Source organism: Choristoneura fumiferana, chromosome 19 (genome assembly GCF_025370935.1).
Source record: "Choristoneura fumiferana chromosome 19, NRCan_CFum_1, whole genome shotgun sequence".
Taxonomy (NCBI): domain Eukaryota; kingdom Metazoa; phylum Arthropoda; class Insecta; order Lepidoptera; family Tortricidae; genus Choristoneura; species Choristoneura fumiferana.
In genome coordinates, this window is record NC_133490.1 from 1,473,992 (window position 1) to 1,545,339 (window position 71,348).

Consider the following 71,348-nt stretch of genomic DNA (forward strand, 5'->3'; position numbering starts at 1 on the left):
TTGACTGTACATATAGAAACTAAAAACGAATTACTTACCATTTAATTGGACTCGGAATTATTTCAATGCATATCATAATATTTGTAAGTTATTGCTCCTATTTTACATGGGATTGGTAATCTATGTTGATGACTGTATCCATGATAAGTGGTGATGATCGTTTGATTAAATATTTTTTGTATCTATACTTGGTTTGGTTAGGTAATTAACTAAATGTAAACAAACTTCAACTGCCAGATTTGGCACATTCAAGGATTTTAAACATTTTAACTATGGTCTCTCCGGCGATGGCTAAAAATAGATTATCTTTAGGTTCTTCTGCCCTGGTAGCGAAATAATCCTCAAAAAACAAACGACAACAATGTTGTTTTTCCTCCAATATAGTTTTAATTACAACCGTCAAGGACTTGGAAGTTTTATGAAACTGGAATCCGCTTTAGCCATTGTTTGAGAATTCATAATAACGGCGGCGATACCGCGTTCCTATTTTAGAATCTGACGCCTTTAGAAAATGCTGAAAGTGCTAACAATACGTTTTGTTCTAGATAAATATGGATCTCTGATATAACGAAATATTCGGACAATCATCGTGCTTTGCACGTGTTTTGAATGTGTCACATAAAATTTCTGCTTAATGTAGATTTGTTCGAAGGAAAATGAAAAGGTTTTCCGCTTAAGTACGTTTATTGTAGAAGCCCTTGTGCCCTAAAGTAGGGAATTTAGATGTATTGTACTGTCCTACCCTATTTAAATTTAGCATGTCCTTTTATACGTAGATAAGTACATGTTAAGATAATTGCACGATTTCTATTGTATCATTATCTTTAGTCCCGCTATAAAACTGACGTATTCCGATAGCACCAAGTTCTACGATTCACTTGCAGGAAATGCCCAAAAATCGTCAAAAAATTGATATACCAAAATGCTGATATATTCAGTTTTAGTATTATCACGTCTGGTGTGGTATATGTGAATTAATAATTAAATCCGTCATTTTTTATTTGCTTTCTTTCGAAAGGGAGCATCGTACTGGAAACTACAATGTCCGCACTAGCTAGACGTTATAGTCTATACAAGATCAACGAGGTTGTGAAATGGTTCTGTAAAAGTTTTTATGACCGCGTCTTCAGCTCTTTAGAACATAATACGAATCTTAAATTCCAAAGTCAAACACAACCCAGCGATATATCAGAGCCATCAATATTGATTGCAGCTAGTCCTTCTAAAACAACACGAAATCCAAGAAGCTTTATGGACTATCAATAATTTATTACCAAATTTCACGAAAACAGTGCCGAGTTCAGTTTTCTTGGAAAAACTCGTATAGAACCGCAAAACTTCACGATTCGCGGGGAAAATGCAGCTCACAGATGTTAAATCTGACTGGGAACAACAGGATACGAGAGAATGAGTCAATAAAGTTCAATTCAATATTATTTAATCGATAATAGTTGTTATTAATAAGACGTGGTAGCATTATTTTGAACATGTGATAGCATAGCAGACGATCGCGGGTTCGAACCCGAGCTGGCGCTTCAGCTTCTTGAAAAAATATGTGAAATTACATTTGAAATTTACCACGAGCTTTACGGTAAAGGAATAAATACAAACCTGCGGAGCAATCCAATAGTGCGTGTGAAGATCGCAATACGCACCAGGCCCGCATAGAAACTAAAGTTCGAGCCTTGTCAATCTAAGAGTCCTCTGCTTGGGGTGGGATATCTAAAGGCTACATGATAATGATGACTAAATAAGATGTGTCCACAGACAGTTCATGGGTGCTGCACAAATATATAATACTGAGAAAAAAATGCGTTTTTCACGATGACGTCTCGTTTTACTGGAAATATAAGTGGGTGTGTACAAATAAGAAGTGAAGGTTATTACGCTGTTTTAATTGCTCTTTTGATTCAGTAACATTAAAGAGATGATGGCCTGGTGAAGGTCGACGGTATGAAGTGCAGCTTAGTAAATGTGAAGAACCATGAGATGATTATCGAAATAATCAATGGTTCTAGGGAGATTATTCATAGAAAGTTGCAGGATATTCGATCGAAAACTGTGAGACGCTGCTGCCCGTCCTGTCTTGGTAACTGTGTTTAAGTGGCCATGTAATGGATGACGCAGCATGGTTAGGCCCTCCATAAGGTGTACTGATGAAGATCGTAGGATTCCGATGGATGCTGGTGGTGCAGGAAAAGTGATTGTGGCATTCTTTGAGGGAGGCCTGTGTTCATTAGTTAGTAGACGAATTTCGGCTGACATTATGATCAATGTGCCACTTGAAAAACGCAAAAGCGATCGCTATATTCCAATCATAGATCAATTGATACGAAATGCCCACTTAAAAGACGAACTTGTTTTTAGGAAAACCGGACGTTACGGTATGAACATAAGTGAAGTTCTATGATTCTTTATTGTTGTCTAACAGGAAGGAAACTGCGGGGTTTGGCATAATCAAAAGTTTAATAAAATGGTTGTTCCACTTCAACCATCCATTCAGATACCTACGTAAGACGTTTACCATGACACACCGAGTGGTTTGTTTCTATAGTGGCAAATCGCACCATTTACGGAAAAACTTGGGCCTATTGTTCGTCAGTAATTGTCATTACGTCAATTATAATCATACCCGGTTCGAAATGACTATTCAATGCAATGTTATATGCCTGAGTAGATGAGATATAAGTAATTAGTAACATAGGATTCATCCTCCTTGTGTCGTAATTTTTATTGCTGAGGGGTCGTGACTTCCATGGACCGGTTTCCGGACGATCGATCTCCATGTGACTCGGTCTTCGGCTCATCGATCGTGTCGGCTTTGTGAACGTTTATTTTTGTGTTGCTGCGGATTGATCTGTCCAATGTAAGAAAGAAAGAAAGAAATACAATGCGGAGGACTCCTTTTATCTTTCTTGGCCGCTTGCCCAGAACTTATTGTTACCAGGAGTGTAGATTCTCCTACTTTAATCTAAGCATGTGACTAAAGAAGACTTCTACGGTTCATACCGACTAGAATTTAACTCTTGGTTTTCTCGAAATTTCAATTTTTCGTGAAGGACTTAACGGAATGCCCGTTCACGACTTCCGTGGTCTCTTGGAGTAGAATACAAACGTATCTATGTGTCAGTGTTGAATTGCCTTACCTGGCTGCGATGATTGCAAGTAATGTAATGCCAAGTAACTACATCTGCTCCGTCAGTATATAGTCTATACATTTACAAGTTATTATTTGCAGAATGTAGAAAGTGGGCTATTTGCTCGATGAATACCATATTAAGATGTCGTCAATATAGATGACACATTGACCTCTCAAACAGTGAGAGTGAGAAGTTCATTAAAAGTCAGTAGGTAATAGGTACCTGCTGACAAAATATGTGCAAAAGTTGAAAATGTTAGGAACTCTTGTTTCGTTTATGAATGCGTTTAAGGAATGGGTTGCTGCCTCTTTTTTTTTAATAATTCTTTCGAGTGCTTTTAAGGTTGCAATTAAAGCACAACTAATTAAGAGATGGAAATATTGTATGTTTCTATATTATTCTTGTATATCTTATAGTAGGATTCTTAGATAAATATAGTGCGGGTGGCATGGCAACCCCCGAAGAATGTCTTTATCTGATATAATGGGATATTTTACAATACTCCTTCCTTAAATTCCGATCAGTGCGGTAGACCGTGCCGTCGCTTCGGCTCCGATGAGCAACCCGAAAGGTTGCTTTGTAGCTAGAAGCGACAATAACGAGCTAACGTTTATTCGTTATCGTACTTAAATCTCACCTTCTCGTGAAATCTCACCTTACTGAATCATTTTGTTGCTATGTTTAAAGATGAATTTTATGACGAGAAGAGGATGGTATTGAGAAGAGAAGGTCAAAACAGTAGTAAGAACTGGTATGGTAACTACTCTGACCAAACGTCAAACATAAATTTTAGATTGAATAAGAGCAGAGAAATACTTGAGGCCATAATATTCTTGTAAGACACTGGACCTTCAAATTCAAATTCAAAATCTTTATTGCTTATTTTAATCTTTATTGCATCATTTATACCTATTGCCATCCACGAAGACGCGTGATTTTGTTAAAATTAGACATTAATGACATTGTAATAAGAACTACGCCACGAGTCATCGTGAATAGACTCTATCTGGTTTCCCTAAATTCGCTGTCTCGCTCGAAAAGGATCAGTTACAAACTAAAACTTAAGTGTCAATATATTTTTTCCGATTCTGAAGGCGTTCGGTTGTAATATATATTTGGGAAACCTTCCCCCCCCCCCCTTCGTCCGCTCGCAAACACAATAACTCCAATTAACTTTTTCTACATCAATCTTAAACAGTTTGCTGGCAATGCAGGTGACAAGACGCAACTGACAGGACATTTTTTTACCAATAAACGTAAACGTGTAGCAACATAACTAGGAACACTATATTACGGTAAAAGAAACAAGTTGTAGACAAATGTGGACACTAGAAGTGCGTAGCGTACGTGTGTGAACACGCGTAAAGCTAACCTGACCTCGTTAATATAACGTGTACAAAGAAATTCCAGCCCTTTAACGTACGGCAATTTGTTACTCGTCTATTAACTCCAATTTCTTCTTTGAGCGTTGTCTTACCTCTCTGAAGTTTTAGCATGGAATGGAACTGATCGATATTACAGGGTGCTACAGGGTTGTAACATTATTATTCGTCTTTATTACTAAGGGGCCAAGCCAAGCGACACCCGCTGCGCGGCAGATAATGTCTTATGTGGTATAGGCTGTTGGAACTTTTCGAGTATCTATGTACCTGTAGCCGTATAAGGTTTTTTGAGGGAGTCTAGGGAGTGTAAAAACTTGTAATAATTGGGATGTCCCAATTTTTGACAACATATAATAAATCGAAAACCATTTGGAGAAATAGGCTTTGTGAAGCGTTTTCAGAAATCAGATTCCAAAAATGTGATAAACTGAATTAAATAAAGTAAGTTTAAGTAATGACCCTCATTTGACCCCTGACACTGCATCGTCACAAAGGCAGTGTGCTTGAATTATTGTCAAATTGTAATGCCACAGATTATGTTATGTACGACCTGAATTTTTCTAGGCAATGGAACGTGGCTGTCTCACTGTGACGTCATCCAGCGTATTTCGTAAAAAAAATTAAATACTCATCCAAATTCAAAAACAATGAAAATGGTATCTTAAAATATCCTATTCTTCCCAAAAATAAAATAAAAACTACAGGTTATTTTTTTTTGGTGCATCCCAATTCCTTTATGTCATAAAGTTTATGAACAGAGACAACGAATCTAGCGGAGCTAGCGGGGCTAAACCGATCCTTGAGTTTTTAGTAACAAATGTGATTTTTCGTGCTCAGTTGACGCTACTGCCGTTTGTTTCGGAAGCCCACCTTTAGCAATCGGTGGGATACTCGTTTATAAATCATTTGTTCCTCTCAATATTGCTTGCTTGTAGTAAATAAATGAAAACGGAGTAGTGTGAGGGAAGTAACCAACAAGATTTATAGATTGCCGAGTTCTCGAGCGTCCGTCGGACGCCAAACAAACATGAAATATCATGAACTCGTAAATTGCGAAACGAGTGCATTGGGCTGTTGTGAATCTTTCCGTTGTTTCTCGGCGTGACGAGTCTTAGTGAAGCAGGATGTTGGTACATTTTACGGGTGTCAATTTATGCTTTCGTTTTTAGGATTTCTTATTGAAAGCAAACTGTGTGTGCTAGGTATTGGTTAGTAGAGGGTATGCGTGACGTATGTCGATTTATGTGGAACCGGTAGGAGGGTGTATATAAAAGTATCTATATATAAAACATACGTGACCGTGACCGTCTTGCAAGTGTAGTCATAGAGTAGTAGTAGTACCTAGTATCGGAAGTGGTAGCGGGGTAGCATGGTAAAAGGTCCCTCCGTAAAATCAATTATTTAAAGCTAGCCGATGTGAGTTAACTTCTATCTCGCTCTGAGGCTGCGTTTCAACCAGAGATGTGCTAAGATGTGTTGCGTTCGAGGAATGTGGTTTTCATGAACCAATAAAAACGCTTCCTTTTCCTCGCCCGGTAAATGAAACACATACCTCGCAACTCGTCTTCGCACATCTCTGATGGGAACGCAGCCTTATGGGGTTGTCCATAGCGGCAGTGATTGGTGTCCGTCAGGCGAGTGGCCATGGAAGCCTAGAGGCCTCTCAAGCAGAAGATCGTTAGTTCGACTCCAGCCTAGCAATCTCCACCAGTGGGATCTATTTAGACTGGAGACGTGTCTGGCCAGCAGCTCATTTGCCCCTTATGTTAAAAATCCCTTGCAGAGGGATAGAACTTCTCGCGCTTATAAGTCTTACCTTTTAGGTCAGCATTTATCTAAATATATGTTTGTCTGTCTGCAGGTCGGTGTGTAGCGGGCAAGGCGTCGGGAGCTGGTCGCGTGTAAGCCTCAGCCAACGGAGACACAGTCATGAACGAGCTCGACAGTTTACGCCAGGAGGCGGAGACGCTGAAAAATGCTATTAGGGTAAGTATTGTTTTCACCCTATCCTATTTTCTTGACTAGTCTGCTTGCTACAGTGTCCCACTGCTGGCAAAGGCTTTTCGTCTTCACCTCCTTAACTCCCGGTCTGGCGTAATGTCAATCTCTTAAATATGTGTCTAAATTGTCCCGCCATCTTCTCGGTCTGTCTCATCGTATTAGAATGGGAGGGCATTAGAAGCTGCGATATACAGGCTGGCCCGTTTAGATCGGTCATTATGGGAAAGTCTGAAACTATAAGACATACGAAGATCTGTACTTAGGAACCATCGATTTTAGTAACAAGAAAAACTGCATTCATACATTTTTTTTTAATCATGTAAGTACTCAGTTTGGGAATCAAACCTGGTCATTTTGAAAAATAAAACCTACATTATTTCTTTTTGGATATCGGTATTGTAGGTCATAAGCAATAAATGTTACTATGAAATACGATATCTAGAATAAATAAAATGCCTTGTATTACATAATTATTTTTAATAATGTAATTTTTATTTTTCAAAACGTCCGGGTTCGATTCCTGGACTGAGTGCAAGTTTTTATGGAGTATGAATGCAGTTTTTCTTGTTACTGTTGTTTTTCGATGACACGGTTTCTAAGAGCATCATCTTCGTATGTCTTATAGTTTCAGACTTTCCCATACTGACCGATCTAAATGGGACACCCGGTATACGCGTGCCTATATGATGTCAGGGATGTATGGATGGATAGAAAAACCGTTTTTTAGGGTTCCGGAGCCAAAATGGCAAAAACGGAACCCTTAGTTTCGCCATGTCTGTCTGTCTGTCCGTCCGCGGCTTTGCTCAGAGACTATCAATGCTAGAAAGCTGTAATTTTGCACGGATATATAAGTAAACTATGCCGACAAAATAGTTCAACTAAAAATTAAAAAAAAAATTTTTTTAGGGTACCTCCCATGGACGTAAATGGGGGGTGTTTTTTTTTTTCATCCAACCCTATAGTGTGGGGTATCGTTGGATAGGTCTTTTAAAACCATTAGGGGGTTGCTAAAACGATTTTTCGATTCAGTGATTTGTTTTTAAAGTGCAAATTTTCATTAAAATCGAGCGTCCCCCCCCCCTCTAAAATCTAAACCGGTGGGTGGAAAAATTTGAAAAAAAATCAGGATGGTAGTAAGTATATCAAACTTTCAAGGAAATCTATAACGGCTAAGTTTGCTTGAGAATTATTAGTAGTTTATGAGTAAATAGCAGCCTAAGGTATAAAATATACCTAAACTTGGAAGATTCCGTATAAAATACGAAATACTTAGAAAAATATCACTTAATTTTTCCGTAATGGCTACGGAACCCTATTTTGAGCGTGTCCGACACGCTCTTGGCCGGTTTTACACACTATGAGACTGTAGTGTAGAGAAATAGTTATCCTCGTAAGTGAAAAGAATAAAGCTATTTTTTCTTAAATACGCGCCGCCGAAAACTGTAACTTTTTTGGTCGTCTTAGTTACTTGAGTCAGTTTATCTTAACTACAGTAGGTTTAGTTCAAAGTGTACCGTGGAAAATGCGTAAGTAGGTAATCCAATTAATAACGTCACGCATTTTGGGGAGGGGAGTTCCAGCCATTTTTGATTCTCATTGTAAAGTTTGGCAAGAGGGAGAGCTGTGTCTAAAAAATAATGGTTAAGTTTGTAAAGGCGTGGCCATGCAACAGGAAGTAATGCGAGATATCAAAAGGATTTATTTTATAAGGAACTGTGTAGTCTTGAATCGTCATACAGCGTTCGGTGACGTTATCGTGTTAAAAAATGGTGCGGGATATTGTAAAGAGACTCTCCGGGAGCACTCGCGCGTAAAGTTATAGCTCGATCTGATTTCTTCTTACGCAATAGGGTGCGGGTAATGTACGCCTGTAATTGTCGACCAGGAATGTACGACCTGATAATCCGTGCGCTTATGTAATTTGTATCAGTACATGACTGAATTTGCTGAACCGCCGTGGTGATTTGATGTATTGACTCAAAGAGGGTAGCAGCCTCCAACCAGAGTGTCTATTGCGTAACGTTTCTGACACTCGCGATCACAATCATTTGACAGTTTTTGTATGCGAAAACTGTCATTTGATTGCGATCGCTAGCGCCAGAAACGTTAGACAATACGGCCTCAGGCCGGCACTTTGAGCTCTTCTCGGTAATTTCGGCCATTCGCATTGTGTGCAGTATTTAAGTACAATGAGGGCTATCGTTTTTTGTCTCACTAGATGGCGCACTGTTGCGTGAGGTTTTTAAGTATGGATTTCAAAGTCTGTTATTACGGGCGTGAAAACAAAGTCTAGATTAAAATCATATTTAATACACCTTAAACCACAGTGTTGCATAGTCCCCGTTTTTGTTCGGAAAAAGGGAGGACAAAGGCTTCCGAAAGACAAAACTGTCTCAAAAGACAGATATTTATTGCCCTGGAACGCATATTTGCCATAATTAATTTCAGATATTGCAAAATATTCACAAAATTATTCTAATTCTAAATAAACCCGCGTAGCTCACCCAAAAACTATGAGATTTGACATTTCGGAGACCTCACGCTACACTAGCGCCTCTAGTGGCGAATTCATACGCGATAGCCCTCATTATCGTTCCGCTTTTGTCCGCACTAGTGACATGGTAGGCACCGCACTAGTGAATTTTATTCAATCAGTTCTTCATGTAGCTGTGTGCGTAATCACTAATCATTCACTTCAACTCTCGTGGCTGGCTCTACCTATACCTATGCGCGCAGAAAAAACGCTTGTCTGTTATTTTAGTTTTTTTTTTAATACTCGAAGTGTATATTAGGTATATAAAATCGTGCGAGTACTGCCTTTTCGCAACGTAACGTGCGGCAACCTGTTTCATTTCGCAACTTTTTATTTCGCAAACTCTTAAACTGTAAATATTTCAGGATTTATTTCAGGGCCATCGCGTAGAACCCTTTAGGTTAGGTTAGGTTAGTTTTATAAAAAACCTGAAACATTCAATATTAAATATTATTAAATATTATTACAGTTTCAGAAATATTAAATAGTAGGGAAATGAAAAGTTGCGAAATGAAACAGGTTGCCAAACGTTAGTCGCCGAAACATTAGTAAACCAAAATCGTGTATGGTGTGTTGCAGGACGCGCGGAAGGCGGCATGCGACACGTCGCTGTCGCAGGCCACGGCCAACCTGGAGCCGATCGGCCGCATCCAGATGCGCACGCGCCGCACGCTGCGCGGACACCTCGCCAAGATCTACGCGATGCACTGGGGGAGCGACTCCAGGTACTAACACTGCATTCATCAGTCTAAAATCTTGGGGGTGTCCGTAACTTACTTGAAGCGTTTAGGAGGGATAAGATAGGGTGTCCAACCGAATCTAAAACATAATTTAAACATAACAACAACACAAACAAACAACATACAGCAAACATAATTTAATTCTTCCAAGCGTAAAAACCAGAATTTATAAAAAAAGTGCATATTTAAGCGCAATAAATGTGTTTAATAACCTCGTCGAATTCAAAAGTCTGGAAGGCAATCAGTTCAGATACAAATTAAGAAACTGGGTAATACAGAAATATTTCTACAATTAAAAATATTTTTTTTAATGTGTTGGTAGGAAATTAATAATAATATTGTAAAAAAAAAGTTGTATTTAGTTGATAGAACCTTAAGTATTGATATAAATATAATACGCCCACATTGGGTAACTATTGGAACTATAATATTATGTCATCTTTTGTACACAGTTTGCCTATAAATAAATTCTATTCTATCTCATCCAATTTCACATGGATGGAAATCGAAAAGGGGTTTCAGCAAATATCACTCAAAACTACTCGTAAAATAATGATGGGTAGTTAGTTAATTTCTACTCTTGATGGCTGAATCCTATATGCGATCAACAAATTAACTAACGAATTTACATGAAAAATACATTGTATATTTCGAAAAATCTTAAGTGGGATGAACGGACGGGAGTTGGGGATCCCGTAGTGCGGAGCGACGAAGTTCGCCGCCAAACTACAAGTATACTGTTGCACGCAAGGCATCCCCGGTCGTCGGCCACTCGGAATCAGAATCGCTTTCACTACTTTTTCCGTCGAACGGTATAGCATGCGGGAAGAAAGAGATGGTGGATGCGATCGCTAGCGCCTGCGCATTAGGCAATACGTCAGGACGTTGTCTCTAGTATAAAGGAATCGTGACTAAGAGCAAATATAACTGGGTTGATTATATGACCGCTTTATATTATGGGGGAAACCCGTTACGTAATTACTTAATGAAATGCGGACTCGCATGCAACGACCATAAATTATAAATTATGATATAATGAGGCTTTTCAGAGTTCAACTGGTGAGGGCTTTGTGGTTTTTCCTTGAGTGGATTAAAATTAATAAAGTATGTTTAGATGAATTGAAATAAAATATTTTAGCTGTCAAAACGGAATCCGCCTCCCCTGTTAATTTTGCATGGCGTAATAGTGAACTGTGACGTCATTTGTTGGCCCGCTTGATTTATATTTCTTTTAAAGTTAACTAAAAATCTGATTAGCAGTTTATTTCAACATCTGTGATTTTTGAACATAAAACTACCGTGAGACTCACTCATACAAAATTTTAAATGAAATAAATTTGAATACTTAACTCATGTCTTAAATCGCTTTGTTGTGTCAGATATTGGTGCTGGTGACTTGGCTGAATCGCTCCGTGTGAACATTGATGATGATATAATCTCTTGCCCCCAGGAACCTAGTGTCTGCCTCGCAGGACGGCAAACTGATCGTGTGGGACAGCCACACAACCAACAAGGTGCACGCGATCCCGCTGCGCTCCTCGTGGGTCATGACTTGCGCGTACGCACCTTCTGGATCGTACGTCGCGTGCGGCGGGCTCGACAACATCTGCTCTATTTACAGGTAACTATTGTCCTGTGCCCCTCTGCGGTCCCTCTGACACTTATTCTGTTTAATACGAGAGCGAGAGGGACGGTACCATATGAACTTCGAGTTTCGAGTTTTGTAGTAGCCCTGCCGGAATATGACGGAGCTGTTTCGTTTTTGAGGAGGGAAATGAACATGCGGGTCATCTCATGCGAAATGTTCACGCCCTTGCGACATACAATGTTTTTCATCACATTTGCTAGTCAAATTGTATATTTGTAAAAGAAAAACTAATATTTTATCAAAAATTGCCGATACCGCTGATTGCGCTCTTGGCAATTCGCAGTATGTGCATGTCGTGCGTGTGCAGCGCGCGCACGGAGCAGCAGCACACCATGCAGTAACAAACTCATTGACCGTCCTTGGGCTTCATGGCATGAAAATTTGTACGGGCAATGACTCATTTACCGACCACGGGTTTCATGACAAGCACATTAAGGTCGAGGGTTTTATTTGGGGGGTTGCAACCAAGGTAGCCTGCATGTTACGACACTGTTTACGAGCAAGTGTGATGAAAAATAATATTATCCACAAATATCCGCCATGTACAAAACCCGTGCCTTACATGGCGTTACAGGAAAAAGCGTTAGTGTAACGTCCCTGATCACTCAGCGGCATTGTCTGCATTTGGAAGCTATAGCCATTGTCGTTATAAAGAGAAGGACCTTTTTTTCAAATCTAGAATACATCTATCTATCTATCTAATACCAATTCTTGTATAATGAGAATCTCGGAAACGGCTTCAACGACTTTGATTAGGGGTTTTCGGGGATGACAAATTGATCTAACTTGGTCTTTTTTCTGGGAAAACGCTTATTATCGAGTTTTAGCTCGTGCAAAGCTTGGTCGCCCAGGTACTATACATTAAGCGGGTCCAAGCGGTCCTCGGTAAAAAAAATACCGACATTTTTTTCGAATAACTCTTCACAAATAATTTTAAGGAAAACCTAATGGTTGGTAAGTGAACGTTTAAACTATGACTCGCTTACGAACTGGTACTTTTATGAAATTGCATGTAATCAAATGTTTCAGTTTGCATAAAAATTTTGCGAGTCATACATGAATCATGACATTGGATAGTGTTTGCTCATTACCAATTTGAGTAATGAAAATATGAGACAACATCGAGAGAGCTCGGCTTCACGGAGCTCCTATTCTGGCCCTTTGACGCAATTCTAAACTAACCTTTTGCAAATCGAACTACTATATAATTTCCAAAATGATATTCCCAATAATCCTTATGTAGTCTGTATACTTTTTAATAATTTATTGAATCGGGCGTTTCTTTACAGAGGTCCATATCAATGGATTATAAACATTTCTTTACTCACCCGCGACCTTATGATAGCTTATGTTGCGCACGAACACACATTTGTTACATAGATATAGCTATCAAAAGGTCGCGAGTGAGCAAAGCAGTTGTTTATAGTTCATTTATACCTTTTTGTCATGTTGAAATTAACCCTGCGTCTCCACCAGAGATGTGTTGGAATGCGTTGCGATAAATATGTTTGTCATGAACCAATAGAAACGCGTCATTTACCTAGAGATGCGTTGAGCGATTATAGGTAAATGAAGTGAAAATCAAAATATTTTTTATGGATTTCATTTCTATGGGTAACTTTCCTCACGACACATCCTCGCCCATCTCTGGTGGAGACGCAGCCTAAAGCTAGAACGAGACCTGGGTTCGATAAGTAAAATCAAAACCATTTGTTCCGTGTTACAGCCTGAAGACGCGTGAGGGCAATGTGCGCGTTTCCCGCGAGCTGCCGGGACACTCCGGCTACCTGTCCTGCTGTCGGTTCCTCGATGACAACCAGATCCTGACCAGCTCTGGAGACATGACCTGGTGAGACCTGCACACAATTTTATCTAATAGAACATTACTGCAGAGGCCGGGAAAGAAAGGCTTGCAGGCTGAGTATGTGTAGAGGCTTGTTATAGTGCTTTTCTCAAACATGCACTGAAAAATTCCTAGAAATCAATGTTTTGTTCGTAAGACAACTAAAATTGTACCAGACCTATACTTGGTTTGGATAGGTATTTAACTAAATGTAAACAAAACAACGTCAACTGGTGTCCTAATTATTTAAATTCCCCCATTAAACTATCTAATCATTTACATTTCTGTGTTGAAATACACTAGTCTAGTTTGTATTACAATCACAGATAAGTAAAATGTTTAAAAATCCTTGAATGAACCAAATCTGGCAGCTGAAGTTTGTTTACATTTAGTTAAATACCTATCCAAACCAAGTATAAATTACAAGTACTATGTACATAAGTGTTTATTTGTTTCTTTTTTTCAATACTAGTTTTAAAATCAGGATTGTCTTTGAAAAATAATATATACATCCGTGTTATAAAAGGAGAATACGGCAATGGCCTTATTCCCATGCAAGTCATGAACTACCCTCATCCAATTCGATTATAGTTTTTCGACTGATTGCGGATACAAGAAAAATAAAACATAGATCAATGTCAGTTGCAATATTTGAGAAACGAAAGAAACATATTAAATGCTAATAAATTCGCGCTGTTTCCTTCATTATCAGGCTTTTATAATGTTTTTTTATGTAATTTATCCAGCGCCCTCTGGGACATCGAGACCGGGCAGCAGTGCGGGCAGTTCACCGGGCACACGGGCGACGTGATGTCTCTCTCTCTCGCGCCGGACCAGCGCACGTTCGTGAGCGGCGCCTGCGACGCCTCCGCCAAGCTGTGGGACATCCGCGACTGCCAGTGCAAGCAGACCTTCCCGGGGCACGAGAGCGACATCAATGCTGTCACGGTCAGTACTCAGTACACAGTTACACACACATACAGTACCCGGCGATAAAGTTTGCACATCGGTCTTCGGAAAAAGACAATTGGCTGTTCAGGACGATTTCCGAGCACTGGCGACCGTCCATCAATCACCGTATTTTATTAAGTGACGTTTTATATCAAACTTAGTTTACGTCAAATGAATGACATGTTAACTTCGGATATCTATAGAGAGCTGTTGCAACTAGTAGAAAAAGAATAGTTACCTCTTTTTCCTAAAGATGCCATCGTACAATTTAAAGTTTTCGGGGTTTCAACAACTCTTTGTAATATATTTTCATCTAAATGCGTCCATACTCTATTGCACCTGTACAACGACTGACAAACGTCACATAAGTAGTGTGTGACAACGCTCTACGAAGCCGAAAGTAGCCGAGTTTCTTTCCAAAGGCCGATGTGCAATCTCTATGGCCAGGTACTGTACACACCATACACGCTATGGCGTGCATCGAAGGCACCAGGGTAGACAGCACTAATGCCAAGTCACCACTTCATAGTCAATTTCGCTATGATTTCTCTGGCAAAAATTTCCACACTGGTTGTTCGTGTCAAAAATGGGAAGAAGGGATAAAAATAAAAAGAAAATAGTTATGCATGTCACGAATAGTTATCTGCCGCAGCAGAGCGTGCGCAAATTACTGACACGTCTTACCGGCACTATAAAGTAAGCATCAAATACTTGTGCACGCTTTGTTATGTCAGATATTGGTGCTGGTGACTACATCTTGAGGCCAGTGGTACAGACAGATTATTATATCAGCAAGGAAGGTGTGGCGTGCAATAAATTTGCCATCCATAAAGTACGTCACACCAATTCTGCCCATTTTTAGCACATGTTATGAAACCTCCTCCCCCCACTAAATGTGTGACGTTATTTATGGATGACCCCAAATAGTTAATTGTATTGTTTCGCCCTATGGATTATCCCATGTTAATAATTGTCATTTGTTGTTATTTGTCAGTTCTTCCCGTCCGGTTTCGCGTTCGCGACGGGGTCCGACGACGCGACGTGCCGCATGTTCGACATCCGCGCCGACCAGGAGCTGGCCATGTACTCGCACGACAACATCATCTGCGGCATCACGAGCGTCGCCTTCTCCAAGTCGGGCCGGCTGCTGCTCGCCGGCTACGACGACTTCAACTGCAACGTCTGGGACTCTATGAAGAGCGAGCGCGCCGGTCAGTATCAGTACCAACACTTCTAGTGGTCAAGTGTTCTACGCGTGCTCTTCTAATGAGGGCTATCGTTTTTTGTCTCACTAGATGGCGCACTGTTGCGTGAGGTTTTTAAGTATGGCTTTCAAAGTCTGTTATTACGGGCGTGAAAACAAAGTTTAGATTAAAATCATATTTAATACACCTTAAAACCATACCATAAAAATAACGAGCATGACACAGTGTTGCATAGTCCCCGTTTTGTTCGGAAAAAAGGGAGGACAAAGGTTTACGAAAGACAGAACTGTCTCAAAACACAGACATTCATTGCCCCGGAACGCATATTTTCCATAATTAATTTCAGATATTGCAAAATATTCACAAAATTATTCTAATTTTAAATAAACCCGCGTAGCTCACCCAAAAACTATGAGATTTGACATTTCGGAGACCTCACGCTACACTAGCGCCTCTAGTGGCGAATTCATACGCGATAGCCCTCATTATATTGCGTCCAGATACCACGGTTTACGCGCGTTTCTACGCTAGGAGGGATTACCTGCCGGTTATAAGCATATTAAAATATAAAAATCAGCAGAGCAATTTTTTTCAGTAGAAGTTATAGTCATAGTCATATCTCTTTATTCCATTGACACAAATAAATTATGCACTAGAACAAGTCTTAGTGCAAAATGTTAAAAGTTATATTTGCGGTATCTCTGAAATCGAAAAATAATTGGATAGTTTTACATACATATTCTAAGTAGTACACAAGTACGTATACAGAAAGAATTTCAGTCTGAGGAATTTTTCGTAGATAAGCGATTTTCTTGTCTAGGTAAAAATACCTAACTTCTCGCAAGAAAAGTTATTGGATTATTGTATATCTATAATCTGTATTACCTATTTTCGTCATGTGGCAAGTTTCATAGGCGGGAGAATTATTCGGAAGTCTCCATACAACGAATCCCCTCGTAGACTGACTAGATCACTTTTACTATACCTTCCGCCGCCTAACTTTGCCTAAAAGTTCATTGCCACGACTAGTACCACAAAAACTATAAACGTATAATTCCAATAATTGAATAGGCACTATACCGTTAAGCGATTCGAACACAATCCGGGAGTAACGTAAAGACGTAGCATAAAAAATGTATCTCAAAAATGCGTCAAAATTGAGTATTAAGTAATGAACTTTTAGGCAGATTTATAATGGCGCGTGGTATAGCTTAGCGGTACATAGTGACAATATTGTGTCGCTGAGCGGTAGCCGTTTGCAACCTTCGCCCATTGCAACCCCCCTACAGAAGGATCTCTAAACTAACCGATCTTCGTTCTTGAACTAAAGCTTCTGTTTCCCCTGCAGGCATCCTCGCCGGCCACGACAACCGCGTGTCCTGCCTGGGAGTCACCGAGAACGGCATGGCGGTCGCCACGGGATCCTGGGACTCCTTCCTGCGCATCTGGAACTAAGCCCCCGCCCCGATCCCTCCCGACACGACCCCCAAACCCCAAACCCCCCACACCAGCCGCGAACGGCCATTTATAATTTTATATTTATCAATAAGGGGGAACCAGACCAGCCTATAAAGCCGAGGTCTCACGCACACCTGTTTTTGCTTTATTTATTTTTAGTAGTACGAGGAAGCATTTAAACTACGATAGGGAGGGTAGTTTACGTGTGAGTGGCTGTGTGTGTGTGTGTGTCTATGATTTACTGTTCACGATATACATTTATATATATGTAATGTAATTACTATCATAAAGCGTTGCATTTTCAAGCCTTGGAGACGGCACGCTGGCATACGTTACTGTAATTGGTGAGTATATGTTTGGTATACTGTTTGGGGTGAGGCTTGTGCGCGGTGCCGCTTGTGCTGCCGTCTACAGTGAGAACGGACGAATTCACTTTCCAAGTGTGCGACTAACATTTAACCCAATTCAAGTAGTCTGATTGATTTGAAATTAGGTATACTTATAATACGTATGTTGGGCGACAGGGCACAAAACGTACGGACGGTTGAACACTATCCGTCGAAAGAGGCACACACATGTTACAATTTACAAGCGGTAGTCTTTGTTTAACAGTATGCGTTAAAAAGAGACTACCGCTTGTAAATTGTAACTTGTAGCTTCGTGAAATGGGCCACAGGTGGCAGGCTTACTCGACCCCATAGTTTGTGTGTAAGATTGTAACGATAATCTTTTGTAAAAGATGCATTTATTTTGTGATGCATCTCAATTATGACCTGTTTGAATTTTACGCAGGGTATCTGTATGCGTGGAGCCTGTTTAGGGTTTAAATTAAGTATTTTTACTAGATGAGATCCTAGCTTTTGCCGCACATGTCGCATGCGGCATGCGGCAAGCCGCACGGCGCACAAGCTATCTATTTGACTTAGCTTTACCGATCGTGTCATAAAGCTTGAAGGCGAGTTTATTGTGTAAATTGTCGTTGTATTAACAAAATAAGTCCTATCCGTATTTATGTTCAACAATTATCTATCATAGTTTTATGTTCGCGTTGATTGGATCATTGTCTACAGTTTATGCATTTAATGTTAATTAGCAGAAATGCTTATAAAATCTTTATATATTTGAATAATTTGATTAACTATCGCACAACAGCGTCAGTATCGTACAAGTTCTATAAAAAACTTAAGAGAACCAAATATTATGATTAATGTATCTATGTGTAATTTATTGAATGAGAATTATTATTTGGTCACTGATTGTAATGGTTGGAGCTAATTCTAATTTATAATTTTAATATGTAATGTACCGTATGATTAAGACGACACCCGTTTTTATTGTATAAATACGCGAGATTCCTTGTAAAGATCTCTTCGGGCGGATCAAAATTTTTTTTAATTAATAATTTTTCGTTTCATTTTCTTAGTTTATTTTTGAAACTGAACATTTTCCACATTAAAAACTCGTAATCTCTATCTATCGTTGAGCTCGTTTACTTTTTTTGTGAAAACTGCACAGTTTTTTTTTTAAAACAATTCGATATTATTTTATATTTCCAAAAGCTAGACTTTATGAACATTGTAATTTACACTTTGACATAATGCAATATATTAATTTATCAATGTCACACACATTTTTTAATCTAATTTCATCACTAAGATGAGCGAAAGCGTTCGAGATTTTTCACTAAAAAAGTGGCGTTAACTGTAAATGCTTAAATGTCTTGTAACCACATGATAGGAAACCTAACATTGTTACATTACCGTTTTAAAAGTTAAATACTTTGTAAGATGGTAAAGGGATCATACCCATAGAATATTTACCTGGCGGTTACAATGTATTAGGCGAATGGAACGTTTTTTTTTTATAAATTATTCCATTTTAATAAATACGATATCTTCGAGACAGTTTTGTAATGACTAGGCCACTAATACTATTACTTGATATCATAAGTGCTAATAAATATTAAGCGCATCGGTATGAACTTAACACGTGCGAATAAATATATTTAAAGTCACCAGGTTTATTAAATCAAAAGCTCCCGTCTATACTTACCTTTTTAATGGTTAGTTCCCGATTTGTCGTGTTCTTATTTGCTTGGATTGTTTGATCGTCGAATTCTTGCTTCGTGGTTTTTTTTATCTAACCTTCGAATGAAACTATTCGACTGTCATAGCTTCGGTTATGCATTATTAATTGGTATTTTTTTTAAAGTAATAATGTGTAGCATCAAGAATCCGGCAAAGGAAGAATCCTTCGAAAGAAATTCTCGGCGAAACGATTATTCGACAAATCGTTTTTTTTTTTAATACGAGGACTGATTCTTAAATATCCCACGCACGCGATCCAAATGAATCTTGCACCGTCATTCACAAAAAAAAAATAGTAATTAGACCATCTTTTCTACGCTCAGTTACCATTCGACGTGCAAGAGTTGGCGTCCTAACACCTCGCGGGGCGACCCGTCGGTTCATTGACTAGGATAAGCTAGCTTTAGGGTATTTAAATAAGGTACAAGCATTTGTAACTGGAAACATTCTGTTGCTAATCGCAGTCGGTGTAATTTTTAATTTGGTAAGTAAACATTTTTGCGTTGCAGTATTTGTTCGTTTTTTAAGCACAAATATAACGTGGGCTTCTTTTATTTACCTGACGATCGCTGTTCGGTTATAAAATAAGCCTTTTTTGTCCTAGATAGGTTATAATATAAAGTTAGATGTTCGTACGGCGCTGGGAAGCTACCGGTTTGAAAGATTATAGGGGGTGGATATATCAATATTGCTCCGTTGTTTGTTGCATGTTTGATCGTGTTAGATTCAGTCGTATGTTCGAGATACGCTTCCTAAAAAGGGGGAAGTTGGTTGGTACCAACCGCGCGATTTCGTGAATTGTAAAGAAACTGAGAAAATTTCTTTATTTTCAGGACTATGCTCAAATATATAGAGGTTTAAGTTCAGCACAGGCTTCAGCGCGTATTGGTATATCCAGTAAGGCCCATGTTAGGTTAACTCTGAGACAAAAGATGAATGCGACGTTGTGGCATATCAAGCAATTTGCTCCGACGTTTTTATATACATCATACTAATTTTATACGAGCACAATTTTTCGATTGCTTATATTTAAACTTGTCTATTCCCCCTTTTGTTTTGAGCAAATTGATTAATCTAAACATGAGCATGCATCTGTTGTCTGTGGTGTGCACACGCGATTTTATTTGTCCAATGAGAATTGGTCTGACATATTGATTTTTTCCAGAACTCGCGCTGGCTAAAGGGACGTTAGCATACAGCCAAAACCGTTGGACAGATAAACAAACATGGAGTTAACTCTGGTATGCTCGATCTACGCCCTAGTTTTAAGACTTTTTTAAAAGTTATAAATTGTTTTCTACTGTAACGGCTTCTTTTCCGATCGATGTACGATAAAGTTAAATATAACATAGCATTATAAATATATGTATATTTACTATTAATGGCTAGTTTGAAGGCTCCCGTTTGTTTTCTATTCAGACCAATTTTTCTCACTTTTACATCGTATTATTGGAATGGACTGCCATATTTAACCTTACTGTTAATAATATTGTATCTACGAGGGACGAACGTGTAGCTTTTACGGTAGAAATGAAATGGACTATCAAATAAGCTTGAGACAGGACCTCATAGTCATCACCAGGCCCTTTGCTACGAAGTGCAAAATTACTTCATATCTTGCTGTCCCGCTGACGCTTGTATTATAATACGAGAGTGAGAGGGACGGTACGATACGAACTTCGATTTTCGAATTTCGTAGTATGTATGTTCTCTGTCAACCTAACTGCAAACGCAGTGTTTTAGATAATAGCGTTCGTATCTTTCACACACCCATGATTAAAAAGAGATGAATGCTTTTACGCGCGAAATGATACGCGAGCGCTAAAGTCAACCTTTCTAGAGTCGATTTTCCAGAACATTCTAATATTGATGAACTTTTGAGGTGAAATGAACCCGAGTCTAACGGCCAGATTTACGATACTGGGTCATTTTAAAAATGAAATATTTCCGAAGCTTCCTCGGTCTATAAAATAATAAGGAAAATAATCCCAGAACTGTTTCTCCTTTGACACTTGAAAAGGATTTGTATAAGTTATGTTTTATTTGCTAGTCCTCTTCTTTGATATGTTAAAATAATTATTCTTAGTGGTGTAATACTAATTATAATGTATTGTGTAAAATATTTTTTTTTAGTTATTATATCAATAAATTAAAATTTGTTTATTTTATGATTTGTTTTATTGGTGCACCTTCGATCCTGAATATTCCTTTAGTGCCTGGTGATTTATGTTAATATTAGTATCACTCATTGTAATAAACATTTTGGTAGCTCGAAAATAGTAAACATTTTGATAACTCGAAAACAGTAAACATTTTGATAACTCGAAAAATATGTAGGTAGCTAAGATTAAGCGGAGGAAATAATAATGGAGAAAAGGGTCATAGATGGACAACAAAGTATAAGGGTTCCGTTTTTGCCAATTAAATTACGGAGGTTTGTTGATTGAGTTGTCAAATAAGTGACGTCATTACTAGATATATCCATACAAATCTATAGTAATAAGGTAGTTGGGTAGTTTTCTGGGTAAAAAAAGAACATTTTATTTAGTTAGTAGAAAACATTGGACTGATGAATTTATATCTGCCATTGTTGGACAAATACCTTTCTCATTTCATTAGCCTAATAACAAACTAATCGCAAACATTAATAATCTCGCCTCGCACAATCGTCTAACAGTCTAAAAAAAACTTAATTCCGTGTATCGATGCTCACAATCCAATTGAACATGAAATACGACGATTCGAAAGTTAATAGTTTCGAGTAGAAAAACGGAAGCTTGCGTTCCCATCTTGAATAAAAGCTTATGTATTTAGTAACTCTACGGCGGTTACGTCGTTTCAGGAACGCGGGTGAACACGTGTTTCTGACAGCTACACTTTGATCTAAAAAAATATATATAACCCGATTAAAATCCGGGATCAGTTGAGACAACGGGATCGCTGGCTGCGCTAGCATTGCTGTGATAATGGTGAGTATTGTTGTTTTACTTTATTGAATAGTTATTTAGTTTTAGGGACTTGGAAGAAATTTAAATGTGAAATTTCTTGAGTCTCGTCTACGGTGTATATACAGTTACGTACTGTCCAGTGAAGGTACTAGTCAGCGTTAAAAGTGACTGATGTTTTTTTATATCAAAACCCCGACCCCGAAGGGCTATCTTCTACATGTAGGTAAAGTACAATTCTATAGAATCTGTCAATTTTCTACATATTTAAGACACCCTATCGTGGGCACACTTGATTATATATGTCCCTGTTGTTGCAATTATCATCTAAAAGGAATCAAAAAAGAATAATAGTCACATCACAAAGCCTTAGGCAGCCCGGTGTTTATATTAGTAGGCTGGAAGTGTCTACAGGATTGTCAGATTCTATTGAATTGGAGTTTAGTTGTTTTACGCTACCAGCTCTTTCGGAAAGATTATCATTGCCAAGAAGCGCCGCAAGAAACTTAGTAGTAAGTTATTTTTAATTTTTCTTGATTATGAAAACTAGCAGAAAAAATTAAAAAATAGAAATTACAGGGATGTATGGGGTCCCTTAGTTACCCTTAGTTAAGAACCTACTTATTTATTATTGTTTTAGGCATAAGCACAAGTAAAACGTGTTGCGCATCTAAATTGAAAGGGCGTCGATGCAAAAAAATACACCATTTTAATTTAGACCTAGTTACTTTCATCCAATTTCTGAAAGGTCTCAATTAAAATGGTGTATTATTTTGAGTTGATACTGCTTTCTTCGCAGCTGGTCAGAGATCGCCCAAGAAAGGGTAGAGTGGAGGACATGGGGGGAGGCCTTTGCCCAGCAGTGGGACACCTCTACAGGCTTCTAAATAATAATAATAATAATAATAACTGCTTTAGATCTAGGTATGCGATGTGAGAAATGAGTATTAAATTATGAATGAACTACATTCACAAAAATAAGTATTAGTACAAGTGCTATTACTTATTCTGTGACTTAGGCATAACTTTATGTACTTACTTCTTGTAGTTACTATTGAACCACCGGTATCGTTGGCCAGGAATTAATAAAAAAAAATACTGTCTGCTTTCGCAGCGTAGGTACAAATTAAATTCAGTGTTATTAAGTGTATTTTCTGTTTGAGCAGACATGCAAGACATCGTGCTGCTCGCACGAATTTTCTTATGCACACTGCTATTAGGTTTTTAAGCCGTAATGCAACTTGCACGTTTTTTCTTGCAAGTCTAAACTCGGCTTTAGAGTTCACTGAACTGATTTGAAGTGGGACGACGCCTGCGAGAATGCGGTTTCGACTCTTTTCTAGATCATTTCTGGTGCAAATAAATCTTTGATGAACCATGTGATTCCACGCAACGGGGCAACGCGATCTGTGTTTCCCACAGACTACTACTTAAGGGCCGCACGCTAGCTGATGCGACAGGGGTGCACGGATACACAATACGGTCACAGCCGTTGTGTCCTAGGAAAATCCTATGCCGTCGACTGACATCTTATGAAAGATATTTTTTGATTTCGAATGTATATCATATCAGTTGTTTAGTTAAAAAACTATTGTTGTCATGCAGTGTTGTGTATTGTGTTCATACAGTTCCTCTTCCTCCACTGATTTGTGTGTTCTTACAGTGTGGAGGTGGAGGAACTGCATGAACACACAATTCTTGCATAAACATAGCTATCATAAGGTCGCGCGGGTGAGCAAAGTAAATGTTTTAGTTCATTCCAATAAGTTATAAATGTAAAATTATTAAATTCAAATAAAATCGCTATTTCGGACAAACACATTATTGTATACGGAATCTACTTAGAATAAAACTCTACTATTTTCTGAGTCCTCTTTAAATCTAATGAAAGCTACAGCGGCAGTCAAACCTCGCAATTACAAAGCTACAGTTTAACTCTTAATAAGGCCCTATTTATTGGGGCATAGGTACTACCACAGAATCAAAAGCAGCTATCGAATACCTGACAAAGAATATTTTTAAAACTAATTCAATTATTACAATGGAAATTGTGACGTATTGTGATACCGTACACTGCTTCAACTTTGCCCTCTGACCCCAACATTACCTGATTGGATTTAGAGTGGATAACTTAGCATCCGTGTAGATTTTTAAACGACTCTAAATAGAATCAGGCAATGTTGGGGCCAGAGGGCAAAGTTGAAGCAGTTTACGTTATTAATAAGGTTCAGTTTCCAACTCAATGCAAGTGGTCGCTAAATCGCCTCTACCTTATAAAGGTTAACTTACATTTATCAGAGCTCAATCTTTATCTCAATCGACTATTCCGAACTTATTCCGAATAATAAATATCTGTGAGTGAATCTCGCATGTTCGTACCTACCTAATGTTGGCTGTTGGCAGCGTTTCATGAACGTCCGACGCTACGGTGCTGCTACGTCAGTGGTGCAATTACCGGGTGAAGGCCAAAATCTGACTCGCAAACAATAAATGTGTCTGAAATTACACATTTTTGCTCATATTTCAAATTTACATTTCTAGGCGAAAGTGATGAAAAGTTTGCTGTATATACTGCCCTCTTTGTACGAACTAAACACTTTCGAGGAAACTGTATCGCGGACGTCCATGAGCCACCATAGAACCATTTAACAGTAAACGTCATAGTGACATCACATTAATTAACAAGGAAAATCGTAATGACTTTTCCTTTGAAAAGGTTGCATGGTGGCTCATGAATTAAAGTCCTTGACCGTACCAGTGACCTTTTCTTAATGAATTTCTCTATGATTTATTTGACAGATGTATATAAGGTAACGGCGCCTATTACCGTGGTACTTAAGGAAGTATTCAAATGAGTCCCAAAAATTAAGGGTATCAAAGCTCCTTAACAAACGAGAGTATTTTTATTATTTAAGAGCGTTTATTGAACTTTCAGTGTCGTAACTTTTTGGACTCGTTAGTTATTAGTATTTGATAAAATAATTATTGAAATCAAAATACCCAAATCTTCTATTACCGTGGTAATGGACAGGCTGTGATTCTATTACCGCGAATTGGGCTTCTATTTACGAGGGTATAAAAAAACAGCAATTTTCTACCATCGGTAAAAGGAACCCGACTCATAATTTGGAACTTAATACCGAACGATTAAAAAAAATAATGGCTTTGGTTCTGTATATTATTATTATATTGTACACCAAGTTTTTTTTTGAGAAAACTAAATGAAAAATCTAAAATATTACTTACTCGTATGTTACGTTAATATGACTTAGTCACAAAAACGTTTTACCCTGGTACGCATTTCAGTTTTCTTGACTCTACCTAGGTATTTGAACACTATGAAAATTAACGTCTGTTGCTGCAGCTCTATAGGTAGCTACTTAGTTATATGAACATATATTTAAAGCATTATTAGGGCAATAACGTAAATTATTAGTATTTCTAGTTAAAAAAAACTATTTTTTTTTTCATACAAATTAATTCGGCACGCAATGTATACGTATCAGCAACTGACATGACACACATACATTTTCTGCCGGTTTTTCTTTTATTGTTTATGAAGTGACGCTTTAAAAGCTTGCATATTTAGCCAACAGTTTCAAAATTTAATACTAATTGGATTATGCATAATAAAAAGAATTAATCTTAATATAATTGAATAGATGTATTTTTATTCTATTTTTATTCGAATAGATTCATATTCGTAATCATTAGATAATTGTGTTTCACGAAATTAAATCGTGTTTTTTTATATTTTTGCACAGTTGTCATTTTGAGGTTATTTCCATTTGCATACATAGGTTATTTCCACGCCTAAAAATCCTCCATTCCCAAACACCATGTTGGCTGTTTAGGGGTTTCCAACGTAAATAAAAAAAAAAACTTTAATACCTAGAGAATAAAAAAGAGCTTTAGTACATCGGTTTTGTGTTTGGGAATGGAGGATTTTTAGGCGCGGAAATAACCTATGTATGCAGAGACTAAAATAACATTTTAAGAGCATGCGGAGTGAAAAATAAATTTTTGCATTACATTGCTGCTCGAGAAAATTAAAAAATAATAATAACTATATTGGTAAAGGTACTTAATTGTTATATTTTTTCGATAAAACGGTTCTCTATAGTTAGAGCTATCGTTAATTAAAATCAATGTTCATATGGATGTCACAACTTGTATTTATAATAGCGGTTGCCCGAGGCGAATCTGCGAAGAATTTTTTTATCATTATCTATCACTATGCCGGTAAACTACGCTATTTTTCCAATGCCTTCCTTCGTGGTTCCTTACTGGCTCTATAGATATCTTATTTAATTTAAATTGGTCCAACGATATAGGTAAGCGTACGAATTTATTATTAGTATGTTTGGTTGGTAGGTATGATGAGAAACCGGGTGAGATACAGAGCTTTTCTTTTCGGATTTTACATACGCATACCTATCATGAACATAGACATCAAACTAAATGACACGCACAAATAAATAATTGTATTTAATATACATAACGCAACGGGGTATAGCATTCCCAGTTATTTATTCGGACGTAGAAGTATAACAGGTGGTACCAAGGCAATAACATTGACTCATATTCGGTTGGAGGCCATCTTCGATGAATGAATCTTTGAACAAACATGATTTCATGATATCTTACGGGAATTTCTGAGCTTTTAAAACGCGTCAGTCTTTCGAGGACATACATAGAGACCAGTAGAGACAACAATCTTTATGATCTTTTTTATAGTAACATGTATTTTAACCTTGGCATCGTTTTATGTATTTGAAATAATTATGTATATAATGAAAAATATGTGATTTTTCCCACTAACATCAGTAAGCCAAAGAGTACTTAACACACAGGGAAGCTTAAAGTTCCATTTTACAGTGCTAAAACCAAAAAGTCGTCTCTGGGAAATAAGTAGCATACCTAAGACTTTGTGACAATATTCCCAAAAATACTTATTATGGATCGAACTGATGTAAAGTTTATCTATTGTCAAGAAATCTCTGAGGTGTATTATAAAATTAATAACCATAATGGACAAAGATGTTTAGAAATAATTCCGATCCGCATTGGCGATCTTTTTCTTCAAGCAGCGAATCTAGGTACTGTGTTGATGATCTAGTTATGTTAGGTAAATATGTACCTGATGTACCTACTTACCTAAGTCATTAAATAACATAGTAAATCTATTTAACATAAACATTTTTATACCTCGTTGAGTTTCTCGCTCGGTCCTTCTCAAACAGAGGTTTTTTCGAACTGGTGGTAGATTTTTTTTGACACTCATCTCATAAGGTCTTGTTTTCCTCTACAAATCAAAGAATCAAATACAAAATTCGCTTTCTAGTTTCTATGTAGACATGGCTGAGCGTTAATGAACCAGTCAGTTAAGGTAAATGTGCGGGTACTCGACGCTACTGCCCAATAGACGACACCCTGCTTTGATTTCTATTGCTAATGAAATGACATAAGATTAAATATGCCAACTATTGGGGCAGTGACGAACACTCGTACGTTTACCTTATATCTAAATAAATATTTCAAAGTTGCAACCTCGCTTCAGATCACTGTCAAGAACAGCTGATGTGACGTCTTTCCTTGACCTGTGTTTTTGGCAACAGCTTGCCACTGCAAATTCTTCGCTCCGAGACATTATTATAAAATTTGCTGGTTTGAAAAATAATTCATCATCATCATCATATCAGCCATAGGACGTCCACTGTTGGACATAGGCCTCCCCCCATAGATCTCCAGTTGCTCCGGTCGGAAGCGGCCTGCATCCACCGTGAGCCCGCGGCTTTGCCCAGAAAATAATTACTAGGTACTATATGTTGGACTGTTTTTGGACCTTCTGTTTCTGTTAGCATCTTTTAAGGAAGAGAACACGATCGCGGTGTCATCTCGCCCCCCTGCGCAGCAGGGGCGGGGATGCTGTGACGGGGTTGTTGCCCCTTTCAGCGGCTTCATACGCCGGCCACAAATATGGCCGGGTCGCTGGGGCGTGTGGCCTTACGGCCTCACAGATGGTGTCTCGTCCGGTGGGGCGCCAAGCAGGGAATCGTCGTCAGCAGGCTGGCCGCTCTGTGCGTACAGATCCGCCAACCGTCTGAGGATGATTGAGACGGGGTAAAAGGAACACGAATAACAACATCCCAGCTTATATACGTTCCACTGGCGGGCACACACCTCCCTCTTCTCAAAATAAGAGGGCTTTGGTCGTTGTTACCATGCGGGCCCAGTACGGATTGGGAACTTCACACACCATGGAATTGCTTTGCAGGTTGTGCAGATTTCCTCGCGATGTTTTCAATCACCGTAAACCTCATGGTAAATTTCAAATGTAATTTCGCACATGAATTTGAAAACACTCAGAGATGCCTGGACTTGAACCCATAGGTCAAACCAATAGGCCATTAGTACAGTCGAGTTCATAAAATTAGTAAGTAAAAATTTGATCAAAAATATCTGAACACGCTTCTACGCCGTTAACAATAGTCGTGTTCAGATATTTTTCATAAAATGTTTGCTCACAAGTTAATGAATTCGACTGTACTTCTTAAAACACATGCAGTCAGTTCAGATATTTTTCATGAACTCGACGGCAAGTTAAATAAAAGCTTGTAGGTATTATAGTAAATCCAAGCAAGTAGCCAGATGGCCGTTAGAGCCGAAGAGTTCTCGAATGGAGACCGCAGCAAGCACAACGTAATACGTCCATCAACCACATGGACGGATGACCTGGTTAAAGCCGCGGACTCACGGTGGATGCAGGCCGTTTTCAACCGAAGCGATTGGATGGGAGACGTCCTACGGCTGATTTGATGATGATGCTGGTGATTATCATAAATCCATGCAAGTAGCGTGTAGCCGTGGATATATTATATCTTACAAAACGCACGTTGGTGGCGAAACCCGTTCTCGAATTAGACGCTGGCAGTGGTCGGGCGGTCGGGTGCCTTCGATGCTGAGGCTGGAGGGACAAGTCTCATATGAAATAAATAAGCAGAACAAAAATTTGTTAGATAGGACAGGGGTGAAATATAGCGGTGAGACGTACTAGGCAAAACGCGGACTGAGTCTTGCGAGTATACGCGTCCACAAAAAGACTAGATCCAAAGACTAGGTCCACGAGTATCTACGAGTACTTAACTCAATGACTCATTGCGTAATCAAAATGATTCCCGTAAATGCGCTCCCGTTATTGCATAGTTTTAGTAGTTTTACGAATATCGAACTACCGAAATGTCATCAAAAGAAACTGGACCTTTTTGTGTTCATGCCAAAAGTGTTATTTGAACAAATGATAACTCGCTCCTTTTTCCTGGAATTCAGTGCGCAGTGGCTGGGGCGTGTTGGTCGATCCCGCAGACCCGAAGTTCCCGGACGTTTTCCGAATAGTTCCAAGCGCGACGAGCGCAGTGAGCGCACGCATCATGCTTGTTTTCAAGTTGGCGGGAACGTTGTCAGCCGCCGTACTCCTAAATACTTACTCGTACGCTAAAAGAATCACGCGTCCAAGCCAAAACCTATTCCAGTAAATACGTCTCACCTCTAGGGAAATATAGTTAGCTCCAAGTACAAAATGGCCGTGCACTCTAAACAAACATGAAAGTTACATATATTTAGATAAGTAGGTACTTCTAACTTTTTTTTTAAAGATCACTCTTAAGATATAAGGCCACCTATTGCTAAACTTATACAGCATATTTATTCACATACTACTGAGAATAAAAATATTATAAAATACAACTATAGGTTAACTACTAAAAACTAAACTAAAAATTCGAAGTAAAGACGTCGACAAAATTTTCTGCCACAGGCATTGACCCCAGGACATTGGCCGCATCACTTCTCTGAATTGTCATTGAAAGAGGTAAGTAGGACAGTCACGATCGTTAATTTGGGATGGAACCATGGGACCCCCTTAAGATCAAATATCTGTCATTTTGTATGACAATTCAAAGGACTTTTTCACGAAATGGGTCCCAAATTAACGATCGTGACCGTGCAATCCCTGTGGTTGTACAGAAATGTATTTGTTATGTACAAAGTCTCATAATAATCGGCATTTAAAATAAACTGGGCGACCGAGCTTTGCTCGGGCTAAAACTATAATCAGCGTTTTCCCAGAGATAAGACCAAGCTAGATCGATTTGTCATCTCCGAAAACCCCCACATACCAAATTTCATCGAAATCTTCTGATTATATAATATATATTCTACACAAGCATTGCTCGTTTAAAGGTATTAGATAGATAGATAGATAGATAAATAAGGGGTAATCCCCTCAGCGCGATGGACACCGGTGTAAGAAAGAGCGGACATTCATGCCAGTGTATTGGTGCAACTAGACGCTATCAGAGAGTATATCGGCTGCTTTCTGTAAACTAGAGAAGGCACTCGAAGACACATCCATCCGGTAAAAAATACATGCATACTTACAAGGATATGAAACGGGAACCGAGACAAATGTTGTCACGAAATGGTCCCAACTCAGCATGATGTAAACCTTGCAGCCGACACTATTAAAGCGGCCTAAGTTAGCACTTTTGCAAGTCATAAAGTTTTTTGGTTCATTCTCATCGAGATTATCCGGGAAAACCAAACCGCATGGTCACTCCACGCCGGCGAGCTTTTCTACGTATTATGCAACCGAGTTTCAGGACTCAATTTAGTCAGTAAGAAAATTTTGCTCCGCGTGCACACGTCCATCGAAAACAAACGATAAACAGTCTTATTGTAACGCAATTCGATTCATAATACGAGTGTGTATTTTACAGAAGTGTTTTCTTATTAATTTAGATCGGTTTTTGCAAGCGCTAATGCGCTCGCGTTGGCGAAAATCGACGATCCGCCATATTGTTTTTTTGTTTGTTTGTGTCGTTTTAAATGCGTAACTAGTGCAATGATTGAATTGTTATATTTAGAATGTTAAATGTAGCTTTGGTGCGTTTGTTTAGTTTATTACAATCGTCGTGATTTAAAAGTACAGTGTAAAGCAGTATTTCAAATTAATCATAACGGAAGTTAACACTCTTTCTAAGTAAAACTATTTTTTTTACCAAATTAATTATAATGTACTGTCAATTTTCAAATGACTAGAGTTTTAACCTTTACTTTGTTTGTCGTATACAGAGGGAAGATAATACATATATAAACCTAGTACCTAATGAACGACGAACTTTAAGCACCAAATCTCGCTAAAGGTACCCACTGGTACCATCCACAATGGGCCAAAACTAATAATAAACACAAAACAAGCGAAACCCACACAATAACAAACACACACACCAAGGCCGCAAAACACGTAAAAGCTCAAAACTCAATAGAAACAATCACTCACACACGCGCAAATATTAATCATCGTTCCTTTTTAGATCTCACTCAGTCGACTCCAGGCATTTACCCACTCGTGTCATAAAAACTAAAGTGTAGTGAAACCATCAACATGATGACGATCAGCGAAAGTCAGTACTCTTCGAACAAGATGTCAAGTTACCGTTCCATAAACGACAGAGTCGTCCATCGCGACAGTTACGATGATGTCAAGAGTTCTTCCAGTGTCAACAGCGCTCTTGTCACCAAGAGAGGTTTCAAACCCTCGGACATGTATGACCCTCAGAAGAAAGAGTTCCTCACAAACCTCAGTTATAAGTTGTTCCCTGTAAGTTTGGTAAGTTACGATATTTTTAATGTTACGGCTTTCTAACGGATTGGATTTGAACCCGTATTCAAGTATTATATGGAACTATAGTACTATATCCTTATTTTATGTATTTAATAATATACGTACATATGTTGCTTTTAAATGTGAAGATAATTTTGAGTCGTTGGCAGTATCAACATCTTCGTTACTCTTACTCTCGTATAATTCCGATCGAAATCTCTCGCAGTGAGCCAGATTTTCATGGTGGCATTAAAATAAATACAGCCGTTACTATCATGGCTATGAAAATAATACATACTTTTCTGTTACTTAAAGACAATAATAATAGCTACCTAATATTGTTTTTGTGAAGCAAGTAGCTCAAGCTCCATGTACCTACGTATATTATAATGAAAGGTAAGCTTTCAGCGTAGAAATGCACCATTATTAACATAGTCTGTGGTAAAACAGAATCAGATAAACTCTATTACCTTCACATTTTAAAGATTATGTATCGTAGTTACATATTTTTAATTTATTTATTTGTCATATCACTTGAAAGCTTCTAACAAAAGTTGGTGTGCCACTAGGAGCTATACTTGGACCTATGTTGTATTTAGAGAACAACGAAGTTTTCCATGTGTAGTTAGTTTAAATACACCTTTATATCACCGTATATATACCACGTATTCCTTACTTATACCTTTAATTATTATAATTCGTAAAAGAATAATTATAACTACAAGCGTAACCAACTTTTGCGCAGTTATTTTGTGTTTTCGTTTTCGCATCTCGTCTGTTTACTTAAAAAAATATTTATAGTCGGGTATTATTAGATGACAATTAATTGAACGACGTTACACTGTACTATTATAATAATGTAAATGTAGGTACCTATCCAACTGATAAATATTCACATATTTACTGTATAAACAAGTGCATCTTTAGCCAAGGTAATAGTTTGATTAGGTAGGTACATAATATTCATGTGAATTATAATTTATAAATAACTCTCTTATCATAAATCGCTGTTATAGATTATTACAAATATCTACTTCAAAACAAAAATATTGCTATTTAAAACAAGCATGCTATTGTTATGTACAGTCAAGTGTAAAATAAAAATATGAACTTATTCAAAGTTTCAAAAATAATTACCACAGACTATTTTTGAGTGGTTTGAATAGATACTTATTTTTGCACTTGACTGTACCTATGTTGTTGAGGTAGGTACCTTATAACTGCAGCCAGGTTTTTTTAAGGGAGGTTAAAGTAACGTATTTCTGTAACTTAACCATGACAGTCCAGCTGTCGGTAGGCCTCCAACAAGATGGAGCGACGACCTGGTTAAGATCGCGTGATCGCGGTGGATGCGGAAAGCACAAGACCGGTCTGAGTGGAGAGCCTTGGGGAGGCCTATATCCAGCAGTGGACGTCTTTCGGCTGACATGATGAACCATGACAGTAATTTAATTAGGGGCTGTTTCAGCATCCATTGATTAGTGTTAACTGACGGTTAAATGTGATGCCGTCTCCGTCTATTCGAACAAAACAAATAGAGACGGCATCATATTTAACCATCAGTTAACACTAATCAATGGATGGTGAAACAGCCCCTTAATAAACTAAAATTCAGCCTTTGTTAACTTTCTAACAAAATTATAATAGCCAGCAATGTACAGCAAAGTACATTGACAAGTTATAATGAATGTATCTGTCGGCGGTCATTTACACTAGCTTGTCAATTTATCCTATTCTCAAATGAAAAACACGCGATATCATTTCTTAAGCCGGCTTTTCGCCGAAATTATATTTCTCAAATTATTAATTTTCCAGCTATTTCATATTATTATGGACGGACGATTTTTCTCTGAAATCTAAACTATTCAGGATATACTTCACGACTCTCCTGTAAAATATGTAGGTTAGTTTAGTTTTATAACAATGCAGAAGTAGGTAGGTACATACAGTTTCCAAAAAAAATCGTTTGTCTTTATGAAATGTTAGAGAACCTATATCTTTTTTTTTTTTTTTTTTATTATTTTCTCAAATAACATAACATTGTTTAAAGACAAACACACACATAGAGTAGTAGTTCGCGGGAGCTCGAGTGGACAACTTTACTGCCGTCTTGCGCAAAAAGATGGCATCACTTTTAATTAGGATACGTGGCAGCCCAAACAGTCTCCTGAAGACATTAGCTGTAAGAAATGAGTGCTCAATTATGCAACACCTAATTAAAAATACCCTTTCACTGGCTCTATAACTACTAACATAGTCGTAAGGAAATACTAACAAAATTTTTGGATCAAGTTGTCTGAATAAATAAAATTATTATTATTATTATTATAGACATTGTTTGTTGTTTTATGTATATAGCCTTTATTTTCATTTTAATGGAATCAGCGAATCATCATCGAAATAAGAATACAATTCAATAACTCTACTGAACACAAACCAACACATAGTAATAACCTTCAGTTCTTAAATTTTCATTACAGCGTTGAGTTAACACGTTCACTTTGATTTGAACTTTGATATTCGGGCAATGCTGCGCATGCGACTCCAAAACGTTTGGCAGTGTGCCAGCTGCGCCAGACCGCGCGGGAATTAACTGAACTATAAGTTGTTATTTCAACCATTTTATGTAAATGCCGCACCACCATGGACGTGGCTTAAAACATATTTTTATAGACGACATGCTTAGGCCAATGATGATGATTTCATGTTTTAACCCCCGACGCAAAAAGAGGGGTGTTATCAGTTTGACCGCTATGTATGTCTGTCTGTGGCACCGTAGCTCTTAAACGGGTTTTTTTTTATTTGAAAGCAAGTTTTCTAGCGATGGTTCTTGAAATGTCTCACATAGTCATGCCTCTACGGCCAACACTATGCTGAGCTGAGACCGCTTCGCGACTTCGCAAATACCTGCTACGTAATGTTTTGTTTTTGCTTTGTGTTTGTGTAATTCGCGAAGTGCGAAATAAATAGGTATTTTTCTATTTCTGGTTCATCAAAATCGGTTTAGCCGTTTTTGAGATATTGAACTTTGAAGTGACAAAGTGGGGCGTTTTCCAACTTTTGTTTGTTAGGTTAGGTTAGGTTATTAGTACTAACTATTACCAATTGCTACCCAAGGGGTAGATCCAGCTTTATAGCCCTTTATTCCCAGAGATAGCATCAAGCTAGATCGACTGTTCGCCCTCGGAAGCCCACACGGCAAATTTCATCGAAATTGTTAGAGCCGTTTCCAAGATCCCCTGGGTATAGAAATAAATATACTTACAAGAATTGCTGGTTTAAATAACTAATGGCTACTTGCTGGAAACATGCATAAATCTCGAGTTTGCGTTAAGCTCAGTTTAGTAGTGTCAAAATTGTTGTATGCTTGTGAATTTGTGTGTTTATGTTTATCTTGCTTTGGGTACGTAAGTAAGGTAAATGTCCCAGTGCTTAATGTTGCTCTAACCGGATGGCAAAGTGGTTAGAGATCCTGACTACGAAGCTTTAAGGTACCGGGTTCGTTTCCCGGCCGGGGCAGATATTTGCATGAATAATGCGAATGTTTGTTCTCGGGTCTTGAATGTTTAATATGGATTTAAGTGTGTATTTAAAGAGTGCTGTCTTCGCCAACAAACTGCTTAGCAGTTTGGCGAAAATATTTTTAAGTAATTTTTTTAAAATGTGATGAATAAATAAAAAATGTATGGACTGTCAAGCGATTCAGTGATCTGTTTGCGAAATATTCAACTTTAAAGTGCAAATTTTCATTAAAATCGAGCGTCCCCTCCCCCTCTAAAATCTAAACCGGTGGGTGGAATTTTTTTAAAAATTCAAGATGGTAGTAAGTATATCAAACTTACAAGAAAAACTATAACTGCTAAGTTCGCTTGAGAATTATTAGTAGTTTATGAGTAAATAGCAGCCTAAGGTATAAAATATACCTAAACTTGGAAGATTCCGTATAAAATACGAAATCCTTAGAAAAATATTACTTAATTTTTTCGTAATGGCTACGCTACGGAACCCTATTTTGGGCGTGACCGACACGCTTTTGGCCGGTTTTATTTTTTACCTACATAGGTATGTTGTCGTTGAGAAGTAAATTAATGATAATTGTGTAATAAAATAGGTACCTATCATAATCAACTTGTTTTGACTACCAAAATACATAGAATACAAGCGTTGTTATGGACATACATTAAGTACCTACTTAGTTGCTAGTTTTTGATACCGGTGTTTGGCGCTCGACCAATCATTCTTGATAATTCTTCGTCGTTTTTAGTTTACTTCGCATTTGACTTTTTGTTCGTCTATACTATTACCAAAGTCTAAGAATACATATTCTTACACTGTGCTATTATTATCCATACTAATATTATGAATGCAAATGTGTGTGTGTTTGTACGTTCGTCCGATTTTTGGCATAGAGGTAGGCCAGAGAGTGACATAGGCTACTTTTTAACACGCTTTTATTAGGTCGACCTGTATGTACCTAACTATGTAATGGAATCTAAGGTAACTAATTTAACCATCTTCCAAGGGTCGTAGCGTAATGAAAATTGGCAGCTGTATGTAGTTCTGATGACAATACAATAATATGGTACTGTCGAACTGATCTGATGATGGATTGATTGGCAGGTGGTAGGACCTTGTGCAAGGTCCGCCCGGATTGCTACCACCATCTTGCTCGCTAATCCTGCCGTGAAGCAACAGTGCTTGCACTGTTGTGTTTCGGCGTGGAGAGTAAGACAGCCGGTGAAATAACTGGCACTTGAGGTATTACATCTTAGGCCTCTAGGTTGGCAACGCATCTGCAATACCCTGGTGTTGCAGTTGTCTATGGGCGGTGGTGATCTCTTACCATCAGGAGACCCACTTGCTCGTTTGCCATCCAGTCGAATAAAAAAAAAAAAAAAAAAAATGATGGAGCCGGAAGATATGAACTGGAACTTCATGATGGAATATCGTATCATAGTCGTGTTTGCACTTGTGAGAAAGGCCACGTAATGGACTTTGAACACGATCAGGTTTCAAGGTTATAACAAACCTATTATATATTGAATAATGTAAATATTTCGTTATCAAAGACCAAAAAGTATAAAATAAATTAATAGTGAAAAAAAAAACACTAGAAAAACACGCTTTTATAAATGCACGTAAAAACCAAAAATTAATTATGGATCGTTCAAGTTGTCTCTATTTCTGGGCTCAAGTGTAAACTGTGCTTTTAATTATAATATTTAATTGTAAAAGCGTGGGGCAGCTTTCGCCAGGAAGCTTCCAGGAAGTTATTATTAGTATTTGTTAACAAGAAAGTCGTTCCTGTTCCAGCGCCCCACGCTTTTACAATCAAATATTATAATTAAAAGCACATAGTTTACACTTCAGCCCAGAAAAAGAGACAACTTGAACGATCCATATTTTTTTTTTGTTTTTACGTGCATTTATAAAAGCGTGTTTTTCTAGTGATTTGTAAACTATTAATTTTTATCCCGGAAAATGCACAGTTCCCGAGGGAATAGCGCGCAATAACCGATTTCCACGCGGGCGAAGCCGTGGGCAAAAGCTAGTCTATGTTATAAAGAGGTAAAGTCTGTGAGTTCGTAGAGGTTGTAATCTCTGGATCTATTAAACCGATTTTGACCAAAATTCGGAAGGAGATAGTTGGAGTCCCGACGGAAGACATAGGCTATTTTTTATCCCTAGGCATAGTTCCCGCGGGATAGCGATGAGCGAATTCTATGCATACAACAGAGTTGAAGGCAACAGCTAGTCTCCTTATAATTTTGAGAATACTTATTCGATTTGATAATTGAACTGAAAAAAAAAGGTTAATAATTCCTTGCATGAGGAACACCCACGTTAAGTTTTAATTATATCTCTAGACTAGAAGTTAAGATTTCGGGAGTTAAGATCCGAGAATTTTACAAACAAAAGTAAGGTCCCAGTGCGTCTTTGGCTTTTAAAGCAACTCAACCTCAAAAAAGGAACAACAACAAAAAATCTAGATAAATACCTCGTTACATAATTTATCTTACTACTATGCTTGTTGTGTGTGCTGTGTTGCCCGCGACTCTGCCAATTCAGGGATAAAAACTATCCTATGTCCTTCCCTGGGACTCAAACTGTTCAGATACCGAATTTCGTCTGTATTGGTTCAGCGGTTCAAAGGCCATACAAACAGTCTTATGAACATTCGCATATGTGGGGTACTAAGGTATGCGAGCGTTCAAGTATTACGTAACGCAAATTGGGGGGGGGAGGGTTTTTCTTGTAAAATGTTACGACACGTTACATGGGGGGATGGGGGGGGGGTCAAAAATTTCCAAATTTGCGTTACGTATTACTTTAACGACCCCTAAGGTAAGGACTATCAGTCGTATTTTCGGCGTACTGCGTGCCAGCAATTGCTTGGTTCCGTGACCGTGACCTTGACAATGATTTACTCTTAAGTACTTACACTCGGAAATTCTGGTATATTGTGAATGACATAATATGCTATTACAGGGCTGGCGAACCAATACGCGTGTCAGTTATTCGGTTGTGGAACTCCTTACCGATTGACTTACGACGCGCAAAATCTTTGTCACTATTTAAATCTATGCTTAAGGAGCACTATCTGTCATCTTGTAATTATTAGCTTCATGATAATTTATTTATTTATTTGTTGCTGTTTATCTCACTGCCTATATTTATTTTAGAAGTATATTATATATGTACGATATAATTATGTATGTATTCGTAGATGTATTTCTGTTACGTTTAAATTTTCTGATCTACTTTTGATGCACCACCTGTTGTAAACTAGTCCTTCATTCTTTCTGTAAAAAAGGTTGCCTGGAAGCGATCGCTCTTAAGCGATAAGGCCGCCTATTGCTCACCTTGTAATTTTTTCTCTGTGTATCTGTTTTCTGTATCGCTTACTATGTCTGGTGTACAATAAAGAGTCTTTGTATTGTATTGTACACAACAGTCTATTGTTTTTGATTAGACTTTTTATCGACTTAGTTTGTTAAAATGATTGTGTATCACAGCGCAGTACTCTATTATTAACTGTGTCTTGATAAGATAAAAACACTACAAAATTATTTAAATTAAAAAAAATATATAAGATACAAATTAGAAGTTAACAATTAATTCCGTGATAGATAAAGCGATCTCTACTGAAATATTGATGGATATTATTAGTTGAGACAGAGCATAACGACACGAATTTTCAGACGAAATTTTGTGTTTTGTTTTGTGGCTATTTGAACACAGACAAACAGATTAACCTATTTTTCTAATTCTCTGGAAACGTCTTTTTTTAGAAAACGGTTCGGTATTGGGCAAGAGTAGAACGGCCGTTTAAATTATAAAATACTAATCATGACCTGGATTCAACTAAATTATTTTTTGTAAGAGGAAGAGATACCAAGTAATATTTTTTTTTGTAATTAATTATAAGTAAATTACAAATAAATAAACAACTATTTAAACAAGTGTAAAAATATATTTTTAACCTAGGTGGAATAGTCTTTCTATTAAAATATTCAAAATTCAATAGACCACACATCTTTAAAACAAGCAAGGAATTAGTAAGGTAAAATGGTGTTCATTGATAATGATAACTAGACATTAGCAAAGTACTTAACGCTTGAAACAATCAATTAACGAAATTCACTCCTCACATCAGACACATCACATCATACTTAATTATAATTTCCGCGGAATGAACTGGGTATCTGTATCTATCCTTCGCACTTGGAACTGTCCTTTGGCGTATTTCCTCGAATTCTTATCAACAATCGAGACAACTTCATAATTTCTCAAAAAATGCAGCAAACCAGCCAAAACTTGCAGTCTTGCATATCTCATGCCGATACACACTCGTCCTCCCCTCCCAAAAGGCAAGTACGCTATCTCGCTCTTCCCCTTATTCTCAGGGGAAAACCTATCAGGGTCGAAGACTTCAGGATCAGGGAAGAACTTTGGGTCAAAGTGTAAATCATAGATAGGAATAAATAGGTTAGTGCCTTTGGAAATTCTTATATTTCCGACTGGCAGCACAGCGTCTTTAATGCATTGCCGGCCAAGGAAACCTATAGGTGTATGCATTCTTAAAGCTTCACTCAAGACTTGGTCCAAGTATTTCATTTCAGAAATGATTTCGTAAGTGATTTTGCCGTCATATTTTTCTATCGTTTCATCGATTTCTTGCTGTACCTTTTTCTGTATGTCAGGTTTTTTTCCTAGTTCGGTCAAAGCGCCGAACATAGCACTTGCTGCTGGCTCGACTCCAGCTATAAAGAAGAAGAAACCCTGGGCAGCTAAGAGCTCGTCTGTCGGCTCCAGCTCTTGACCAGTCTCGGGGTCCCTCATAGTGCCCGCTTTCTGTAAGCTCAAGCAAATATCAGCAAAATCGTGCTTCTTAGTGTTCTCTTGTTAACGAACCCTCAAAACTTTTTTGATAGCTCCGATGAAAAACTCCTCCTGCTCTTTAAATAATTTCAATCCCAAAATTCTGCTTAACGTGGAACTGGCGCCTGTAATAGCAAACCTTAAATTGGTCCTCCAGTTTAACTTCACCGCGTTTCTGGCCATTTCTAAGAAGGGAGACTGGTAAGTCGACCCGGTACCGATTCCAAACACTGCAGCCGCGATAGCAGCGCTACAGAATTCATTAATCGTATCATAACCATTGCCTTTCAATTTCTGAGGGTTTTCCTTCAAATGTTGCACGAAGTCCTGGGCGCTTCTGTCCATGATGTAGAACATATTCTTCAGCTTCGCGGCCGTGAAGAGCGGCGTCATTTTCTGCCTCATCAGCTTCCACCTTGGCCCGTTCATGAAGATAACATTGTCAGCAAGTTTATCACCTTCATTGATATTAATACCTCTATGGCTGAACGACTGGAAATCCAACTGCAGGACATGTTGAATGTTCTGAGGATCAAGGACATACAGGGTCGGAGTCATGAACGAGCCGATACCAACAGCCGGTTCGTTCTTATACTTCTTGTACAACTCGCTGAGAGCTTCAAACAGCGCTTGGTCCCGGAACATGAAGTCCCAGATGATACCAAACAATTTATTCCGCTCGTAGAAGGCGACACCACGTTTCTTCCAATAAGCTTCATTGTAGCGTCCTCTAATATACGCGAAAGATAGTACGAGGATCACAAGTAGCAGGAGTATTTGGTACATTTTCAATTGATTTCAATTAGTCACGGGCGATTTTGTTAATGACAACCGGTCACGAAGACACCGCGTCGAAAACTAGCGCTGTGAGCAAGTTCATTGTGTTCATATAGTAGGTAGCTGTTTGTTTTGTTTATCTGGCTCATTATGAGTGATAACTTGAAGTAGTTTTGATAAATATTTGCTCACAAAGGAGCATGTTCTTACGATTCCTTAGTGTGATTGCAGCGCTCAATGGAAATGCATTGGAAAGGGATTTGTGAAAGCAATCTGTTATCTGAGCCTTTAAGTAATTGATAAGGAAATGGATTTTAGATGTGCGGTCATTTTTATGTAAAAAAAACTGGCCGAGTGCGTGTCGCGAACTGAGGATTTCGTATAAATTTGTAGATTAGTATATAAAATGTATTCATTCTAGATCTACTACGAGTAAGCAAAGCTTGTACCAACTATGGGTACTGACAACGGATTAAACATTCTAGACTCGAGCATAAATACTTATTCATATTTTTTATACAAATATGGCTTCAATTGACCAAACACGTGTTAGGTTTTAAAACACCTGCCAGGTTGAAGTGGGACTGGGTCGGCCACGTCAGCCGAATGCATCCACTGCGGTGGGCTAAAAATGCCACTGAGTGGATGCCACAAGACCGATGGCGACGACGGGGTAGTCCCAGACGGCGGTGGCGGGACGACCTGGACATATTTCTCGACGACTTGGCTAAGGCTGCTTTGGATCGGGAGAAATGGAGGACATGGGGGGGAGGACTTTTCCCAGCAGTGACACATCAATCCAGGCTAGATAATAATATAATGGCTTCATAGTCAGATTCTTTACCAACCACTTGGCTATCTGGTCGTCGGAATATTGACTCTTTATTTACTAGAAAAACATTTAAACACAAGATAATCTTTTGAGAATCTAGACACGCGATAGCCTGTCAAGCCAAGTTCAAGCTAACAGAACTGGCGAGCAGCACATTGTGTAATTTTACCCGAACCATTTTGATATCAATATATTATTATTATTATTATTGTTAGCCCATAACTGTGTCTTTTGAGAATATATTTAATCTTTTGAAAATATTAAAACACAAGACAATGGTTTATTTGAGGAAGGTACTCACTATTTACATCAGTCGTGCAGTTTCTTTACAAATAAAAGGTGGAAAGTAAACTACAATTACTGTTTTCTTGGGATAAATTCAATGTCGCAGTTCACTATCCTTACCTGGAACTGTCCTTTAGCATACTTCCTCGAATTTTTATCAACGTGTGTCACAACATCATAGTTTCTCAGCAAATGGAGTAAACCAGCCAAAATTTGTAGTCTTGCATACCTCATGCCGATACAAACTCGCCCGCCTCTCCCAAAAGGCACGAACGCAACTTCACTCTTCGCCTTGTTCTCAGGCGAAAACCTCTCAGGGTCAAACACTTCAGGATCAGTGAAGTATTTCGGATCAAAATGCAGATCATAAATAGGAATGTATATCTTAGTACCTTTGGAGACTCTGATGTTACCCTCTGGTAGCACGGAGTCCCTCACACATTGTCTGTTAGAAAAGCCTATAGGTGCGTGCATCCTCAAAGTTTCGTTTAAAACTTGATCTAAGTACGTCATATTAGAGACGATATCGTAAGTGATGTTTCCGTTGTGTTCCTCGAACGTTGCATCTATTTCTTGTTGCACTTTTTTCTGTATGTCAGGTTGTTTTCCTAGTTCGATCAAGGCGCCGAACATTGTGCTCGCTGCTGGCTCGACTCCAGCTATGAAGAAGAAGAAACCCTGGGCAGCCAAGAGTTCATCTGTCGGCTCCAGCTCTTGACCAGTCTCCAGATCTCTCATAGTGCCTGCTTTCTGCAGGCTCAAGCATATATCAGCAAAGTCATGTTTATTCATATTCTCCTTTTCTCTAGCTCTTATAATTTGTTTTATAGCGCCAATAAAAAAATCTTCATGTTCTTTAAAGAACTTTATACCCAAAACTCTACTTATGTTTTGACTTATTCTAGAGATACCAAACTTTATATTAGTCGCAAAGGTTAGACGCACCGCATTTCTGGCCATTTGTAAGAAAGGAGACTTGTATGTAGACTCCGTCCCAATCCCAAATACAGCTGCCGCGATAGCTGCACAGCAAAATTCATTTATCGTATCATAACCCTTGCCTTTCAACTTCTGAGGGTTCTCTCTCAAATGTTCCACGAAGTCCTGTGCGCTTTTGTCGATTATGTAATACATGTTCCTTAGTTTTGCCGCCGTGAAGAGTGGCGTCATTTTCTGTCGCATCAGCTTCCATCTTGGCCCGTTCATGAAGAGAATATTATCAGCAAGTAGGTCTCCTTTATTGACCATGACTCCGCGATGGCTGAATGCCTGGAAATCTGACTGCACGATGTGCTGGATGTTATGAGGGTCGATTACGTAAAGTGTTGGTGTCGTAAGCGAGCCGATGCCGACAGCCGGTTCATTGTCGTATGTCTTGTAGAGGTCATTGAGTGCCTCAAACACTGCTTTGTCTCTGAAGAAGAAATCCCAGAAAATACCGAGGATTTTGTTCCGGTCGTAAAAGGCTACGCCACGTTTCTTCCAGTAGGCTTCATTATATCTTCCCCACTGGTAAACAATGGTAAGCACCAAGACAGCCACTAGTAGAACAATTTGGAACATTTTTATTATAACAGTTTACTGGTTAATATTGTGTTTAATACGGCTGGTTTGTGTCAGTTTAAAGTATGCACTAACTAAGTATCTTGTGGTTTACATTTATATACTGTTTGTGTTGTATCAGTGGACTAAATTAGTCGTGGTGTGATAAGTATGTTGCCTCTATTATAGATTTACATTTCTAGAGAGTATTTGATAGTACAATGTTTAATGTATAAAGTAATTAAACAAATTAATATTATTTAATGATACAATTTTAGAACGATAATAGGTTAAGTTATAAGTACTCATATTTAGAATAACGATTTTACTAAAATAATAATTAATAGTTTTTGTTAAAAAACTAGTTTTGGTACAAGTTTTTTTGCGCACGGTGTATGCAAAGTTCCCATCCGCACTGGGTCCGCTTAGGAAATACAGCCCAAGCCCTCCCACTGAGAGGAAGCGTGCCCTGCAATGCGACAACTTTTTTGTAGCTTCTTAAAAGCTGAGCATGACATTATTTGAAATATAAATTTAATTTAAATTTTCTGTTCCCCACGCTATACATGGCTATACCTAGGTACGGTCAAGGACTTTAATGCCACCACCACCCGGTAGGGTGGTTCACATTTTACAGTAAACGTCATAGTGACATGCGCATTAATACGGTATTTGACAACTCTTGATTTTGCCATATCTTAATATTATTATGAAAATATAGATATACAGATAGTGTTTAGCGAAGAGAAAATTTAAATCGGTTGAAAATTGGATTTATAGTGATTATTTGAAAAATCTAAATACCTGTCTCTTTCTCAAACGCTTTTCTCTATGCAGCAAGAATGGCGGTACTGGCGTGTGACGTCACATGCCAGTATGGCTTTCTCTGTCTAATCTTGAATTTCAAACCTGTATAACTTTGTTATTTGTAAAGGTAGCTTAAAAATTGTTTTTCTATTCGATAACAGGCATTGTGTAGTTTTAATTTATAAAACATATACAAAATAGTCAAATACCGTATTAACAATGAAAATCGTAATGACTCCCAACAAACATTTTAGTCGTATTTGTGTAAGATATGCGACTCATAATGCTATAAACATCGTTTAGAAGTAAATTTAGCGTGTAATATGACTATGGATCTCTTATCATTATACAACTTGTAGTCGTATATAGAAATCGTATAAACTTTTATACGACTGTTTTATATCACCAATACACAACTTTTAGTCGTATAACTAGTGCTGTCGTCTTAATAATGTCTATATGACTTTTACACCGGTATTTATCATATTAGAGCCGCGAAAACTACTATTACGTGACGATCGCGTAAGAGTAATATATTGCACTCTTATAAAATTTAGAGTCAATTTGTAGTCGTATATAGACATCGTATAGACTTCTATACGACCGTTTATATGACTGTTATACAACTTTTAGTCGTATAACTAGTGCTGTCGTCGTAATAACGTCTATAAGACTTTTACACCGGTATTTATCGTATTAGAGCCGCGAAAACTACTATTACGTGAGGATCGCATAAGAGTAATATATTGCACTCTTATAAAATGTTGAGTCGATTTTTAGTCGTATATTGACATCGTATAGACTTCTATGCGACGTTTTATATGACATTTACACAACTTTTAGCGGTATAACCGGAGATGCTGTCTTAGTAAAGTCTATACGACTTTAACACCAACATTTATTGTGTTATAGTCATAAGAACTACTTTTACGTGACGATCGTGTAAAAGTCATAAATTGCACTCTTATACGATTCTAAGTTAATTTGTAGTCCAATATGAACATCGCATAAACTTCTATACGACTGTTTTACATGACTATTAAATCTGATATGGTTAAAAACTTATTGAAGTCGATTATTATATTATTATCACGTAATATCATTTTTTTCTTCTTCACCAATAACACCAGTAAATCACGAGTTTAGTTATAATTTTCTTTTTTTATGTGAGACTACTTTCACCTAACCCTAATTTCGTTAAAATGGCTGACAAAAGAAAAGTTCACAGAATGCAAAGTCGTTTAGATATTGTATTACGGTTGTATCTTAAACCCTAAGACGTTTAAAGGTAATTATTAAAACGTTCATTAAAAACATTGAAAAGAATATAGCTTAATTTACAGAATGTATAAGGCGCGTTCATTATATTGAGAAGACTAGGGCATATTACTCGATAGCGTTAATTTCCCAACAGATAAATGTACTTACTTAGTCGTACGTGAGTTTCGAAGATGTCACAAGAAGTTAACTAAAATATAAAAATGGCTGTTCTACTTTGCTATGATTAAAGTAATTGTCCGTCGCAGTTTTTAAGTTTGAATTTACTACATTTATCTGATAACTTTACAACAGAACCCCATATTAAAGTCACGATAAACACTTTTATTCGATAAAATGCGGTAAAACAGCGGTAATAAACACCATAACTCCATGAACATTGGTCATGACACACATGTCTCACGATTTCTATACGACCACTACACGACTGATACAGTGACTTATAGGACTGCAACGTGACTATATTACGACATAGATTCGTATAAAATGGGCCTTTTCTCGGTCATATCGATGTGATAACGACGTGTTTACGACCAGCTTATACAACCAAAAGTCAAAATTGGCACGTTGTGGCCACCTGTAAAATGTTTGTTGGGTTTTCCTTTGAAAAGGTTCCATGGTGGCTCATGACTTAAAGTCTGAGTGTACAAGTACGGCAGGTGGGAACACTGAAACTGAAACAAGGGTACTTATTTGTCTTGAACAATAAAAATTACAAATATAACAGTTAAAAAGCTGTATTTCTATACCATATCAATGCTTAATTTATTATGAAACATCATTTTAGCGAATTATTGTAACGAATAAGTTACTTTTTTTTCGTATAATTTTGATTAACCTCAAACCTCTTCAAACATAATAAATAATTTGACTTTGACCTACTAAGTACTTACACGTTTTGTGAATTTTGAATTTTGAATTGAATTTTTTCCCAGTAGTTACCTTACCACTGAGTACTTTAGTGAAAAAAAGATGGGAAAAAAATTCCAAGCTGTTACCACTGGTAAAAATTGGTGGTAACAGGTGGGAATAACCCCGGCTTAGGCGTAGTGTTAGGCGTAGCTAAGTCTAGATTTAACTGGAACATGGCTGGATTAACATAGCAACGTTCATCTATTTTTAAATTGAGTGACCTAGCTAGAAATAGGACCGCTCAGTCGGGCATCGAACCCGCACTTCGTCTTCCAACGACCCCCATTAAATACCCAATATCTGCCAAGAACGGCGAAGCCATTTCAGGAATGGGAGGCGATGATTTTGACTTTGACTTTTGGCGCCACTTTTGACGTAAAGTTATTTATTGATTGTTTGTGCCAAACAAACAACAATAAATAATCATTTATGGCTACTTGCTGGAAACACATAAATCTCGAGTTAGCGTTAAGCTCAGTTTAGTAGTGTCAAAATGTATGGAACTGTCAAGCTTAAGCCAGGCTGAACTACTAAATCTAGATTTATTTTTTGATAAACGTCACAATATTCTACTTCGCATTGGTTGGTCCCAAATATGACGGTGGGTCTAACTGTATCATTTTAGCAACAAACTACAGGTCAGTCACAAAAAATCCGTACCGAAATTGTACAGTCTACTGTCTACTCTACATCTAATCAGCGGACGGGCCGGCTCTCAGATCGTTTGTATAATCTGAGGGCCGGCTAGACGCGCTGCCTAGAAGGAAACCGGTCCATGGGTGCGTTGCGTATTATGTTTTCAAAAATGCTACGCATTGCAAAAAATGTACCTACTATTTGGGAAATTCTTATTGGGCAAATGTATAAGGTGTGTGTGTAGTTTTAAAGAAAGAACACCTTTTGCAAAAGGCCACATTTCTGAAAAGTTAGTTTTACAATCAGACCGTTTAACTACAGATTTGTTTGTTCGTTTCCAAGATCTATTAGAAAACAGATGTATTTGCCTGAAATTCTGGGAATAAGAGATAAGAGCTTGTTGTTGCTTGTAAATCAGTATGGCGTGGCGGTTTGGCAACCCGCGCTGGGTTCGCGCCAAAACTGCTGTCATACCGCACCAAACGTCAAAAGTGATAATGTAAGCAACTTTGAACTTCAGTGTGAACCGAGTAAAACTCGAAATTGGATGAACGATCTGTTTTTTTACATTATAATTGAGCATAGGAATTGTTTGTTGAATTATTGTTAAAACTTTTTGAATAATTAGGTATCTTATTTATTATTTAGTAGGTAAGCTGCTTATAAAATTTAATCCTTAATAGAAAAATAAATGGAAATTTGTATAAAGTAGACGTCCGCGTGCTGGCCAGTGTCCCAATAGTTGTCATCCTTAATTTTATGTCAATAGAAACAGTGGGAATAGGGAGTCATCTATTGCTTACACGCCAAACAATAGGACATTCACCTAACTCATTATAAAAAATAGAGACAAACCGAAACGATCTAAAAACGTAGACAAATAAATATACAATCCTACGGGAATTTCTAGGGTGCTAGGTGTCTAAACATAACTTTTACATCTAATATAAGTGTTAGTGCCAAGAGAGTTGAAGTGAATGATAACATACACAGCTAAAAATAGAACTAATTGCACAAAAGGAGAATAATTGGAATGAATGAGTAAATGTCATATCCTGCTGTCATTACATGACATGTTGTAGCTACTTCAACTCTCGTGGCACTATCTATTTCTCTAGAAAAACCAATTTTAATAATTTATTTATTTTCTCCACCACCAAGTTACGAGTACAATGTATCAAATAATAGGGTTCGAAAATACCCGATATTTATTATAAATATCAAAATATCGGATATTTATGATATATATATTCGATATATAATCAAAAGTGTGATATATATATATCAATTTTGTATGAAAGCCATATTATTATTTGTAAAATAAATTAAGTAAAATTGTTTCTGCAATTTATCAATTACTTTCTTTGTAAAAAATAATATATCCATAGGTCACTGGTTCAAATCCGGTTCGAAGGACCAAAATATGTAGGGGCCGCTACTAAGTTTTAGTAGAGCGCCTTGTTGAGGTTGTTGAAGATAAGTTAAAGTTATGACTCTTTAGTAGTTTATTGATATTTCTACGTTAAAGTAACAAGCTAGTATATCGAGACCGTGTATCTTCTACGTTCGTATTAAGAGTGTGAGATTAAGCGTTAATATTAGTTTATATTAGTGCGATCTTAGGTAAAAGTGCTGTTGTCGGCGCTGCGACGTATAACTAAAGTAGGGCGCGATTCTAATCTAAAAAGTGCTGTGCGGTATTGAACCGTACAGAATAAATACAAGAAAAACTCTTTCGCAACGAAATTTTTCTGACACGACTGACGCCATTAACGCCGGCAAAAGTGTTGCCATTAAAATGGATTAGAACTTAAAATCACTATTAGGGAGTATACTCCAACGCCGTCTATATTTGGAAAGTAGAAATACAGTAACAAAGGAAAAAACTAGCCAAAAATTACTTAATAATATAAAAAAATTAACCAACTTTTGTATTGATATATCATAAAAAATATATGATATATATCGGATATATATCATGATATATATCCTCGAACCCTGGATCAAACATTTAATAAATTTAAGTGTGCAGCTTACAGACTTATGTGGGGGTGCGACTGGGGGAAAAATATACCTCGTCGAGTTTCTTGCCGGATTCTTCTCGACAGAGGTTTTTCCGAACCGGTGGTAGTTTTTTTGACATTCATAAGTGCTTGTTATAGCCTGCCTAAATTGAATAAATATATTTTGACTTTGACTTTGACTGGTGCGAGAACTATAATAGGCAGAGCCTGTGTTGTGTGTCAGGTCACCAGGTCTCCAACCCTCAGTCGCCAGTAGTTACTACTCTTACTATTAAGAGAACAAACTCGCCACTAAGCACATCTTTTGCGCCATATGTATCTTCGGCATTTCAGCTACTTTTGCCGCTGACTGTACCTACTGGATGCTAAATAAATAAACACCTAAAATGGTTTAAAAATTACAGTCGATACCGTTTATTGACCGTTATAACGACGTACGTGAGAGAAGATTTTGGTAACAAAATACGTCACGATCGCGTACGCGTTAAAATCTCAATTTGTATGGAAACACCAACATCGCTAACGTTCCGCTAGAGGCGCTCTTCGTGTTTCCATATAAATTGAGATTTTAACGCGAACGCGATCGAGACGTATTTTGTAACCGAAAAATGACACTAAGGGCACTGATTTGTAGATGTCCTATTGTTACTCTCTAGTCTCTAGTGGTGGTAGTGGTGGTGTCTAGATTCCTGTCCAGCGGTGGTGTAGGGGTTATAGCACGCAGCACGGATTGCTGAGGACCTGGGTTCGATTCCCAGCGCTGGTCTCTTTTTCTGGTTTTTCTGTGCATCCATGTCTCAGTTTGTATTTTCGCTATTGTTACTTGTTTTAAATAATAACGACTATTGACAAAACAACGTAACATGACGGTCCCTTTAAAGTTGCTCAAACGGTTTTGAATGTATTTCGTAATATTTCCGTTTTTCACCGTTTTTTTTTGTACTTAACCGGAGTTCAAAATGTAATCTTTAGCTATACTTTAAATTTTGAATATCGACTAGTGTATTAAATTTGTCAATTATAATTTAAAACAATGTGACTGAATATACTGGCATACTGCATTATGTATACAGGATATCCCGTAACTAGTAGGTAGGTACGACAAACTTAAATGAGACAAGTTATCTAACATTAAAAAAAACCTTATTAAAAGTCCTGCTCATGCACTAAGATTTAAAGTGGGCATTCAATGAAACATGCCTAAGAACCATCGCTAGAAAACCTGATTCCGAAAAAAAACGGCATTCAAATCGGTCCACCCGTATAAGAGTTACGGTGCCACAGACAGACTGACAGACACACGTAACGGTCAAACTTGTAACACCCCTCTTTTAATAGCGTACTAGACACTTACGGGACATCTGGTATATACAGTGGCGTTCAGTCACCATCTGAATGAATTTGATTTTTTTTTATTCGACTGGATGGCAAACGAGCAAGTGGTCTCCTGATGGTAAGAGATCACCACCGCCCATAGACAACTGCAACACCAGGGTATTGCAGATGCGTTGCCAACCTAGAGGCCTAAGATGGAATACCTCAAGTGCCAGTTATTTCACCGGCTGTCTTACTCTCCACGCCGAAACACAACAGTGCAAGCACTGCTGCTTCACAGCAGGATTAGCGAGCAAGATGGTGGTAGCAATCCGGGCGGACCTTGCACAAGGTCCTACCACCTGCAAAATGAATGAATATAATGTAGTACAGTAGGTAATAAATAGTTCTTGTTTTATTAAAATTTTATACTTTAGAGAAAAAGCGTGAATATTTGATTTTAACTCCTCTAAAAACGATAATGTTTATGTATATATTTTATTTATACAGAACGACGGAGAATTCGCGAGAGACAACACTATTGTGCCGGTGTTGCCACAGTTGCCCCCGTTACCTCCACTCGCTTTTACAGTAAGGCTGTCTGACTGTCTGTGCACACGTAGCATCAAAAGGGGCGTCCATTAATCACGTGAAGTGTGTGAGATTTTTGATTACCCTTTTTCCCTCCCATCCATCAAAAATCACAAGTTTTTTTTTCAAAATTTTGTAAATATTTTCAGAATATAAGTTCATCTATTTAACAGCATACAGTCAAGTTTTAAATATGTGTACGTGACCAAATGTCACAAATATGTACCTTTGTGCCACTAACTATAAAGTCGATGTATGTAATTTTGACGATATGTATTTGTAGATATTTTTGACCTCGATTGTACAAGCGGTTTAGTTGTTATTTTTGTGCGGTCTTCAAAAAAACCTAAATATTTTTAAAATACCAATAAAGTTACGGGTGATTAATATTGTGACATTTCCAACAAAGTCTGATTATTGGCGATTATTGCGGAACCCCTTTCGAATGTCGTGTGATTAAAACAATGGACGACCCCTAATGGAGTGGCAATTCAATCATTAGTTACATTTGTAAATATTACCAGCATTTTAGAAAATTTCAAAGGTTTTTGTTTTTTAATAAGTGTGGAGTTTTCTATCATTTTCTGTTTCCTCCCTCTCTTTCAATATTTCTATTTCATCGCACGAATCGTTTACGAAACTCATTTATGGTATGAAGTTTATTCATTAATAAATCAAGAGTAGGTACAGTCAAGTGCAACTAAAGGTATCGACACGGCCAAAGTTACAAAAAAATGTTTACACGACCTTAATGTTAGGTGCATAAAGTCGTGTATACTGTATACATATTTTTGTAACTTTGACCGTTGATATCTTTGCACCTTGTACAGTCAAGTTTCAAATTACATAAAGTTTAAAATGATAATAATAATTATAAATTGAAAGATCTATTCCGTTTTTAACGAAACATTATTTCGCTGAACATAGCGTACTATTACTAACTAACGTATATTAAGAAAAATAGGAATAAGCATACATTATTCACAATATTATTTGTTTTTATTAGCAACACGCTCGCTCAGCGAAATATGATTTCGTAAAAACAAAAAAGATTTTTGAATTTATAAGTATTAGGTATTGTTTATTCAAACATTAAGTAATTTGACACGTTCCCTAAATTCCAGTTAACTTAGACCTGCGAAAAAGGGAAATGCAAGATGTAAGGTACCCTGCCTTTTCGTAGAAAGATTATTCCCAAATGTTTTATTTGCCAAACTGTTTTATTTCCCAACTCTCATTTTCTCCGAAACCAAAAATGTTTCTCAATTTGTTGTCTTGGTTTTATAAAACAGATATGTTAGGTTTATTTAAGAAAGCTCCGTCAAAAATATGGTTTCCGAGAAAATCGTGAGTTGGGAAATTAAAAATTTGGGAATAATATTTGAGAAAAGACGCAGAGAACCAAGTTGTTATACATTGCGAGGCTGAAAGGCGACTGAATTGGAAGCTTTGGAAGTGGTTAATCGAGCGCCGTAAAGTTACAACTTGCACTATTTGTCTTGCAGTTCTAAAGTATGCATTAAGTATACATACCTACATTATTTTTGAGACTCACTCATTTGATATTTCCGCATAACTCACGTTTAAACGAGTTTAGCTCGACATGTGTTGCGTGTTAGAGTGCGTGCTTGAGAGCTGGATGAGAGTAGCCGAGGATCGTGCTCAGTGGCGTGAGAGGCCTATGTCCAGCAGTGGACGAACATAGCTGATGATGATGATGATGAATGTTTATCTATGCGCATCCGAGCGCTTTCCGACTTATAACAATGACTCTTGTTTTTCTTTGTTTTTAACTAATCATTGTGAAATATTGCAACTTATAATTAAGTCGCAATGAAACGAGTAGATAACAAAAAGAGCAGCATCACGATGATAATTAATTAATTGGTCATATACCTTATACCTATCAAAAAATATAACCGAACAAACAGATACAAAATTCAAAACAATTATGAAACTATATTATAGCCTAAAAAAAAGATAACATCGTGAGGAAACTTGCATACACCTGTGAAACAACGCAATTGCATGCGGGTAAATTGCGGGTCGAAATCTACATAATTATATGCATAATGTAGATTTCAACCCGTAATTCGTATGGCAACTATTCTCAACTACTCTGATTAAGAGAGGAAACCTGCATAGCAACGGGACATACACTACCGAAAATGATGATAATGATAAGCTGGTGACTGTACCCAATAATAGGGAACAAGGGAACGGAAAAAATATAGGGTGGTGGGACTAAACCGGGTTCCGCTGCAAAGGGGTATGGACCCCTTTGCCTAAGTAGGTAATAAACCTGACTAAATAATCTTGCTGTTTATTTTATTAAACTTCAGACAAAAAGCTATAAGAAAAACGCATAGGTACATACATATGTATGCCTGAAGCCGTGGTGGCCGAGTGGTTTGACCTATGGCCTCTCAAGCAGAGGATCGTGGGTTCAAATCAAACCCCGGCTCGCACCTCTGAGTTTTTCGGAATACATGTGCGGAATTACATTTGAAATTTACCACGAGGTTTACGCTGAAGGAAAACATCGTGAGGAAACCTGCACATACCTGCGAAGCAATTCAATGGTGTGTGTGAAGTTCCCAATCCGCAGGGTTTTATCATCAGGGAGATGAGTTTATAAAACAGGAGTTGTATTACGTTCAAAGTTACAGCCTGTATATTTTTTCCTGGCACGTTCCTTTTACGGTCATGGTATACTGTTTAGTAAGAAGAGACCAACATTAACCGCACCTAAATACCTGATTAACTTCATGGTGCCCAGCAGGGTATATCCTTTCACCTAGTAACATAGTTTTAGTGCTAGTTCTAGTCTTAGTTTTAGGTGGTACATTTTGGAGCCAAAATAAACTTTTCTTTCTTTCTTTCTTTCTTTCTTTCTTTTCGCATTTGCCAAACACGTTTTGCACAGTGTATTTTCTTATGGTTTTATAGAGGTCTTTTTTTTTATTCTACTGGATGGAAAACGAGCAAGTGGGTCTCCTGATGGTAAGAGATCACCACCGCCCATAGACACCTGACACACTAGGGGATTGCAGATGCGTTGCCAACCTAGAGGCCTAAGATGGGATACCTCAAGTCCCAGTAATTTCACCAGCTGTCTTACTCTCCACGCGGAAACACAACAGTACAAGCACTGCTGCTTCACGGCAGGATTAGCGAGCAAGATGGTGGTAGCAATCCGGGCGGACCTTGCACAAGGTCCTACCACCTGCAAAGTCTGCTTTATGAACGTTCCAACTAGTTCCAAAAAAATATGTTTGGTATATGTATCAGGTAAAATAGTGAGTTGGGAAATTAAACAGTTCAGCAAATGAAACGTATGGGAATAATATTTCGGTGAAAAGACAGAGAACCGCCACTCAGCCGTATGCAAAGGATTACGCCACTTGTTTACGTCATTGATTGTTTCCTTCCAGGATGACCTGGAGAACAAGCCGATCCTGGGAGACAAGGAGGTGGACCTGAACAAGATCTTCACGCCAGCGCCTGATGCTGAGGAGCATCTCATTAAGAAGGACCGGAAGTTCGGTAAGTCTAAATCCATCCACATCCAATATCAATAACGATCCTTGAGTGCCGTTAAAACAGTTAAAAACGGTTTGTATAACACGCTCGCTAATGATTTTAAAAACCGGCCAAGAGCGTGTCGGACACGCCCAAAATAGGGTTCCGTAGCCATTACGAAAAAAATAAGTAATATTTTTCTAAGGATTTCGTATTTTATACGGAATCTTCCAAGCTTAGGTATATTTTATAACTTAGGCTGCTATTTACTCATAAACTACTAATAATTCTCAAGCAAACTTAGCCGTTATAGTTTTCCTTGAAAGATTGATATATTTACTACCATCCTGAATTTTTTCAAATTTTTCCACCCACCGGTTTAGATTTTAGAGAGAGGGAGGGGGGGGGACGCTGGATTTTAATGAAAATTTGCACTTTAAAGTTGAATATTTCGCAAACAAATGACTGAATCGAAAAATTCTTAGCAAAAAATTTTTTTGAATTTTTAACTGTTCCATTTTGTCGGCATAGTTTACTTATATATCCGTGCAAAATTACAGCTTTCTAGCATTGATAGTCTCTGAGCAAAGCCGCGGACGGACAGACAGACAGACAGACATGGCGAAACTATAAGGGTTCCGTTTTTGCCATTTTGGCTCCGGAACCCTAAAAATGGACCTATCAGTCTCACAAAGAGCCAGCTCCAGCCAGCTACGTACGCGCTGGACGAAATAAATCATACACTTTTTTATGAATTCCACAACATATTATAAGTATTGTATTTTAGGAAAACTGGTGGCATATTTCATAACGGTATTACATGTCGGCGGCCGATCGTAGAATCCGCCAGATCAAGAAATGCCTAGGCATATCGTGAAATGGCGCCATTTCATGCGATATGCCTAAAAGTTGGTCATACATATCACGAGAAACAATATTTACGGCAGATCGATTAGAGCAACGCATTCGTCGATATTCCTAACTATATGTGTATACCTACCGGGCACATCGTGATATGCCGAAAAAAATTAAAATTTAGATAGTACCTACGATGAGCGAAGCGAGAAGTGGTACTATATATTGTGACCACAACGCACGAGTTGAGCGAGCGAAGCGAGCGTGCCATGACAGCGGCCGGCGAAGTGCCAGAACCGATATGGCAGCGTTTCATGATATGCCTAAACGTCACTAGGCAAATCGTTCAACGGTGAGTTTTGAACGATATGGCGGATGTCTTAGCCAATCCGTGAAATGGCGCAATTTCACGATATGCCTAGGAATTTCGTGATCTGGCGAATTTTACGATCAAACATACACAAAGACATATGCAAAGTGAAAATTATCAAAATTGTTGTTATTGGAAACCATTACATTACCCTCATCACCATCACCAGCCGGAAGACGTCTATAAATTACAACTTGCCATCTTCGTCTACCGGTTCTCCGCAACTTTCGCGATGACATTGGTCCCACCTACTAAGAGGCCTGCTAATGTTACGTCTTCCGGTTTGTGGTCGTCACTCAAGAACCTTTCACGTCTACTGATTATAAATCACTTAATCTTAATTAAAATTCATTAAATTCCAGAAAAAACCTTCGCATCATCAGCATTCTACGTGCCAGGCGTGCACCCAACAGTCAAGGAACAGATGGACCTGGCTCGCTCCATCTCCAAGAGCTTGAGTGACTCCAGTAACCACATGAGCCGTGGACAGAGCATGTACGTCAACCGGAAGAAACGGTCGGTCAAATGGGTCCACGAGGGAAGAGGTGAGCATTCTTTTAGGATTCATCATCTCTTTTTAGGGTTCCGTAGTCAACTAGGTTTTTTTTTGGTTGAGTTGAGCCAAAAGACACTGGGTCCTTGCTTTTATTTACTTGATTTTACTTTTTAAATGAAGTATACCTACTTATGTAAGGTGCTTAAGAGATGGAGGCGTGTTGATGGGAAAATCGATTTTTTTTTCTTCGACTGGATGGCAAACGAGCAAGTGGGTCTCCTGATGGTAAGAGATCACCACCGCCCATAGACACCTGCAACACCAGGAGGATTGCAGATGCGTTGCCAACCTAGAGGCCTAAGATGGGATACCTCAAGTGCCAGTAATTTCACCGGCTGTCTTACTCTCCACGCCGAAACACAACAGTGCAAGCACTGCTGCTTCACGGCAGGATTAGCGAGCAAGATGGTGGTAGCAATCCGGGCGGACCTTGCACAAGGTCCTACCACCTGCAAAACCTGCACCTGCCTGATTATGGACGAGTGGCCCTTCCCAGTTGTCCAAGGGCCCAGACAGTGCCGGACTCTCACTGGCTAAAGAACACACGTTCCCAACTCCCTGGTGCTTCATCATCATCATGTCAGCCGAAAGACGTCCACTGCTGGACTTAGGCCTCCCCCAAGGCTCTCCACTCAGACCGGTCTTGTGCTTTCCGCATCCACCGCGATCTCACGATCTTAACCAGGTCGTCGCTCCATCTTATTGGAGGCCAACCGACAGTTCGTCTCCCGTTCCGCGGACGTCATTTGAGAACCTTCTGACCCCATCGGCTATCAGTCCTGCGAGCAATGTGGCAGTGCACTTCAGTTTTGCAATTCTTCGGGCTATGTCGGTAACCTGCTTAGCTCTGCTGCAGATATCATTATTTCTGATTCTATCCCGCAGAGGAACCCCGAGCATAGACCTACTACGAACCTGCCTGCCTGGAGCTTAGAGGTTTGAAGGGGTTTCTTATGAACCCACAGAGTCTTGCTTCAGCTATTTGCTAGAAAGTCGCGGCGGGAGAGGAGCATACGTTCTCTCGTTGGGCTCTGCGGGGTGTTTGGATCCTCATTGGTTTCTTTCTTGACTGAAGTATGGCCGTTTCATTACGATTGTCTACTACTATAAACTTAACTGCTGCAAGAGATAGCACCTTAGCCTTTACCTTAGTTCCCCTACAAAAATTAACACAGTCCATCTCTTTCAGGTCGCAACACTTCAAACCTCAGTACAACGCCAACTCCGGTACCAAACCATGACACCCAATATCGCCCACCATCCAGCCTTCGCAACCAGAAAACCTATCCAAAATCAGCCCTTAAGCACACCCTCCCCTCCATGGAGCCTTTCCCTGTTTCCCCCCCAACCATCATCGTCAACAACCACGAGATCCCACTGCCAGCGACGAAGTTAAACGATGTCTACGCTGCCCCGAAGAGTCCTCGTATGCCTCTCGTCTTTGGCCCGAACTACAACGTTGCCCCTAGAGGATGGGGTGAGATGAAAGATTACTACCGGCCAGTCGCACTAGATGTCGCTGGGCAGACTGCTGTACCGTACTCCGATTTTTAGTTATGTTGGCAGCGCTGGTTGTTTTAATAATTAAGTTAGGTTTGAGATTAACTAGTCTGCGATCTGTGGTGTGAGTGCGTTTTTGCAATATCTGTGCAGTAATATTTTTCTTTTTCGTTTCAAAAAAAAATACAGATAAGCACGAAAAAGTGTAAAATGAAGTGTTTAATAAAATATAACAATAATGAATAAAACATTTGATCGCGTTTAGTGAAAATTTGCTTAGCTGCCATACGTAAATCAAATACGTTTACCGTGTATCTGCCTGCACTATGTGTGGTTTTAGTTTTAATTGGAAATTAGCTAAATTTGAAAAAATATTGAAATTGGTTTCTCAGAATTGATTTTTTACACAAAAAATGCATTTATATTTTTTTCCAAGATCCCAATTGGCCAATGCTTAGTCCCGCGGATTTGTTCTATCGCCGACGTTTTTTAAATTGTTGGTTAAATAACTGGATTCTACTGAAAACATATATTGCAAGAACGTATTTGCCGTATGTTTAAAAGTAAAACAAAATTAAATAGGCGTTTATATCGATATCTGGATTTTATCTAAAAACAGATCAAGACATTATCATTAAAACACCAACGCCTAAACAGAATTGATACACCATATTTTTGAAGTAGTTATTGCTAATATATTTTATAAGTGAAGTACTACTTAAGTTATATTATAATTGTAAAATTATAATTTATTATGGATGGGGATAAACACCCTAAAAAGTCAATTTAAAACTAGTCATAACATATTTAGTTAAAGTTAGTACAGTTGTTTTGCCTTTTTTTTATTCTACCCTTGTTTTATGTTAAAAAGTTGATAAAAAAAGAGGTCTTAGATTTTTATAATGCCTGTTAAAACGTAAATTCGCATTTATCACTCATGTTGTTGTTTTGTTGTGCTATTTATTTCATAATTCAGTAATCAGTAACTCAGTAGATACTTATGTCGTTTACCTACGCATAATGAGGGCTATGGATCGCGTATGAATTTTTCCGCTAGAGGCGCTAGTGTAGCGAAAGGTCTCCGAAATGTCAAATTGCACTGTTTTTGGGTGAGCTACGCGGGTTTATATAATTAAAATAATTTTGTGAGTATTTTGCAATTAATTATGGCAAATATGCGTTACGGGGCAATTAATGTCTGTGTTTTGGGACAGTTTCGTCTTTCGGAAACCTTTGTCTTCCTTTTTTTTCGAACAAAACGGGACTACGCAACACTGTGGCATGATCGAAATTTTTATGGTACGGTTTTAGGGCATTAAATATGATTTAAATGTAAATTTTGTTTTCACGCGCGTAATAACAAACTGACCGCTATACTTCAGGCAGGACCTTTGTCTACAGTGGCGCCAACTGGTGAGTGCGAAAACGGTAGCCCGCATTGTGTGAGACTCCGTAATAAAAGTTCCATCAATAAATGTATTTATTTAATAATTAGATAATTATTTTGTCGAACTAATTTTGTATTTTTTTAAGCTAACCATTAGGTACACTAACATATCTAGTGAACAAAGATTTTCCTATTTCGTATTTATCTTGTTTTCTCAATTGGGTACCTTAAGTTTTCTGGGATGGTCTATATTATATTTTTTATCGACTTCGTCTTATAACGTAGCTCGCTCCTGTAGATAGTAATTTTTTTCACTTGCTGTTTTTTTGTAAGGATAAATTGAAACTTAATTTCGGCAAACCGCACACGTTTCGTGAGATTAATAGCAAAAACCTATTAATGCCTTGGTCTGTTTGATTTAAAAAATAAGAGGTCATATTGACAGCTGTCAGTTGTTAAATGTCACCGTACAACGACATATACGTTAAGTACACATACATCAACACACATACGTTTATAAAATTTACAAAATTAAACGTTTACAAATAAAACGGAAAGTGAAAAAATTATAATATGGACCATCCTAGAAAACTTAAGGCACCCAATTAGCTTCAAATAAACTCCAGTAAGTTACTTGAGAAATAAAGATAAAATACAAACTTTTCAGGCATAATACGAATGGCAGAACATTATCTACTCTGTATTTAATCGATCAGTTAATTATTTCATTTTAATAATAGCTTATTTTTCACGTCCAATTAAATATTGTTATTTGTCAACTCTTATATTACCTATCCAAAAATTTAAAAATAAAAACTTTTTTACCATGTAAGTTGTAAATTATTATGATTAAAAAATATTTGTGCGCTGTTGTTGTTGTTGTTGTTTAATGTGATTGCGATATTTTGTTCGTGAAAGTCAATAAATATATCCATAACAATATTTTTATTACATTTATTCACACCCCTAGTTTCTTTTTTCAATGAGACGTATCCTCATAAAGGTAACGTATCCAATGAGGGCTATCGCGAATGAATTCGCCGCTAGAGGCGCTAGTGTAGCGTGAGGTCTCCGAAATGTCAAATCTCATAGTTTTTGGGTGAGCTACGCGGGTTTATTTACAATTAGAATAATTTTGTGAATATTTTGCAATATCTGAAATGAATTATGGCAAATATGCGTTCCGGGGCAATGAATGTCTGTGTTTTGAGACAGTTATTATTATTATTCGCTTTATTTATTTACATTCTTAGTTTAGGTTTTTACAATAATTATACAATGTAAAATACAAAAAAAAAACAAACAAAATAAAAAATATTGTAAAAACCTAAACTAGTTTGAAGTTTGCCGCCGGTGGCGGGGTAGGGCCCAAGCTACCAGTGGTCAGGGCGAGTGAGGAACCTCCGGACGATGCGTGCCGTGTCCAGAAGTACCTACCGCCTTCTGTATCTGGCCCTTGATCCAGCCATCTAGCGAGAGTCTCTTGAGATGTTGGTCGAGACTCTTCGCTATAGACCGTTTGCCGAAACGACTATCGGGACAATGATCGTCGAGTCAACATCCCACATAGCAGTCACCTCGTGAGTCAAGTCAAGGTACCTAAGTACTTAATAAATAAATATCACGGGACAATTCGCACCAATTGACCTAGTCCCAAAGTAAGCTTAGCAAAGCTTGGGTTATGGGTACTAAGCAACGGATAAATATAATTATATAAATAGATATACATACTTAAATACATATTAAACACCCAAGACCCGAGAACAAACATTCGTATTTTTCATACAAATATCTGCCCGACACGGGAATCGAACCCGGGACCTCAAGCTTCGTAGTCAGGTTCTCTAACCACTGGCCCATCTGGTCGTCTTCCTGAGTTTGTTCTTCTCGGCCTTCGCGAGGTTCTCGTCATCTGGGATGGTGATGTCGACGAGCACTGCCTGGCGGTTTGATCGATCTGTCAGAATATTTTTTTATTTTTTATTATTAGGTAACTCATAGCTATTGCAAAATACAAATTAACATCCAAACTCATTCAACAACAATCATTACACAACAAAACCACTTATTTAGGTAAGGTTGTATTAAATTATAATTCTTCACACGAAAACCATCCTTATACAAAAGTGATGAAGCACAATTGTAGTTGAACTGAAAAATTAAGTAAGAGCTTTTCAAAGTTGCGTGCGTAGAGTCACATGATCTATGGAGTCACGTGATCTAGCATCGTAGATTATGGCAGGGGCTCTCAAAGTGTACGCGAAACGTGGCGAAACCTAACGTCATTAAAAAGTAAAGTTTGGTATAGTTCAAACTATTGTATTTATGTATTTTTTTTTAAAGCTTGTATTGCGGAGAAAATAAAGTTTTAATCAATCAATCAGTTTGAAAAATGGTTAGATACTCTTCAATAAGACATACGAAATTACCTATTTCTGCATCCATTTGAGGGCCAGATTTTTTGCCGTTCAGTATACTATACAGGATGATCAATCCAAATGGGTCAGTAGGGAGAAATCAGAAACTATGGGAGATAGCGAAATCTGTTCTTAGGAAACATGGCTTCGATTTTAGATTTAACAAAAATGGCATAAATACATATCTACACACAATGCAAGTTAAATAATAGTTTGTATAAAATTTGTTTCTTTTTACTTATGATTCACACGATCAACAATACCTAACAACAAAAAAATGTGCACAATTTGTAACATATAGTCGTAGTTTACAGGGATTTTGACCAGGTTCGATTCCCGTTATGTATGAGAGAAAAAATTTGAATGCCGTTTTGTTAAATCTAAAATCGAAGCCATGGTTTCCTAAGAACAGATTTCGCTATCTCCCATAGTTTCTGATTTCTCCCTACTGACCCATTTGGATTGGTCACCTGTATAATAAAATCTACAAGATATAATACGTATTTGACTATTATTTTATATCGAAAATACAAACTGATGTAACATGAAACAGAAAAACCAGAAAAAGAGACCATCACTGAGAATCGAACCCAGGTCCTCAGCAATCCGTGCTGCGTGCTATAACCCCTACACCACTGCTGGACAGGCATCTAGACACGAATTTTTCCTATGCATACATATCTCAGGTTGCTTATTTCTACTAAGCTACTTAAGCAGCAGCACTCGAATAGCACGGAGTAAATATTTTGTTTGAACTTTTTTAATTCGTAATCTTCGTGATTAAAGTATTTTATAATCTCAAACCATCATCATCATTCGATCATCATCTGCATCATCTGAAAGACCCGGAGCGTTGATCCGTTCCATTTTGGATGGTTTCACGGGATACCCGTAAAAGTAACAAGTTTGGAGTTGAAATAAAAAATACAAAAAGACTCCAAAAAACCAATCATAATATTATTTTATAATCTTATTAATCAAAAGCTTGGCAATGCGTGTTATCGGACGTAAAAACAATTATTAAGCTACCTTTGGGAGCATTTTATATAGGTAGAAGCTAGATACAGACACACACAGAGCGATCGAACTTAAACAAAACTCTTTGCACCGGGGGTCAAAAAGTGAACTTTGCTAAGCCCCAGTTTTTCTTTTATTCGACTGGATGGCAAACGAGCATGTGGGTCTCCTGATGGTAAGAGATCACCACCGCCCATAAACATCTGCAACACCAGGGATATTGCAGATGCGTTGCCAACCTAGAGGCCTAAGATGGGATACCTCAAGTGCCAGTAATTTCACCGGCTGTCTTACTCTCTACGCCGAAACACAACAATGCAAGCACTGCTGCTTCACGGCAGGATTAGCGCGCAAGATAGTGGTAGCAATCCGGGCGGACCTTGCACAAAGGTCCTACCACCTGCAAAGTTGTCTACATCACTTCCACGCCTCTCAAAAGCTGCCATCAAAATTTTATTTTGCACTGGAAACTGGAAAATAGCGCCCCCTGCCATCTGAGGGCCTACTCCGAAATTCAATTATCGAAGTTCGTATCGTACCGTCCCTTTCACTCTCATATTAAATATAAGTGTCAGACGGACGGAACGACACGAACTTCGATTTTCGAATTTGCTCCCCAGGGCCGGCGCTGCTTAAACCTACCCACACTGAGGTATGTTCTAAGAAGGAATCGCTCTTTAGAGTGCACACTTTGGGAACCCCTGGGCTGCGGTTTTTGCGCAAGACAATGTTCGAAATGTCGGCGTTGCTTCACGAGGCGAGCCCAGAAAATTGGCTGTGGACCTTGGACCAGCGATTGGAGACTTCGTGCACCTAGCTACACCAGTGTTGAATGTCTTACGTTAAAATTCATAATTTCAGTAAACACACTCTAGATGGCTCTGTCTGTACCGCCCACCCGTTAAGATAACGCTGTGCTCCCTTGCAATAGTTTTAAGTTAATTAGTTCCAAAAGCTACTAATAGATGGCGCTTATACCTCGCCGCAATATGCTAACGATGTGTTCCTTTAAAAGTTTAAGATGTTTGTTGTTTTGCGTAATAAATAGGTTTCAAAGAATAAACATCGTAGTGTTATTAACAAGTTAGGTGTTCAGTGAAACCTGAGAGATAGTCATTGATAACCTATAGGTGCCTACTGCCACTGTATCATACCATGAGCGTAGGAGGAACGTATCAGACATGGTATGTAACGCGACAGGAGCAACATGTGAACGGCGTGTCATATCAACAAGTGTACCGACACTGTTTTTAACCCCCGACGCAAAAAGAGTGGTATAAGTTTGACCGCTATGTGTGTCTGTCTGTCTGTGGCACCGTAGCTCTTAAACGAGTGGACCGATTTAAATGCGTTCTTTTTTAATTGAAAGCAGGGTTTCCAGCGATGGTTCGTAGACATGTTTAATCAAAATTGGTTCAACCATTTTTGAGATATTAACTTAGAAATGACAATGTTAGGAGTTTTTGTACCTAAGTCGGTTAGGTTCTTGTAACTATCGACGTACCTATCGATATCTTTGTAGTTGACTGTACATTAACTGCGAGGCATTGTAGCCAAATCTATACAGTAACAGCATCCCTCCAGTAGTATTTAGTTAGTACATAATAAAATGGCAAAAACGGAACCCTTATAGTTTCGCCATGTCTGTCTGTCTGTCCGTCCGCGGCTTTGCTGGGACTATCAATGGTAGAAAGCTGTAATTTTGCACGGATATATATGTAAACTATGCCGACAAATAGGTACAATCAAAAATAAAAAATAAAATTTTTTTAGGGTACCTCCCATAGACGTAAAGTGGGGGTGATTTTTTTTCTTATCTAACCCTATAGTGTGGGGTATCGTTGGATAGGTATTTTAAAACTATTAGGGGTTTGCTAAGACAACTTTTCGGTTCAGTTATCTTTTTGCGAAATATTCAACTTTAAAGTGCAAATTTTTATTAAAATCGAGCGTCCCCGTCCCCCCCCCTCTAAAATCTAAGCCGGTGGGTGGAAAAAGATAAAAAAATTCGATACCCCACACTATAGGTTTGGGTGAGAAAAAAAAAATTTGTTTTTGATTTTTTTTTGTACCATTTTGTCGGCATAGTTTATATATATATATATACGTGCAAAATTACAGCTTTCTAGATAGTCCCTAAGCAAAGCCGCGGACGGACGGAGGACAGACAGACAGAAAGACATGACGAAACTATAAGGGTTCCGTTTTTGCCATTTTGGCTCCGGAACCCTAAAAAGTAATAGTTACTACATAACATATCATGATGTTAGCCTGAAGGTCAACCGCCTATTTATTTTTAAGTAGTTAGTTCCGCAATATAAGAACACGCCTAAACATATATATATATCATTTCACGTCAAAGGTTCCGTAAAGTTTAATTAATCTATTTATTATTATTTTTATATATGAGGGGGCAAACGAGCATTTGGGTCACCTGGTGGGAAGCAATCACCGCCGCCCATGGACACCTGTCAACACGAGGGGTATCACAGGTGCGTTGCCGGCCCTTTGAGAGACTGATAGGCTCGTTTTTTAAAGATACCTAAGTTGTACCTACTGTTGTCATATTCTAGCTTTAACCAAACAGCCCCCGAACAACCTTCAGGATTGAAGTTTCCTATGTCCTTCTATAGGTAAGTAAAGGTTCACAAATCCACGCTGTGAACAAATTTTGTGCGCCGTTTTAATGTAAGAAACATTCAGTCTATACGTATATAGGTAGATGTCGATGACATTACATCAGCAATAGTTATTTGTGTCACAAGGGAGCAAAATGTTATATTTACGGCGAGGGCGTACATTGAATCCAGAATGTAGCGAAGGATTCTACAATAGAATCCTGAGCGTAGCGAGGGATTCTAAAGTAGAATGCTGAGCGTAATGAGGGATTCAAGTGTTAACGCCCAAGATGAAAATAATTTTGCTCCCGAGTGGCTCATACAACTTTTCACACCGAGCAATAAGAAACGTGAAAAAAAAATCTAAATATAATTAAAAAACAACCAGCATAGAAAATGGCGTGGCTTAACAATTATCAACTTCAAAAAATGGCATTTGCAATAAAACACTTAGAAAAGCCTTGAACAGAAAAGTTGCACTTTGCTCCCTCTCGTCAGGGAGGAAAAGTTACTTTTCTGAAGGAGAGGTGTGAAAATATTTTTAGTGTCAATATGTCAACTACGGATCCCAAGATACAGGCTCAGCCTAGTTTGGGAACCACTAATAATTGATTGTAATCTCCTGGTGTTATAATAAACATTTCTTCATTTTTTATTAATGATATAAGACGAGGGAAAAGGACAGTGAATGCGATCGCAAGTATATTAGACATACAGCCTCTGTAATTTACCGGAATTCTAGACTACTAGACTTGTCTTTTCCTCGTTACTTCTTTTTTTAGGTAGCCGGGTTTTTAACAGGGTTTTTTGCTTTTAAATCAATTTTGCCAAAAACTTGACGATTAGCTTCCACGCGGTACCCCATAAACCTGCTGATGGTAGGGTATAATCTGTGCCATGTGACGCTAAGTTTGTCGTGGTCACGTATTATTTAAATAATGGATGGATCGGAACCTTCGCCTGTCGCCACGTAAAAATAGGTCATACTCGTACATGAACGGGAACTCCTTGTATGGTTTGTCTATAAGTTCATGATAGGGCGAGTAGTGATCGAGTGACTCACAAAAATGACTAACTACTGTCAGTTATATAGCAGGGACCTGAGGCAGGGACCGATGTACGAGTACAAACATATATACCATTATGAGGGAGGCCTATGTCCAACAGTAGACGTAACCGCTGATATGATGATGATGATGATCACCGATCACCGACAGGAATAAGTTTTTGGTAAAAATTTCAGCTTTTTTTACTGATTGTACTTTTTGTTGACTGTACTTGTATTGTAACCCAAACTACATTTGCATACCAAATTACAAGTCGATGTCATTAACCGTTGAAGAGTTCCGTTCTGTGGAGACGATCCTGGCCGGACTACCGGGATGTCACTAGCAGATTATTGTGCTCGTATTGTCACGCAATCTATATAAGTATATTTACAAATGTCAAGTCAATCTAACTACGTACTTATCCCAGCGGATCTCACTTGCGATCCAAAGGGGTAATGCGGCCAGCGTCATGGGAACCCTGCCACAGGCAGATCTTTTAGACGGGTATTCTTTTATAATTTTCATTGTTACAGTTAGTTAAGCTATCTTAAGGTTAGTTCTTTTTTTATGTATGTAAACTCATAATTATCCTGCTTTATATTGTCTTTCTTTAAATAAATATATGTGTTTTATCTAACTACTGGAAGTTGGTCGAATTTAATTTGCAAGATTTGATTACAGACACAGACAGACAGACAACGGGACAGGTGAAACTAAATAAAAGCTTGTACTTAATTAAATGCTTTTGACTAGCTTAATGAGATCCTATCCTACTTCCTACTAATTATTATAAATGCGAAAGTTTGTAGTAATGTTTTTTTGTATTAAATATAATGACCCAGATAACTCACGTCTTAAATCGAGTTTAGCTCGACATGTTTCTGGCTAATCCGTAGCCCGAAACATGTCGAGCTAAACTCGATTTAAGACGTGAGTTATCCGGGTCATTATATTTAATATGAGTGAGTCTCACGGTAGTTTCATGTTCAAAAATGTTTGTTTGTTTGTTGGTTTATGTTTATTTGTTTGTTTGTTACTTCATCACGTCTAAACCACTGAATCGATTTAATTGAAATTCGGTATACAGATAGTTTGAATCCCGGAAAAGGACATAGGAAACTTTCTATCCCGGTAAATTGCATAGTTCCCGGAGATTTTGCGCGGACGGAGTCGCGGGTAACTGCTAGTATAATATCATAAATGTGAAGTTAGAGAAGATGTTTGGATGTTTGTTAGTCTATCACGTCTAAACCGCTGAACCGATTTAGACGAAATTCTGTATCTGTATACAGATTGTTTGAGTCCCGGGGAAGGACATAAAATAGTTTTTATCCCGGAAAATTTCATAATTCCCGCGGGATAGCGATAAATGAATACTTCGCGGATGGAGTCGTGGACAATAGGCTAGTAGATAAATAGATAGATAAAATGTTTATTTGCTGCTGCAAACACAGAGAATCAAGGTTTTTTTGTGTTTATTTATCAAGGGCCAAAGACTAGGTCCTTGCGCCTTTGTTTACTTTGTTTTAATTGTATATGAGGTGCTTTAGGAGATGGGGGCGTCCAGTCGGGAAAATCCATTATGGACATCTGAGATACGCACAAAACAATAACAAAGAACAGTAAAAAAGATTTTTTATTGTTCTGTGGAGATACGGCCTCTGGTCTAAGTCGTGGGTTCACGGTGGATGCAAGTCGCTTCCAGCCGAGGCAACTGGAGGTCTATGGGGGACTATGTCCAACAGTGGTTAGGCTAACATCTGGTATTCTGGTAGCATGGTGAACGGTTGTGTTGCTCTGAAGATGAGCTCTGGTTGAGTTCGAAACGCGTCAGTGTAGTGTGGTGGTGGTCATTTTATTTATTTATTTACATTATCATCATTTACATGATAGATAGGTTTGTGTGATTTGTGTGTGTTCTTAAAATGTGGAGGTGGAGGAACTGCATGAACACGCATATTTTGCATAAATTTAGCTATCATAAGGTCGCGGGTGAGTAAAGAAATACTTTTAGTTCATCAACAGTGGACGTCCTGTGGCTGATATGATGATGAAGATGATCTTGGTTGCAGACTTGGTCAACTGTACATATTTGAGTGATTCGGTTACTTTGATAATATACTTGCAATTGACTGTACTATTCATATAGCAAGCAAATTCAATTCCTATCCGAAATGAAATAGTGTCTCATTTTAAATGTGCGTTTATGGAAGTTTTTTTTCTGATGTGTATTTTTTGTTGCGACCGTTGACTCTTCTGTGTTACCGTTAAACATTCAAACGGGGAAACTTTGAAATGGCCAATACTTCCTTTGTAATAGGTAACTAAGTACTTTTAATTTTACTAAAATATACGTACTTACCTACTTACATTCACACATTTTCTTTTCTATTCTATCTGTCTTCGTTTACTTATTAACTGTAAAATTTTACGTATCTGTGTATTTAATAGGAATATTAAATTTGATATGCCCTTATGATTTACCTAAAAAAAGGCCACGTTTTTGCACCTTGTAGTCATTTATTTGAACCTTTCTGTGTTTTGAATTTGTTTTAAAAATGTACCTGTCTATTGTATGTACCTTGATTATTGTAACAATACAATGCAATACAATAAACTCTTTATCTTTAGTAATGAGAGGTAATGCTGCCAGCCTCCTAGGAACGGCCCCCCAAAGCAGCAGCCTTGAAGACATTTTCTATTTAGTATAAGTTTTGTAAATAGTAAGTAGATAGTAGTTGTATTTTTTTTAAATTTTGTATATGTGTTATAACTCTGTACAGAAAACACAGGTATATACATATAGATTTTCTATAAAGATCATTTTATTTTTGTTAATGTCAGAGATACCAAACTTTGAACAAATAAATTAGTTAAGTACGAGTATGAGTACCAATCAGTTAAATCACTCTTGTTTATTAAGTACATATATGTATTATTTTGCAGTAAATCCAGGAATCCAACAGGAAAATACCGACCACGTTATTCGCTCTTAGCGACAAATGTGTAATAACTTACTTTATATGTAAGCTTATTATTAATTTCCTTAATTAGTCCTACTCAGTTGTCGTTTCTAATTTATTTATTTCTAAACTAGGGACGCGGGAGCTATTTTAACATACCTTAGTATTTAAACTATTTGGCCAAAATTTTAAGTAGTAGAAAATTTGTCATTCGCTGTGAAAATATAAAACTGTATTGATTTTAAATTTAGAACAATACAGACAACACTAAACGATTTTTCAACAATTAGTTGCAGATAAACAACTGAAAAATTCTATACTGTTTATTTAACACAAAACACATTTGATAGTAATAGCAGATAGAGAGATTAAATAAGTAGGTGTAGACAGAGAAAAGAATATTAACTTATTTTTAAACGAATTTAGCATGCGTAAGCTGAAAATAAATATGCAAATAATACGCTACCTGTACAGATACCCTGGCGGCGTCCTACCTACCAGCAACTACCAAATGTGCGGGGGTGGCGGCAGACGCCCGGGAACGCCTCAAGGTTACAAAATAGAGCTGTCTCGGCGCCCAATATCATTTCTTTGCTTTCGGCGTCGAGACTCTAGGTCCTTGGGGCAAGGGTGCGCTGGAGCTACACAGGAGAGCTCAGGACAATAGGTTAAGGGAGGCAACAGGCAACCCTCGCGCCGGCAGCTTTCTCGCGCAAAGAATCTCAATCGCAGTTCAACGCGGGAATGCTGCCTGCGTGATGGGCACCATGCCAAGAGGCCCACCTCTCTTTTTTAATTAAAGTTTTAGTAGTTTTAGATATTTTAATTTAATAGTAGTTTTAGCCCTATGGATATTTTGTATTTTCTTAATATTTTCTTAATAAAAGTTTCATTCTGCAAATAATACCTAACTGGCACCAAAATCATTTATCAGATTCAGCATAAATGAATTTAAATTACTTAAATGGTATGTATCCATGTTAATCTTACAAAATGTAACGTTTTGTTGCTACTAGAAATGTCACCGACCAAGGGTAATTAATTACGGCATGCGAAAAGTTACATCATTTTGTAAGATTAACATGGATACATCTCTTTGTAGTTGACTGTACCACAGATATAGATTACACTAGATTACTCAAATGCATCTACTTCGCGTGTCCAAACCCCGACCAAACCTCGTAATATATAAAAATGTGACACGGTTGGTTTTCATATAGATTGAGGTGTTTGCGTTATCTAGTGTAATCTAAATCTGTGGACTGTACAATGAAGAGTCATTTATATTGCAGCCTAGGGCGCCGCTGCGAGACTGTCGGTATCCTCCTAACGCCCAAGTCACATTTTTGCTTTATGAACATGAAACTTTGTGTCACTTCTGAGAGAGTTCAATGTCAAATTACTGATAAGTCCTTTACGCGTTAGGAGGGTATGGCGAGTGGTTTCCTGATACATACCTTCGTCCTTCGTGTAGGTACCGTAGTCTTGACCGTGCAATGCACTAGAAAAAGTATCAAATTGCATAAAGTTTGAAAATTATTATTGACTGGATTTGGCATTTGTTATTTCATGTTATATAATTATTTGTGAAACGTTTTTGTATTTCTTTTTTGTAAAATAAAGATATAGACAAACAATTAAATGAACTTTTTTTATATTTATAAAAAGTTTACTAAGTTTGTTTTATTTGTTAGGTATATGTACGTGTCTATCCGAAATCTATCGTCGTTCGCCGGTCGGGCGAGAACACACCATCTCGCACTGTAATAAAATAACACATGACATAACGGAAACAACAAAGCGCGAAAGTATCCACGCCTTATTTGCAATAGTGGGTCTTTCTTAGAAAACCTGACTTGCAAGTCTGCCTGCTACACTCACACATAAACACTCAACCCATGTCTCATTGGCCAGTGTGCAGCGAACACGGACAAGGAACGTCGTCTTCCAAATTCAAAATTTAAATCATACGTTCCATGAATGAAAACTTCTGTTGTAGTTTTTAGTAAGTGATGTGACGGTGTTCTAGTGACGTAGGTAAGTGCCCTTATCGGCATTTTACGGTTTATTCGTTTTAATAACAATGGATGATTGATGTCGTTCGTGCATATTTGATT

At 38.0% G+C, this 71,348-nt stretch overlaps 3 protein-coding genes across 13 annotated transcripts in view; 2 read left to right on the forward strand and 1 right to left on the reverse strand.

The window, feature by feature from the left end:
• Positions 1-21,156, forward strand: part of Gbeta13F (guanine nucleotide-binding protein subunit beta-1) — a 64,959-nt gene extending 43,803 nt beyond the window's left edge. For both annotated transcript variants that reach the window (XM_074102619.1, XM_074102620.1), the window contains exons 2-8: positions 6,384-6,508; positions 9,636-9,781; positions 11,247-11,417; positions 13,171-13,293; positions 14,034-14,235; positions 15,233-15,449; positions 16,792-21,156. In XM_074102619.1, coding sequence (XP_073958720.1) covers positions 6,452-6,508; positions 9,636-9,781; positions 11,247-11,417; positions 13,171-13,293; positions 14,034-14,235; positions 15,233-15,449; positions 16,792-16,898 — 1,023 coding nt within the window. In that variant the 5' untranslated portion in view covers positions 6,384-6,451 and the 3' untranslated portion in view covers positions 16,899-21,156. The remainder of the gene's footprint in view (positions 1-6,383; positions 6,509-9,635; positions 9,782-11,246; positions 11,418-13,170; positions 13,294-14,033; positions 14,236-15,232; positions 15,450-16,791) is intronic.
• An 8,628-nt stretch (positions 21,157-29,784) lies between these two features.
• On the forward strand, positions 29,785-60,105 carry LOC141438868 (uncharacterized). 10 transcript variants are annotated; one of them, XM_074102921.1, is made up of 6 exons: positions 29,785-29,803; positions 31,308-31,603; positions 50,897-50,977; positions 54,412-54,523; positions 56,087-56,269; positions 57,470-60,105. In XM_074102921.1, the coding sequence occupies exons 2-6, from the start codon at positions 31,379-31,381 to the stop codon at positions 57,832-57,834; spliced, it is 966 nt and encodes a 321-aa protein (XP_073959022.1). In that variant the 5' UTR covers positions 29,785-29,803; positions 31,308-31,378; the 3' UTR covers positions 57,835-60,105. The 10 variants fall into 10 exon arrangements, with proteins under 10 accessions (XP_073959022.1, XP_073959019.1, XP_073959018.1 ...); XM_074102918.1 differs by lacking the exon at positions 29,785-29,803 and adding an exon at positions 30,579-30,669; XM_074102917.1 differs by lacking the exon at positions 29,785-29,803 and adding an exon at positions 30,594-30,695.
• LOC141438570 (uncharacterized) lies at positions 39,036-48,961 on the reverse strand. Its single transcript, XM_074102440.1, is given in 2 exon segments — positions 39,036-40,771; positions 41,949-48,961. Coding segments are annotated over 2 exon segments (2,985 nt in total). The 5' UTR covers positions 43,437-48,961; the 3' UTR covers positions 39,036-39,274.
• Positions 60,106-71,348: the final 11,243 nt, after the last annotated feature.

What these genes read in the sequence shown, in the direction of transcription:
- LOC141438868 (XM_074102921.1), top strand. Translation starts at nt 31,379, where the DNA reads ATGATGACGATCAGCGAAAGTCAGTACTCTTCGAACAAGATGTCAAGT. An exon ending in AGTTGTTCCCTGTAAGTTTG is followed by an intron (nt 31,604 to 50,896) that starts GTAAGTTACGAT and finishes TTATTTATACAG; the next exon opens with AACGACGGAGAATTCGCGAG. An exon ending in TACCTCCACTCGCTTTTACA is followed by an intron (nt 50,978 to 54,411) that starts GTAAGGCTGTCT and finishes GTTTCCTTCCAG; the next exon opens with GATGACCTGGAGAACAAGCC.